This window comes from Peromyscus eremicus, chromosome 16_21 (assembly GCF_949786415.1).
Source record: "Peromyscus eremicus chromosome 16_21, PerEre_H2_v1, whole genome shotgun sequence".
Classification (NCBI taxonomy): Eukaryota; Metazoa; Chordata; class Mammalia; order Rodentia; family Cricetidae; genus Peromyscus; species Peromyscus eremicus.
The window spans coordinates 36,120,010-36,190,882 of record NC_081432.1 but is presented as its reverse complement, the minus strand read 5'-3'; the positions used below and the strand labels follow the sequence as shown (position 1 = coordinate 36,190,882).

The 70,873-nt window shown below is 45.6% G+C and overlaps 1 protein-coding gene and 1 pseudogene across 4 annotated transcripts; one reads left to right on the top strand and one right to left on the bottom strand.

Moving 5' to 3' along the window:
* The first annotated feature begins 10,306 nt into the window (after positions 1-10,306).
* Positions 10,307-39,892, top strand: Cnga3 (cyclic nucleotide gated channel subunit alpha 3). Of its 4 annotated transcripts, XM_059282355.1 has the most exons (6): positions 10,307-10,407; positions 20,682-20,795; positions 24,155-24,334; positions 32,845-32,952; positions 36,239-36,345; positions 38,493-39,892. In XM_059282355.1, exons 1-6 carry the CDS (start codon positions 10,307-10,309, stop codon positions 39,890-39,892), a joined length of 2,010 nt encoding a protein of 669 aa, XP_059138338.1. The 4 variants fall into 4 exon arrangements, with proteins under 4 accessions (XP_059138338.1, XP_059138340.1, XP_059138339.1 ...); XM_059282357.1 differs by lacking the exon at positions 20,682-20,795 and having other exon boundaries at positions 32,848-32,952; XM_059282356.1 differs by lacking the exon at positions 20,682-20,795.
* A 24,666-nt stretch (positions 39,893-64,558) lies between these two features.
* Positions 64,559-64,824, bottom strand: LOC131926202 (ATP synthase subunit e, mitochondrial-like; annotated as a pseudogene).
* Between the last annotated feature and the right edge of the window lie 6,049 nt (positions 64,825-70,873).

The window sequence follows — 70,873 nt, the reverse complement described above, 5'->3', positions numbered from 1 at the left end:
GCTCATTTTTCTTCTCAGGCAGGAATTGAAAATTTGCAGCTGGCATCTGGGAGCTTCTTGCTTGGGTTATGAAAATGCACAGAGTTTAGAAGAGGGAGGATCCCACCACCACCATTTCCTCAGGAAATGACTGAACTCTCCTAAATCAAGCACCTCACCTGTATCTTCTTGCCGGGGCACCTTGTCTTCAGGTGTCTATACACTCTACACTATACACCCCTCCCTTTACCACCTTCCATCTCAGCCTTGAACATACCCAGTACATCCTGATACACCTTATCTGAGATGTTCTCTGGGACCCTGTGAGCAGGTAGAGAATGCTGTGATATTACTGGCCCCAAAAAATTGCCCTTGGATCTTGACAGTCAGGGATTAAACCCCGAAGCGTCACCATTATGCTAATGCTGGCTAATGATGCAGTCCTGGCTGTGTGAGTTCCTTACCTCAGCTCACCGATCTGTAAAGTAAACAGCACTGATTCTACCTCCTAGAGCTATCCATAGGATTAAATTAGTCAATACAAATAAAAGTTTGTAATGTGGTGTCTAACCTAGTCCTCAAATTGTCATGGTGGTGGTGGTGGTGGTGGTGGTGGTGGTGGTGGTGGTGGTGGTGATTGTATTAGTTACTTTTCTACTACTGCAATAAAACACCACAAATAAAACCAGCTTAGGAAATGAAGAGAGTCTGTTATGGTGGGAAGGCCCGGCATCCAGAGCATGAAGCAGAGAGAAGCTAGAAGTAGGGTGAGGCTGCATACTCAAGCCCACCCCACTGGCATACTTCTTCCAACGAGGCTGGACCTCTTATACCTCCTCAAATAGTATGATCAGCTGGAAATCAAGTGTGAAAATATGCAAGCTTACGGGAGAACCCTCTCATTAAACTACCATGGTGGTGGCGGTGGGGGCGACAGCAATGGTGATGATGATGATGATGGTGATGATGATGATGGTGATGATGATGATGGTGATGATGATGATGAATGTGCTGTTTTGACATTTGTCCCTTTAGTTGTAATTCCATTTTGCTTTGTGTATCGTGTTTACATCAGGTTTTGTCCATTGCTCATAGTAGATATTGTGAATTCTGCATTTTAGGGTATTCTAGTTTTAGATTGAACATTATTTCTTTTGAAGAAATAATTCACATACTACAAAGATTGTCCACTTAAAGTATTGACATTTTAGTACATTGGCAGTTTTGGGGCCATCACAATACAGTTTGGGAACTTTTAAACACCCACACCCCCCCACCCACAAGAAACCCTGTACCTGTTAGCATCACTCTTCTTTCCGAGTCCTCTCCTTTAACCCCAGGCAATCAATCCTCTTTCTATCTTTATGGATGGCCTTATCTATTCTGTGAGTTTTCATGAAATCACACATTCTTCCATGTCTGGCTTTTTCCACTCAGCATAATGTTCATGTTCATGTTCATCCATGTTACAGCATGTACCAGTACTTTATTCTTTTTCATTGGCAGGTGATTATGTAGACTTACCACATATTGTTGGTCCATTTGCCAGTTGATTGACATTTAGACACAATCTATAGATGTATCTTTACATTGATTTATATCTCTTTATCTTGTCTTTTATGTAAAGCCACTTAAACTCTCAAACATGGTTTGTCTTGGGAAGATTTTGGGGTTTTCCTTCTAATAAGCCCAAGATTGCTTTAAAGCATATAATCCTTCAAACGGGATATGGCAATGTCTGTCCCATGGCAGGTTCATGGGTCTCAGAGTGAGTCAGGACTCAGTAACTGAGAATTTTTCTCCCTATCCTGCAGTTGGTGGTGGAAAGGAAGAATATAAAAACTATTAAAAGCATTGATTTAGAGAAGGCTCCAGACATGGGACCCTGTGGGAATTGTTGGCTGTTTGGAGTTTGTTTTGACAAAGTGAGCCTGTCCAGCCACCCATTTCCAAGCAAGATGGAAATTTCCAGTGTGAATCACTCACAGGATTGTGTGAAGATCCAGTGAATTAATACACATTTCAGGTTATCAGAACAGAGACCAGAATCTGGCAGAGAGCAAATGCCCAGGACTCACAAGGTGGTTCTGTGGTGAGTACCATCCTGCATGTCCCTGCCACTTCTTCTCCACTCAACACATGTACTTTTTCTTGGCTTTTGTATGTATGGGCAGGGAATTTGGAGAAGCAGTTTTTAGGTTTTTAGGTTTGAGGAGTTCCCCCAAGGCTTGGGGTATTAGTAAAGAAAAAGTACAAGATTATTGGCATGAGTGCCACTCAGATCAGTGCCGGGCCTAATCACATAGCCAGGCCAACAACAAAGACAAGGATGAATTTCATGGTATCAGGTTCTCAGTCAGATCCTGGAAGGTGCCCAGCATAATGGCTAACAGGTGGCTGGTATTACATGGATATTGTGATTGTTTGGAGGGACCTCTACATTGGTCCTTAAGGCAGGTTTGGGGTTTTCTCCCCTGTCCACAAGGCACTCCATTCTGCCTCTCTCTCTCTCTCTCTCTCTCTCTCTCTCTCTCTCTCTCTCTCTCTCTCTCTCTCTCTCTCTCTCAACCCCCCAGCACTATTCCCTTCCCACTGTTTTACACACTTGTTCCTCACACCTGCATATGCACACACGCCAATTAATCACTAAATTCTGGCATCTCAGAGGCAGAGAGAGACCTCCACCCTCATAATCCTCAGAGATAGGTCTAGTTCTTAGTTTCTGGGACATACTAGCAAGAAGTCAATAAAAGAATTGGAGTAGGCACTAGGGATGAGAACAGGACATATTTAGTCATGTTATAAAGAAAATACACATGATCTGAAATTGTGTGTTCTTAGTTCCCTGGTCAAGTTCCAGAACACACACATGCACTTGGGAGATGGCTCACAAACCATTTCTAGGCTCCTACCTGTGAGGACACTTCAAGGTCACCTTCCTAGCTGACAGGATGCATCTTTTTCCTGTTTTGGAAAATAAAGTTAGGTTTGCACAATGCTAATCCCTTAGAGTGTGGATGGTAAACAAAACAAAAGCCCAGATATGGACTTCAGAGCCAGACAGAACCAAGATTCCCTTTTCTCAGTTGCAACATCAGTGTCTCTACGACCTCACAGGGCTCTGAGGACCTGCAGCTGCAGACCTGGGAGCCATGCCCACTGGGGCTCTCCAGTATGGCAATTTCCATTTTCAGCAGAGCCTTAGGGCCACTGGCCTCTTGTAGAACTCCTTGAATGTATCAGATTCAGGAGATGTGACAATATCACTCTCTTGAGATATACTGACTGAAGAACTGGGAAATAAAGAGAGTTAATATTTTTCTCTTTAAGAATATCTCAGCCTATTGAGGGAGAGTGGTAAAGAATCGTGGACTTGCAGCTTCTAATGAGTTGAGGGGTCTGTAGTGACCATCAATCACCCAGAGGCCACGGTCAGTTTCAACAGGGCTCTTGATGGAAGAAATCAGCCCCCCATCCCACTCCCCTTATGAAATCACCTTACCAAAAACAAACAAATAAAAAAAAAAACTGGATTCCAAATTTGAACACCTCTCAGTGTGATTACCAGCACACAAGGCATGGCTTAGAGTTGGGACAACAAGAATCTATAGCATCAGTATGTCAGTCATTCAAAATATATGGACCTTATTTGAAATCTGATCCTTTTTATCTTTTTATCAAGATGATAACGTATGACACTTATGAACCAATTAGGACAAAATATTAGGAGTTATATTTACCCTTAATGATATACATTTTGCCCTGTCTGACCCTAAAGAAAAAGTTAAGAGAAAAATTAGGTTTACCCCTAAACATTGAGGAACCTGGGTCCCTTAGTAACATACTTTATATATGTTTAAATTTCTATCTTATTGGTGATAATCCCCTCTCCCAAAGCCAAAACAACCTAACACCTTGGACAAGAACATGCTCGTAGATGGTTTTTTGGGGAGTGATTCGAAGGAAGGGCAGTAGGGGCCTTGGACAAAGACAAAAGGGGAGAGTGGAAAGCCAAGGCAATGTATGTCACCAAACAGATCACAGTTCGAAGCAGCAAGGCCTCTCCAAAGAGTCTTATAGAGTGTTCTTCAGAATTCTCTTTCTGAAGGATAGAAGACTAAACACCCTCTGAGCCCTGATCCAATTAATCAAGTGTTACCCAAGGGGTATAGAGTCTGTTAAGTGCCTCTGGGTTTGTGCATCTCACAGAATAGTTGAAGTGTTTCAAGGAGGTGTTCCTCAGGGGAAGCAAGTGGAAGGGGAATAGCCCACAGCACAGCTGAGGTATTACCAGGCTACCCAGCACAATCTGGTTGCCATAGCAACAGCTGAACTGAAAGATGGGCAGAAAAGATGTGAAGTAGAGGATTATGGATGGCTATTGCACAGGCCTAGTTAGCACACTTGTGAAGTTAAAAATGTCTCAACTTCCTACTTTGACAAATACTCTTTCATCATGACCTTGAGATTGAGCTTCAGACTGTGATGACAGCATGGTGACATTTGATTCCTAACCTCATCCATGGCCTGCCCTGTTCTCTTCCTAGCCCTGGGTCCACCTTATGTCACAAAGGTCCTTATGTACATGCATGTGGATCCTCTGCCCAAACGTCCACACTCTGTTTCCTCATCCCTCAGAGACAACTGTCCCTTGGCCACACGTGGACCTAGAGAAGTGCACATTAGGGACATGCCCATTGTGCTTTCTGTTGCTCTGATAAAACATTCTGACCAAAATCAGCTTGAGGCGGAAAGGGTTTATTTGGCTCACATGTCCAGGTCATAGTCCAATACTGAGAGACGTCAGGGCAGGAACTCAAATAGGAAAATGAACACAGGAACCGAAGCAGAAACTATGGAAGGATACTGTCTCCTGGCTAGTTCTTCATGGTTTACTTGGTTTACTTTTTAATTCAACCCAGGGTCACCTGTCCAGGGATGTCCCCACCCACTGTGGGCTGGGCCTTCCCACATCAATTATTGGTCAAGGAAATGCTGCTAAAGGTTTGCCCACAGGCCTCTGATGGAGGAGGTGTTTTCTCAGCTGAGGTTCCTTCTCAGATGACACTAGCCATGCCAAGTCCACAAAAATCTAACTAGCACAAGCCCAGAAATGGGGTCAGGTGGGCCTGTGACAGGTCAGAGCCTCGGGAGAATGGAGAGGGGGTGATTCCCAAGGCTTGGCATCCATAACAGTCTGGACCAGAGTTCTAGGCATTCATAACAGTCTGGACCAGAGTTCTAGGCATTCGTAACAGTCTGGACCAGAGTTCTAGGCATTCGTAACAGTCTGGACCAGAGTTCTAGGCATCCATAACAGTCTGGACCAGAGTTCTAGGCATCCATAACAGTTTGGATCAGAGTTCTAGGCATTCATAACAGTCTGGACCAGAGTTCCAGGTACCCATGACAGTCTGTATCAGAGTTTCAGGCATTCATAACAGTCTGGACCAGAGCTCCAGGTACCCATGACAGTCTGGATCAGAGTTCCAGGCATCTATAACAGTCTGGACCAGAGTTCCAGGCATCCATGACAGTCTGGACCAGAGTTCTAGGCATTCATAACTGTCTGGATCAGAGTTCTAGGCATTCATAACAGTCTGGATCAGAGTTCCAGGCATCTATAACAGTCTGAACCAGAGTTCCAGGCACCCATGACAGTCTGGATCAGAGTTCCAGGCATCTATAACAGTCTGGATCAGAGTTCCAGGCATCCATGACAGTCTGGCCCAGAGTTCTAGACATTCATAACTGTCTGTATCAGAGTTCCAGGCATTCATAACAGTCTGGATCAGAGTTCCAGGCATCTATAACAGTCTGAAATAGAGTTCCAGGCACCCATGACAGTCTGGATCAGAGTTCTAGGCATTCATAACAGCCTAGACTAGAGTTCTAGGCATTCATAACAGTCTAGATCAGAGTTCCAGGCATCTATAACAGTCTGAACCAGAGTTCCAGGCACCCATGACAGTCTGGACCAGAGTTCTAGACATTCGTAACTGTTTGGATCAGAGTTCTAGGCATTCATAACAGTCTGGTTCAGAGTTCTAGGTATTCATAACAGTCTGGATCAGAGTTCTAGGTGAGTATGTCATTTTGACACTTGGGTGAGGTGTGGATGGAGGAGGGACAGCTGTGTCATAGAGCAGGGGTCCCTGATGTTCAGGCCTAAGAACCGTACCTGTTCTTTGCTGCTGTAAACTACACACTGTAGGGTTCTGGAGTCAGCCAGCTCTGTAGCAGATGATGGGCAGCCTGGCATAAACAGCTAATTTTGTACATCTGCTCAGTGCTGGGCTTCTTCATTAGTAAAACAGGAAGGGAAAAACTGTTTTTGAAACTCCAGTAAGAAAGTGTCCATAGCACCCACCCACAACCTCATGGACAGAAAGCAGGACCTGTGAGAGGACAAAAGTGCTGCCTCCACTCAGTGGTACTGAACAGGGTTTATGCCTAGAATGGAGGTACAAGTGAGGGGCAGAGGGGAGGAGCACAGGCTGAGACAGTGTCCTTAATTTGGCGCCATTTGCTGGCAAACAGACGAAGGAAAGTCACTTGATTGTTTTTCTATGGAGTCCCCAAACTGATATAAAAAGTGCTGTGGACACCATCGGACTGTAAACTCCTTCCACAGTGAACAGGGAACTCTAACATCTGGAGTTTATCACTTATTGTTATTCCCTGATACATCCCAGCTGTTAGAGTGTCCTCTGGCACGTAGTAAGTGCTCAGTTAAAAATGTAGAACGGACAATTTAAAATTGAGTTTATTGCTTGTAACCAACCTCGTACATTGGCTCTACAGTTTCCTTCGGTGTGGCAGTTTGAATGAGAAATGTCCCCACAGTGAGTCCTTTGAACACTTGGTCCCCAGCTGGTGGTGATGTCTAGGGAGGGTTAGGTGGTGCAGCCTTGCTAGAGGAAGCCACTGGGGGCTTTGCGATTAAGAGCCTTGGACTATTTCCACCTCGTTCTCTGCTTTGTGCTTTGCATTTGAAGACGTCAGCTCTCAGTTTCCTGTTCCTGCTGCCATGCTTCCTCATCATGATGGACTCTTATCTCTCTGGAACTCTAAGTCCAAATAAACTCTTTATTCCATAAGCTGCCCTGGCCATGGTGTCTCACACTGGCACCAGGTATCTCCGACTGGAATGGTTCTCTTCTTGAGTCTGTGTCTTCCCCTAGTCCCCTGCTCCCGTGGGTTTGCAGCCCTGCTCCGAGAGCCAGCTGTCATGACCTCACCCTCAGCACCTCCCTCTTCACTGGTCCTTCTACTCGCCGAAACTGCATCCTGGCAGTTCTACGGGTTTTTTAGTTTATCCGACCCATTATCGAGGCCAGGTGACTCCTTAGTTTCAGGCTCCTATTATATCCTCCTGAGATTCTGCAGCAGATTTTAGCTGCTGTCCTCACGCACGCTCAGAATACACCCTCCCCGATGCAGCCAGAGTGACCTTTATTACCTCCGATCACATCCTCACTGGACTTCAGAGGGAAGCCCGAGTTCCTTGGTACCAACTGTAGCGCCATGTTATACCAGCCGCCTCTCTAAATGGCACCTTCTTGAAAAAGCCGTCCTGGTTAGATCTTGTCAGCTTGACACAAGCTGGAGCTATCTGGGAAGAAGACTCTCATTTGAGAAAATGCCCCCATCAGATTGGCCTGTGGTCAAGCCTGTGAGCTATTTTCTTGATTGATGATAGATGAGGGATGGCCCAGCCCCTCGTGGGTGGTGCTGCCCCTTGGGTGGGTGGTCCTGGAGTGTATGAGAAAACAAACCAAGCAAGCTAGGAAGAGCAAACCAGCAAGCATAGCTCCTCCATGGCCTCTGCATCAGCTCCTGACTCCAGGTTCCTGCCTGAGTTCCTGCCTTGACCACAAGCTGTAAGACAAAATAAACCCTGTCCTCCCCAAGTTGCTTTTAGCTATGGTATTTTATCACAGAAAAAAAAAAAAAAAAAAAACCTAAAACAACAGGCTTTGTCTTACTTTTCTTTAGAAATTTCAAAATGTAAAATTATAGGTTGAAACTATCAACACCAGAGATGAGTCAGGTCCCAGCTGAGCCAGGGCTGCTCTGGGTAATCAGGTGTTCTGACCTTGACTGTAGGGCCACAGCCGCTTTGCACAGTGTCTTGGGCAATTTGAATTGACCTTTCTTTGGAAATAGAAATCATTTAGTCCCATGAGTCACTGGGCTATTTCTAGAAATTACCATCTTGCCCTGAAGTGACCTCTACTGACATTTGATACACTTGGGCTATGAGGCTCCTTTGGAGAGCCTGTGCTGGCCTATTTCAGTGACCCCAACCTCAGGGGACTATCTTGAAGCTGGAAGACTTCTCCAGAAGTTATAAAGGTGGGCCCATGGCAGCTGTGCCCTCATATCAGCCTCCTTGTCTCCCTAGTCACAGGGACACCTTCCACTGTCCGCTGCAGGAAAGCGCTGGGTCACTTGTGGCTTAGTGAAGAGGCCACAGTATAGGCTTTATCTATTATTTTGACTGGACATGCTTCTTCACATCTCTGAGTCTTGGTCTGGTCATCTATCAGCAGGGATAAAGATTACAAAAAGCTCACTGTGACTATTAAACAAAGTGAGTGTGTCTTGCATTTGATACCACCTTTTTTTTTTTTTTTTTTTTTAAATCTATGTAGCATGGCTGGCCTGGAACTTACTATACAAATCAGGCTAGCCTTGAACTCCTGGCAGTCTGAACTCAGCCTCTGTCTCCTGAGTGCTGAGATGACAGGTCTGCACCCCCACAGCTGGCCCTGGCATCACCTTTTGTAATGGTCTTATGAATACTGACTATTGTTATTTTCTTTCACATGCTAAGTCCAGAGTCAGAACTTTTTTTTTTTTCAGTGCTAGTGTTCAAATTCAGGACCCCACGTATGTCGAGTGTGAGAAATAAGATTTCATAATAAGAGCATTGGAGGCTCAGAGTGGCAACCATGAAGCAGTTTGTTTTGCAACCTCACCCAACCAGACATCGTAGAGCTATTACTGATTGAGCACAGAATAGTTTTTCATAACTCTGACTCAGGCCCCACCCCCTCCCTTTTCTCATTGGCTGAGCAATCAGGAGGATGCACTCTTGAGCACCATCTGGGTCTTATCTTTCCCTCTGCTGATTATATTCGTCATTTTTTCCTCAACAAAAACCATATGTGGTTTTATCTCTATGTTTTATATCCCATTTCCTTTAGAGCTTTACAAAGTACATGATTGTTATGTCTGCAGATTGTCAACAAAGCTTGACTCTTAGTAATGCCCTACTCTCAACTTCTAACAGAGTCAGGGCTGGGTAGATTAGCAAGCTTCCAGTATCTTCTGCTCATCTGTAATTGGACTTATGCTCCTACAATGACTCAGGCATTTTATTTTGAAAATAAACCCTCCAATTTTGTTACTCACAATAGGCTAGTGCAATCTACCACTGAGTTGAACAACCGGATTTTAAAAGGTATATTGAGGCTGGAGAGTTAGCTAAGTGGTTAAGAGTGTTTGCTGCTTTTACAAGGGACCCAGGTTTGGTTCACAACACCCATATGATGGCTCAAAACTATAACTCAGTTCCTGGGGATCTGATGCCCTCTTCTGACATCCATGGACACTGAGCACACACATGATATGTAGACATACATGCAGACAAATTTATATAAAATAAAGATAAAGATTTAAAAAAAAAAAAAAAAAGAACAGTGCTTTAAGAACTATAAAAATGAAAACAAAAAAGTTGTAGCCCAGGCTGACCCTAAAATCATGATCCTCCTGCCTCAGCCTCTGTAGTTGGTTGACTTCCCTCACGTGCCACCATGATCCACCACATTTTGCTATACAACAGAACTCGAGGGAGTTACTGAAATGTGTACCAGATAACGAGATGAACATCGGGAAATGAGAAAAGGCAGGGCCAAAGGGGGTAGTGTATTGCCCTAGAGAACCCTAAGTGCTTGGGCTTTCTCATATCAGAAACTCACCCTGCTATTCATCCATTCACTTACCCATTATCTACCCATTTAGCACTGAACTCGGGGCAGCTCTGCAGCCTGTTGGATTGTGTAAAAGACTTCCTTTGAGCCTCAGGCTGAGAGAAGAGTGCAGAGGTCTGCAGCAGGAGGCGGAGGGGTTGGAGAGACACATGTGTCAGAGCGTGCCTGAGGACGCCACATAGAGTAGTATCTACACTTTGTCTTCGTTTGCTGACCTTTGTCTATAATAAGCTGGCTTTGCGGGTGTCCTGATGATGTATCTACTCTGTGTTCACATTTTAGCAGCCACCTTGGGGCTGAATGTGACAAGTGTGAAGTGTGAAGTGAAGATGGCCAAGGTCAACACCCAGCACTCCCAGCCCTCCCCGACCCACTGTTCAGTAAAGCACACAGACAGAGATCTTGAGCACGTTGAGAATGGCCTTGGCAGGTAAGATGGGCTTTTTGTTTCATGCGAGTTCATGGATTGTTCCCGTGACAGAGATCAGAGAGAAGAATGTCTTAGTGTTGTCCAGGCACAGGATGGTACCCAGGGCATGGTATTCACAGTTCATTGTACGGTCTTAGTTTCTTCTCCGGTTCTCATGGTCAAATACTCTAACCAAAGTAACTTAAGGGAAAAAAAGGTTTGTTGTGGCTCATGGTTCAAGGTGGAGGAGTCGGGGCAGTGGGAGATTGAAACAGCAGGTCACATCACATCCACAGTCAGAAAGCAGACAGCACTGAATGATGCTGTCCAGCTCGCCTTCTCCACTCATACCCTTCATCCCAGATGCCAGCTAGGGAATGGTGCTGCCCACAGTGGCCATGTCTTCCCCTCAGTTAACACAGATGCTCTCTTCTGTGTATACTCAGAGGCCTGCCTCCCAGAGAATTTTAGATCCTGTCAGGTTGACAATTGTCATACAAATCCCCACAGTCCCAATTTCTTCTTATTTTAGAATAGTCCCTTATTTAAATGTTTGCTTCCCAAGTTTAGGGAAATGAGGCTCAGATTGCTGAATTACAGAAGAGAGGGGATAGTTCAGTCTGGTAAAGTGCCTGACATACAAGCATGAAGATCGGAATCTCAGCCTGGCATGTGCTTGTAATCCCAGCTCTGGGGAGGCAGAGACAGGCAGATCCCTGGGGTTCTCTATTTAGCCTTATTGGTAGCTCTAGGCCACTGAGAGACATGGGAGGTGGACGTTGTTCCTAAAGATGATACCCTAGGTTGTCCTCCAGCCTCTGCACACATGTGCATCTGTGCACATATGCACTTCGTGCATGCAAGCATGTGTACGCACACACACACATTTAAAAAAACAATTGTGTTACTTTAAGAAGGTGAACAAATGAAGACTGAAATGACATCAAGTGTAATTCCATCATAAAAATGTACCCAGGCACCACCTGGCCCCAGGGACACAGGAAAATGGGCTAGACTGTCATTCTCCACCAGCCCCTGTCCTGAGCACAGGGAGGCCCTACAGGTCAGATGTCCCTGCCTTCATTTCTAAGGCAAGGTCAGGAAGCAGGCATTGGCCTGGGCCTTTGTGGGAAATGCATGTCCCCTTCCCAGCCAAGGTGTCAAGGACCTCAGTGACATCCAGACACAGGTGGCCATATGAAAACCAAGGACTTATTAGTAAATCCAGGTGAGACCTTCATGCCTTGGTATTTTCATTTGTGAAATGGAACAGCATTTTCCCTCAGCTCTTGTTCTAAGTTAGAACACAAGAGAAAAATCTACTGAGTGCCTGCTACATTTATTAATTTTTTTTCTAATTTTTTATTGTATTGTATTGTATTATTGGGGTGCATACAGTGCACAGGTGGAGGTCAGAGGACAACTTTCAGGAGTTGGCTCTCTCCTTCCACTATGGGGGTTCCAGGAGTCAAACTCAACTTTTCAGATTTGCATGGCAAGTACCGTCACCTGCTGAGCCATCTCGGGGGCCCGTGGTTCTTAAGTTCTTGCTGAGAAGATGGAGCTGGACTGTAAGAAACTTTCTTGTACCTGTCATTTTGTCCTACCATTATAGAATCATCTAACCCACATAAAACCGGAAATTCCTCCCTGCCACTGAAACGCGTGGTAACTGATGGCTCAGAACAGCAATGGCGGCAATCTCTCATTTCTGTCCCTCATCCACCACTTCTCGGTCGCAGGCCTCCCTTCCCTTCTCAGGTGCACGCTTGCTCTTTTCTTGTCTAGGCTCTTAATGCTCAGGTCCAGAGCAAACTCTTAACAAATGCGGTGGTTAGGATTGGTAGCCAGCTTAACTGGCTCTAAAATCACCTAGGGGACAAACTTCTGAGCATGTCCGGGAGGAAGCTTCCAGGTTAGGTTAACTGAGGCATAAAAAGAGAGGATATGTGAATATTTGACCATAATTCTACAATTTTATGGAATGGACTTGGGCATCTGGAGATGAGGGCATTGTCTGGGGTGGGGATCCTGGGGTATCTCCTATGGACAGCTATGTATCTGTGTGTCTTAGAGTGTCATCTATGTTCCAGGCTAGGGATATAGCCCAGTTGGTTGAATTCTTGCCTATCAAGCATACATGAAGCCCTGGGTTTGGTGCCCAGCACCACACAAACCCAGGCATGTTGGCACAGCCCCTGAGAGGTGGAGGCAGGAATTCAAGGGCATCGTTTACTGCAATAGGGAGTTCGAGACCAGCCTGGGTCTATGAGATCCTATCTCAAACCAGCCCAGCAGGGAGTTCCACCCTAACTGTAAAAACCATTGCCTGGGCTGGGTCCCAGACCAAAGGAGAATGCTAGAGGAGCACCAGTATTCATCTCTCTCCTGGCTGTTGATGCAGTGTCCACAGCGACCTCATGATGGGCCATACCCTCAAACTGAGGGCCCAGGTAAACCCTCCCTCCTTAAGCCTCTTTTCTTGGATGCTTTGCACAGCAGTGATGAAAGTCACTAACACAAGAAGGGATGTCAGCAGTTTCCAAATACTAGTCCCTATCACTGCAAACCTTCATCCTTCTAAGATTCCAGGAAGGGAAGGAACATCTCATATCCCAGGAGCCTGATGTTACTGCAAGGCCCTGTGCAGTGGCTCTTTCACTTACACACCCCAACTTGACATAGAAGCTCCCTTTAAGGATGTTTATTAGCTAATGTTGGTGTCCCACCCCTGGGGACCAATTCCTGTTGCTTGATTCATTGCTTCTTATTTCCAAGAAAGATGAACACCATTAGAGCATGTCTACGGCTAGAGCTTTTGCATACAAAAACAGTTTCTTTCCCATAACCAGCTAATAAATGTCCTTGAAAGGATCTTCTGTGTCAGGTTTGGGTGTGTAGGAGAAAGAGCTGCAGCAGAGTCTAGCACTAACATCAGACTCCTGGAACTTTGGGTTCCATGGAAGCAGCACAGAGATTGTCAAAGCCAATGGAACTCTTCTGCATTACCTCTTTTGCCTACAGTGGGTCTTCACAAGAGCTTCTCATGGAGCTTCCAGGTTCTCTGGGCAGAAAGCGCAGCCACAGGGGTCTCCATCTGCTTCTTTTCACTGAGATATCCACAGAGAAAGGTGGGTGCATTGGAGGTAGTGAGCTGCCCCATCAGCCCCAAAAGTTTGCTTAACCAGAAACTATTGTGGACCTTGTCCCGACTCTGCATTGACCAGAAACTTACAATCCCCCATCTGACTTGTGGGATCACGAGAGGTCTTAATGATTTTCTGGCAAATGCAGCACCATCGCACAAAGCCGTGCTAACTCCCTGCCTTGGGCCTCTGGTTCCTAGCAGCCTTGCTGCAGGCTTTCACTATGTTCCGAGCAGGCAAGCGTCATACACACTCTGATGGTGTTAGCATCATGGTCAAGGGATCTGAACTGATGCCCTTTGAAAAATGCTACTTGTCATCCTAGGTTTGGTTCCTGAACATCACCCAAAGGCCCATGTGTTAATGGTTTGGTCTAAAGGTGGCGCTATTGTAAGAAGGCAGAACCTTCAAGAGGTGGGCTTTGCAAAAGGATCTAAAGTCATTGGATGCACAGCCCCAAGGGAAGCTGTGGGGCTCAGGCCCTCTATTTTCTGATCCACTGTGTATGACGGACCGCCATCATGTAGTCATTGGCCAATCATTGGCCCAAAGCAACAGAGCTGGTCTGTCATGGACTAGAGTCTCCAAAACTGAACCCAAATGAAAGATGAACACACACACACACACACACACACACACACACACACACACATACACACACACCCGCCTTTTCCCTCCTGTCCTGGTTTCCATGACCAGCATGGTTCAGGTTAGACTGCCTGAGTCTAAACACTGGCTCTGTAGTTGCTTAGCTATGGAAACATGTCCAATTGTTCTAAACCTCTGTTTCCTCATCCACGGAAGGGGTCAGTCAGTCTAGTGTTGACTTCCGGGCTTGTAGTGAGGTTAAAACTGCTGGTGAGCATGGTGCTCTTGTCAGGCTCCTTGCTGCACGTGGCTAAGTAGTCCGCCATTTTCTTGGTTGCATTTAGGAATCACCCTTCTTTCCAGTGAGTCCTCTCTGGTCTCTCACATAGGAAGCCTTCTCCTCCTCTTTTGCCCTCAGACCTCCCGGCATCTAGAATTAGCCTTCCCTGCCTGTGCCCAAGTAGTGCTTTCTCAGCCTGACCACTCCTGGAGTCTCATTGAGTCCTACCTGTGTCCATTCATACAGTGAAAGCTTGGTAATAGATTAATACAGATCCTATGGAATCATACAGAGCTTTCCACAAAACAACCAGGAAGAATTCTTCCTTTGGGAGAGAGAGAGATGCTTTCTCTCATATGAGCAGAAGTTGACCCAAAGAAGAGAAAGGTCTAGGTTACCGTAGAGGACACTGAGACAGAGACTTTCCTTGAGGCTACAAGATTTATTTAATGCCACGAACAGGCAGACAAGTAGATAGCAGCTTGGCAAGGGCTTGAGGAGAGGAAACCGGGGCCCATGTGGCAGAGGTATAAGTCTCTTGTACATATCTGGGGATGGAAGAGGTTTCACAGTTCAAGCTTGCAGCCAGGCTCTTTGATTCCCAGGCAGGAGACAGAAAAGGGGTAGGGAGCAGGATGTGCCCACTAATACCCACTTTGATGTAAACTCGCTTCCCAGATGAGAGATCCCAGCGTAGGGATGCCTGTTATCTGGAGACTCACAGGGTCTTAGCAAGCGCCTGTTAGAGAGGAAGGGAAATGCTGCAAGGTGCTGTGGCCTAACTGGCCATTGGATGTATACAGGAAATTCCAGAAGGTTCCTTGGGACAGCAAGGAGAACCCAACATGTGTTCGGGATAAAAGTAAAGCTGCCTTGGGGACTGAGGCGGAGTCTAGGTCCCTCCGGGGCTTCCCCACCTGATTTAGCATTTACTTATTCTCGATGTAAAATTGAACAAATAGGACTGGGAAGATGGTTCAGTGGCTAAGAGTGCTGGCTGTTCTTCCAGAGGATCAGGGTTCAATTCCCAGCCCCCACACGGTGGCTCACAACAGTCTGAAATTCCAGTCCCAGAGGATCTGAAGCTGATGCCCTCCTTTGGCATCTCAGGCACCAGGCAAAATGTGGTGCACAGATGTACATGCAGGCAAAACACTCATGTATATAAAATGTTTAAAGCAGATTAAAAAAGGACTCTGGCACATACACAAAACATTGTGAGCCTAAAACTCACTATTTTAAGGGAAGAAATTGTGTTTGGACAGACTACATCATTGCATTCAAATTCCAGTCCTTTGGGGGAGCTTTTGGAATAAATAATTGAGACTTTGTGTACTGAAATAGGATGCATTGTTTGTTCCCAATCATAGAATGAGCCCGTCAGCACCAGTGTGCCACCGGTCCTTCCCTAAATGCCCCTAGGAAGACAGAACTACCGATGCTTTATCCCCTGAGACAGCCTTACCAGCAGACCTCTCGCCACGTATACATATACATACACACACACACACACACACACACACACACACACACACACACACACATACACACACACACACCTTGAAAATACCAGAAATAAAAATATCTCAACCTGAGCATGGTGGCATACGCTTACAAGCTCAGTATTCAGAAGCCAGAGCAGAACAACCATGAGTTCAAGGCCAACCTTCGTGACATAAGCAAACAAGACTCACATAAGTCTTGAATTTTTCCTTTGTACTTAGTTGTTTGACTCAACTTTCTAGGAGCCATTCAGCATATTTTCAAGATACCACAATAGCAAAAGACTTCAGAATGTGCTACAGAGAATTGCAGTGAGGTCCGAGGGCACCCCAAATCCCGACCCATTTCCTGGTGTAGCTATTTTGAGTGAGCTTTGGGGCACAGGGGTCTGTCTTACAGAAAAGAAGCTTTCTTCCTGCTGTTGTCTGCGCAGAACCCAAAGCAATTATCACCAAAAGAAAACCATTTTCACCCTGCTTCTCAAGGACCAAAGACTTAAAAATGCACTGACTTCCGCTCCCTGGTCACATGTCCCCAATAGCACTGAATTCTCATCATTTGGAGTCCTCGGGACTTGAAAAGAAGAGAAGAATAGTGTCATGTTCTCTAGCCTTGTGCCAGCAGGTCATGTGTGTTTGTTCTCCTGTCCCCACATCACTGAAAAGACAAGATGCACAAGGTCAGTTACCAGGTCTGATGTTTATGGCACCTTTGCCCTTGCCCAGTGACAGGTGATATTGGGAACCTCCCCAACACTCACACCCCTCTACACACAGATTTGGAGATTGAGTGTCACAATCTGAAACTTCCCTTGGGTTTTAAAAGTCATTTCAGTGTATTGTACTGGTTGTCATTGTCCTTGCTGACTTCAGAGAGCCTCTCACACCGGGAGAAGGGAGAGACTGAAACCTGGTACCGGCCAGAGGGGAACTGATCTCCTCAGAACAGATTTCACACATGGTCAACAATTCATCAGATCACCTTGTTGGAGACACTGGAGCCCAGACAAAGATGGGCTAATGGCAGGCAGGACCATGCCTTGATCAAAATGACTTACCTTTGTATACATTTGGCCTTCTACGTAAGCTTCACCCCAGGACCCCAAAGATGGACTTGGGGAATGATTGGTCCTCTTTGTCCCTCTTCCCAATGTGGTCATATTAAATAAGTCGTTTTCTGCTTTTCACCATTAAATAATCTCTTTAATTGGCTTATTTAGGGCAGATGGCTGAAGGTGGCTTGTGAGAGACGCCTGAGTCCAGCCTGACCCTATTAACTCCAGTAACAGTTTGTTCTTGGAAGGCAGCATCACACATGAAGGTGTCACCAGGCTGTTCCCTGGCAGCCCTCTCTGTCTCCTGCCTCTCAGTTTCTTGGAAGATTCTAGTTCCCCATCGTTTCACTGACCACCTAGTTTATCCTCATCCATACCTCTGTCTTCCTGGGGCCTTAAATGTCACCTCAGACACTCAGTTCCACTCTGCTCTGTCCATCTCTCTTCCACGTGCTTGGTAAGATGAGTTTCTCTGAGAAGTCATGACAATCATGTAGTTGACAGTGAGGATGCCTTCCTGGAAGTCTGTTGTCGGGGAATGTCACAGTGGTATCACCATAGCATGTGTGTTACTAGCTGGTGAGAATTCTTCAGCCCTTTGTAACTGATAGGACCACTAGTATATATGTTGCCTGGTTGAGCTGAGCATCTTTGAAGGGTGTGGGCTATAATTAGATTTGCTACATAAATGCCCCCAGATATTTACCAAGGTTAGAGTCCAATGAAAGACATAATCAGCAGCAGAATTTCAGGCATCATGAAGCAAGGGAGGAGATGCACCCAGAAGAAAAACCCTCGTTGGATCCCCTATATTCATATTGTAGAAGGTTTTTCTCATCCTTTGGGAATAATTGTGCCTTTCAGGGCTGGAGTATTGGAACAATACTTAAGTCAACATGGAGTTGCACATTTTTCTTTCTTTATAAAGATCAGGACATTTAAGTTATGAGAGGGTGAGTGACCCGTCCTCAGGTTACCCAGCAGACAGGTACTGGAATAAGAAATTAAGTCCAGCCTCCTGGCTGTCCACTCTGCCACCTACCCTGAAAGTAGGTGTGAGGCAGTCTGTATGCAGTCTGCCTCGGCCACCTCACATATCATAAATTTAGTTCTTTCACTAAATAAGCCAGGAAGCCTGGTCCTATGCAATGAACAGACAGGAGACTGAGTGGAAATGCTGGGTGACCTGCATGGAGCCTAGAACTGGGAGGGGTGGTGGTAGAGGCAGACACCTCCATCCTTAGAACTGCCTCTGCATCTTCCAGACACACATGCTGTGACAGAGCTCTAGGCGTCAGCTGCTACCCACCTCCCAGGGCGTGTCAACGTCTCAGGTTCAAGGACTCAAGAGAGACATGCCCTCCCCCTGCCACTACCTCCTAAACTGACCGAGGCACTGGGGGATATACCTCCCACCTCTGTTGTCTGCAGAATGTCAGGAGGGCAAGCATAGCATTTGCAGTACAGCAGGGCCTCTGGCTGTGTCTCTTCTGGGCACACCGGTAAGATGTGAGTTATCTCTTAAGGGTACAGGGGGAGATTTGCACCCAGCAGTTTGAAAATAGAGCCCTACCTATGGAATGCAGCCATGTCTCTGACGGCATGCCACAGGGATCAGTCCTTAGCTATGTCCCATGAAACTTTGTTTCCATCTATGCTGTCAATTAAAACACAAAGGGCAGATCCATGGAGTAGGTGAGGGCAGCTTTTGGATTGGGGTGGAATGACATGAGACTTGCCCCTTTGCCATTTGGCCTTGTGACCTCGGGGAAGTTACTTAATCCCTCTGGACGTCCACCTTCCAGCATCATTGCATGGATACATGGTGAACTGGTTGCAGCTGATGCACAGTCATGTGTGTTTTGTTGTATTTGTGATCATCTTGGGAGACGACACAAGAATGATTCCTCTGTGCACCAAAGATCCCCGAACATCACAGGACTCAGATAAAAATGGGGAGGCCTGATACTCAACTCTAAAAAACAAAAAACAAACAAAAACAAAAAAAAACCACCTCAATCATACATGTGCAAGTTGAGGACATCAGAGTCACCAGCAACCTGTATTGTAAAACTCTGGGATTTGCCTGATAGCCACCAACAACACATAAGCCAACACATACTTCCTGGCTTGACCTCAGTAATCACAAGGTGCTCTTGGTTTCCCTGCATGGCCAAGCTAGACCTCAGGAATGTGGTCACAGTGAGCTGGCTGTGATGAGGGGAGACTTGAACTTGAGGAAGAATGAATGGGATCTGTGACCTGAACAGCCAGACATTGTACGGGTCCCCATCACTGAAGATGGCCAACCCAATAGATGAGGCTGTCTAACTCCATGAGGATCCAGCAGAAAAAGTGGCCTTGTTGGGAGGAAGCTGGGAGAAGGGGGTGTGTGCTGGCAATTCCAAAGACATCCTACATGAGCTGTAGCATGGAAATGAGTCCCCACACCCCGTCCCTGTGGGAGGCATGCTGCTAGAAGAGACTCAACACCTGGCATCCAAGGACTCTAATCTCTCACCCCAGGGAGTGAAGCTTCCCCCGACTTAATGTTTGCATCTTGCCTCAACCACCTCGTTAAGAAAGCCGATTAGTTTGGAATAGGTCATGTGACAGAATTAATTTACCTTGCTGGGTTTCCTCAAGAGTCACAGAGTGAAGTGCAGATTCCCTAGGGAACACTGCCTGGCTGGCTTTTAATCAGGCTGGTCAAATTCAGCCTTAGGAGGTTTGTAAAAAGAAAGAGAAATGCTCCCGGACGCACTCCTGGCCTTATTCGAGGTAGTACATCAGACACAAGGCTGCACTACCAGGGCGGACCTGTGCCGAGGTGGGGTCCCCTGCCTTATCAGCACACGTGCTGTCCACCCTGAATGCACAGGTGGAGTGACTCCTCTTCCCTGCTGCATTGCTGGGGACAGGGACAGGGTCTGGCAAAGGGTGAGTGAATTTGTTTCTAAAAACACTGCTCAAATTATTTTAGCTGTGCTTGGGATGGGGGGTAGCCCAAATCTATGCAATGATCCAGAGTAGTAGGAAGGCTGCCGGACAAGAACATAACTGTCCAGAAAGTGCATCCACTGCACAGAGGAGGGAAGGAGGGTTCTAGAAGGAGGTAGACCAGACACAGGAGCCAGCGACATATTGGAAGTAAACATCTTTGTTCTGGAAGCATTGCATGGAAACATCTGCTATGGTCCAAGATGGCAGGTACTGGGACTTCCCCTGGCCCCGACCTCTGATGGAGACCATGCTAACACTCGCTGTTGCCCCCCTCCCCCTGCCTTCACTTAACTCATATATGGTACTGATCAAAATCTGCTCTCCTTGGTCAGAACTGCTGTAAAGGAAGTGTCCCTTAGAGCTGACAGTATGGCTCAGTGGGTAAAGGTGCTTGCTGCCAAGCCTTGAGGACCTGAGTTCAATCCCTGGGACACACATGTGGAAGGAGGGAACATACTCCCACAAGTTGTCCCCTGATCTCCACACTTGCATGACAGATACATGCACATGCACACATACACACCAAATAAATCAGTGTAAAAGAAAGGGCCATTTTCTCTCAGGAGTCGAGATTTGTGATGGACGGAAGTGGAGGACCTGTAGTTTGAGACTGCAAGGGTGTCTTTCCCCCTGCTGCAGGCGTCTGCTCATCTCACCCCTGACTGTCTGGGAGAAGGATGAGCTGGAAATCAATTAGCATGCTGCATATTTGATTTCCGAGGTCTCACTCACCATGTGAGGAGACTTCTTCCACATTGCAGCCAGGCATCGCCATGGAGACCCAAGGACTAGCTGGATCCGCACGGAGCTTATTCACGAGCCAGGGGCCAGCCAGGTAATTGACCCTGAACAATCTTTACCTTGGGAAAAGAGAGACTGAGGCAGAAAGAATGTGGAGAGACCTCGGAAGGCGTGTTAGATAGGGTTGAAGATTTGCAGAACAGGGTAAGGAGCAGAGCACCCTAAAAATCTACCAGTGACTAACTTCTATCCTCTTGAGTCAGGTGTTCTCAGCTCAGAAAAGTGGAAGAAAAATAATTTTAGTTTGAAATTACTTTCATCAAAAATAGCATTGAGTGTTTCTCAGTCCTGGAGAAACTCAGAACAAATCCCAAACTGGGTAGCCATGAGAGGACATTAGATGGGCACAGTGATATGCTGAGGATGGTGTTTTCTGAAGTAGTTCTGGAAGGTTTCTCAGTACATCTAGACTCGGTAGCAGGCATCCTTGCAAAAGCACCCGGCAGATTAGCAAGTCTCGAAGCTCTATCTCCCTCTGAGGACATCTGTATCTGGCTTTAACAGCAGTAGCGCATGAAGAAAGTCATTCTGCCCTTCCGAGAGCCTCTTCTGAAAATGCTTCCAACAACCCTGGCTCCATGGGTAGCTGGAGCTGTATCGTTCCCAGCAGCCTTCTCGTGGCAGGTGTTCCATGAATGCTGAGTTCATGGTTTTCCAGCAATTTGCTTAAGCCAACACCACAGTTATGCCGTCTATAGTGTTAGTTAAGCTGATTGTCAAGCAAATAGATAGATGGATTTATTTAAGCATTTCCTTCTTTTACTTATGTATTTATTCATTGTATTTTTAATTGTAGAAAATGTTATTCTACTCTGGAGTCTGTGTCTGTGTGTGTGGTGAGTGTGAGTGTGTGTGTGTGTGTGTGTGTGTGTGTGTGTGTGTGTGTGAGAGAGAGAGAGAGAGAGAGAGAGAGAGAGAGAGAGAGAGAGAGAGAGAGAGAGAGAGAGAGATTGGTATCATGTGTCTTTCTCAGTTGCTATTCACCTTAAGTCTCTCACCGAATTTGAAGGTCACTGGCCAGAGTCACTGATCTCCAGGGATCCTCCTGTCTCTGTCCCTCAGTGCTGAGATAACAGACACATACCATCCCTGCTGACTTTCTCGTGGGTGTTGGGATCTGAAACCGGGGTCTTCATGCTTGCTCAGCAAGGAATTTATTTACTAAGCCGTCTCCTCAGGCTCTCTGTCTTGATTTTTAAGGAGCTGGTTGTAGCTGGGTATTGAAATGGTTTCAAGTCTCTGGTTACAAAGAAAAGAGCATCTTCAGGTCAGTGCAAATGAAAAGACCTCAGGTATACTGGACGGGGCACTGTTTCAGGATATCCATGTGGTCTGTGGTAGAGATGGAGCCATGGAGGCAGAGGAGGGAGTTGGGAAGCAGCTGCCATCCCTCTCCTTGTCCTGCAGATTTTCATGGACTTTGTACCTTCTTCAACCTGCCTCCTTCCTTTCTGGCTCTCTATGATCATACATCATCAGGCATGACCTTGAGCAAAATACCCAACTGTAGCATCATGGGGCTGTCAGTCGTTCAGAGGTAGGGGTGATGCACTGTGGGCCAGTTGTCTGATCCTACTTGCTGGAGCTGGAGAACAAGGAAATGGCCTTTCTTCTATTTCCTCAGCAGAGGATAGGCAGGGACAGTGTCCAGAGCTGAGAGCAGCTCCCACAGGCTCCTCAAAATATGTCTATGCAACCAATCTCAGCATTGTGTGAGGGTTGCTTTCTTGCTTCAGTATTGCAAGAGTGTAATTAGGGTCAAGGTATTTAGCAATTCATGACTTGGTTGCAAGTTGCTTAGAGCTGATTGTATTAGGAACATCATCTGTGGAGGTCTTTATAGCTACGGAGTGGAGGAAACCAGACAGAAGCAAAATCAGAGAAACAGAGGCAAGGGGAAGGGGGGCTTGAGAGATGGCTCAACATTAAGAGCACCTGCTGCTCTTACAGAGTTCCCAGGTTCAGTTCCCAGCACTCACTTCAGCTGGCTCACAACACTCTTTGGGCATCTGTGTAAGTAGGGTGTACATATAAGCAGGTATGTACACACACACACACACACACACACACACACACACACACACACACACAAATAAAAAGAATAAAAGTCTAAAAGCAGAGAAATGGGGTTGAGCCTATCTTTTCCTTCTCTGGTGGAAACACAGGAAGTGGGAGGCAGGGCAGGGCAGGGGCAGACTTCTAAGAATGGTCCAGCTGTGATAAGCTCTGGAGACACGGACTGCAGTATCAGGGACTGAGCCCATAGCCAGCTCCTAGCAGGGTCTGATATTAGGACAGGGATCAGACACATTGCAAAGGTACTTCTGCACCAGCCCGAACAAAGTACTGGAGCTTATGGGAAAAAAACTAATAGAATACACTTGCGCCAGAGGGGGCGGGGGGATGTGGACTCGTGCTCTATATGGATGCTTGTTCCTTTACACTTTGCTCTAAATTCATCCTTATTTGAGGATTATATTTGTTAGATTGTTCATTGTCTAAGAGAATACCTAACAAGAAGCCACTCAAGGGAAGGGGGTTTATTATGACTTACATTTCCATCACAGTGAGGGTGGCATGGGGCAGGGGGAGAGCTGGCACACTGCATATACAGTTGGGAAGCGGAAAACAAAGGGAAGTGGAGCTGCTGGGCATAAAACATCAAGGCCTGCCCCCCAGTGACCCGCTTTTCTCCAGCAAGTTTCTGCTTGCTAACAGTTGCACAATCCTTCCAAACAATGTCAGCACCTGGAGACCACGTGTTCAAACACATGAACCTATGGGAGACATTTCACATTTAAGCCACAAGGACTGTATACTTTTACTGCGCCTATGCCTAGCAATATTTTTCAAAGGTTTTTGGTTTGTAATTTTATGTGTATGAGTGTTTTGCCTGGCATGTACGTATTGCACCATATGAGTGTCTCGTGCCCACGGAGTTCAGACGAGAGCATCAGATACCCTAGAACTGGAATTACACATGTTGTAAGCTGTTTGGAACCAAACCCAGATCCTCTTTAAGAGCAGCAGCAAGTGCTCTTAACTGATGAGTTCTCATTTAGCAACCCTAACAAGAGATCTGCTTTGGGTAAAAGGGATAATGAGTAGAAATGTTTGCCGATGCCCCATTGGAGGGAGCATGGCTATGGGAGAGTTTAAAGGGCAAAGCCATAACAAAGAGACAGCATCATTTATCAATGAGACTCTGCCCCATTTCCACTGGAGAGGGAAAGGAAGAAGGGAGAAAAGAGCATAATAGAGATAGAAGCCTGGCCACAGGCCCCCAGACTCACCTCCACTGGTCACCTCCGCTTCTTCTGGGCCCCTCGAGGCCAGAGGAGGGTCTTTTCTTGTCCTTTATTCTCTAATCACTGTCTATCCTTCCTCGTCCAGGGTGTCACGACTCATCATCTCACTTCGTGCTTGGGCTGCCAGGCACTTACACCAGGAAGACCAGAGACCTGATTCCTTCTTGGATCGTTTCCATGGAGCTGAGCTGAACGAGGTGTCCAGCCATGAAAGCAATGCCCAGCCCAACCCAGGTGGACAGGAACCACCAGACAGAGGGGAAGGGTAAGAAACAGAAAAGGGAAGAGGGCCATCTGCAAACCAGCTGGACACCAGCTGCATATCACCTGCATACCAGCTGAGACAGCTGAGAAGCACATAGATCCAGCTTAGATGCCCCAAGGAGACCCCAGTCACCATCCCTGTGAGCCACTTCTTGAAGGAAGCCTATGTCCTTCAGGGAATACTACATGCTCTAACATTCCCCACCCAGAGTCCAGGAAGCCCTTGCACCACAGTTCCCAACCTCATTTAACCCTGACCCCTGACCCCATCCTGCACAAAGCTCTCCAAACCCATTAGGAGTTTCTGACCTCAACCATCTCTTTCTACAAGGACCCTCATCCCAGATTGCATTATGACTCATCTTGCTCAAATGCAGGGCTGGGGGGGGGGGCTATATGTGTAGAGGTGCATGCATTTACCTAGAAAGGTCTGTGGGTTGGTGTGTTCTACCAGAAGAATCACTCATGTCAGCTCAAGAAGTACTAGGTGGGGAGTGAGGGTAAGCACAGAGGAAGGAAAAGATGGAGAGATTGTTTGCTTCTGGTAGGAGTGTCTGTGGATCCAAGGCTCCTGTGTACCTTCTTGCATGGCCCAAACTCCCCTCCCCCAGGGAGCTGCAATTGTGCTCTTGGGTTGCACTTGCCTCTCTGCCTCTACCAACACACAGGAATCATTGCCTTTCTTATTTGTGAGAAGTATATCTATGGGGCTAGCCCACATCAACTCACTAATCACTGAGCATCCAAAGATCTCTTTAGGATGTTCATGTCAGTCTGGAAGAGAAGCAAGGTGGGACCTGGAGAGAAAGCTGACCTCCCAAGGTTCACAGGCAGGTGGATTCTCATCCAGAACTTGCTTTCTAGGAAGCAAGAAAATGATTTAATCTTTCTCTTCTGTCAGACTCCTCTGAGTAACATTGAACTTGGTGAGATGTGAGCATGGATGTTGGAGAACGGATGGTCCTTGTATGGTTTGCTAAAGACACCACCATCTGTTTTTGTGCTGATGAGGAGAAAGGCTCAAGGGTAGGGCTTCTAAGAGAACATACAAAGCCCCCGAAGAGAGACAACAGTGAGATGTCAGGAGAAACCTCATGGATCTTTCTGGAACCTCCGTTGTAGTTCCATGTTTGTATATGAGGGGGACATCTTAATATTGTAGGGCATGCAGTAGATTGTGGACTACAGATCCATTCCTAGAACAAGAGTGCAGGGGCCTGGGAGGTAGCTCTGCCAATCAAGTTCTTGCTTGTCAAACTTGAGGACCTAAGTTCAGAGTGTGTGCCTTTAAAAAGCCAAGAGCCTAGTGCTGGGGAGGCAGAGACAGGTAAATCCTTGGGGCTTACTGGGTGGCCAGCTTAACTTAGTGAGTTCCAGGTCAGTGAGAGACCCTGTCTTACAGAAGGTAGATAGGGCTAGGGTAGATGGTTCGGTGGTAAAGAGCACTGACTGCTGTTTCGGAGGACTCGGGTTTGATTCCCAGCACCCACATGGTGGTGCACACGGTATACAGATATACACGCAGGCAAAACACCTGTACGCATAAATAAAAACAAAGGAAACAAAGAAATAATGGTCTGTGGTACTTGAGAAATGACACTGAGGTTGTCTTCTGACTTTCACATATGCGTGCGTGTGCACGTGTGCATACACACATACATACACACATATCATACAAGTGTTCAGGGACTTCTCTTTGCAAGTGATACTGCAGTAAACTCAGATTCAGTCTTCTGTACTGAAGAAAGGTGTCTTCAGTGTTCTATTGCTATGAAGAGCCACCATGACCAAGGCAACTCATTTAATTGGGGGCTTGGTTGCAACTTCAGAGGATTAGTCTGTTATCATCATGGTGGGGAGCATGGAGGCAGGCAGGTGTGGTGCTGGAGAAGTAGTTGAGAGCTACATCCTGATCCATATCCAGAAAGAGAGACTCTGGGCCTGGCATGGGTTTTTGAAACCTCAAAGCCCACCCCCAGTGACACACTTTCTCCAACAAGGTCACACCTCCTAATCCTACTAATCCTATAGAGTTCCACTTCTCAAATATATGAGCTTATGAGGACCATTCTTATTCAAGCCATCACAAAAGGTGTCAAGGTCCTCAGCTGAGGTTCAAGGGCCCCCTGGAGAGGCACGTTCACCTGTGAGGTTCCACACAGGCTGTAGCTACAAACCCTTGTGGGTCCTGGGTACTGGCTAGGATATGAGCAGAACAGCCCTGAAGACCCTGATGAGTGTGGGGAGACAGAGAAACAGGAGAGATGGCAAATGGGCCAGGAAGAGGAGGCCTGGGGGATGGGGAAGTTTCCTTTGGGAAGGGTAGGGTCTCTGCCCTTCCAGTGCGAGCCTTGAACTCTATATTGTTGAAGACGACTTTCAGTTTCTGATCCTCCTGCCTCCACCTTCACAGTGTTGGGGTTTCCAGGGTGCATGGCCACACTGGGTTCTTGCAGTGCTGAAGAGCAAACCCAGGGCTTCGTGAATGCTTAGCAAGCATTCAATAAACTGAGCTATACCCTAGCCCAGAAAAGAATCACTAGCCTTCTCTTTGTCCCTGAGCAGGATGGTGAGCTGGGCACCACAGCAGGCCCAGAGAAGGACACAGTGGGACCACTGCCCTCTGCACCTGCTTGCTAGTCAGGTGAAGGAAGTCTGGAACTTCCTACAGCTATCTGGACTGGCTCAATTTGTTTTGAGCAAACAAAGACTTCCTTGGTAATCTGATTAAATTATCTTCCGACAACCGTAAACTAATGGAGATGGATGCTATACTCAATACATAATCCCAGTGTGACCAAATAAGCGGAGGACTGGGTGAGAACCACTTAGGGCTAGACCAGAGATACCTGGCCACTCACCAGAAGGCTCAGAGTAGCAGCTGAATGTGATGATGTGGAGTGGGGGGGGGCCTTCATGGAGGAGGAGGGTTTTGAACTTTTGGAGGCCAAGTCCCACCAGCAAAGCAAAATATCTGCTGAGATACTGCCTTGACTTGGTTCTAGCACTGTAGAAGTAGAGCCACTGTACCCCAGGAGCTGGGTGTCCTCCCCACCGTCTTCCAGGGATTCCAAGGCATTGAGGAATGTTTAGATGAGTAGAACAACCCAGAAACAAGCAATTGAGGCCACATCTTAAATGGAGAGAGACAGTCTCGGGCAAAGATAGCCAGAACAGCATGAAAGCAGCACACTTAGGTGGGTGAGGCATCACCAGCCACTGCCCCCCCCCATGGTCTCCTATAAGCCATCTACAGTGACTGCTAAAAGGCAAGGTACCCTTTTGGCTCTGTGAGGCCCCCAGGCTTTCTTACCTCTGGTGTCAAAAGCTTGTCCTGGCAGCAATCACTTGAGGATAACACCTGTGGGGTGCTGGGACAGGGAGTATCTAATATGCGTCAAACCAGCCCCTGTCTTCTACCACATTCCTGGGTAGATCCCAGACAGGGGCCATAGGCCTGAAGCTGTGATGTTCCTGAAGGGGTTGGGAGCAGAGAGGGCATAGCCTAAGCATGGAGATGTTTGCTGTTGGTTGATTTTCCGGCCTGCTGATTGGAAGAGAGAAGTTACTGTGACTAAATTTTCAAGAAACAGCACCCTGGAGAGCCAAATCTGGTCTGTGCAGGTGAGAACAGCTGCTCCTTGGGAAGTGTGCTCCCTCCCCCCACAATGTAGAAGGTTACAGACTCTATTCACCTGAAAAGCTTGAAGTACAGAGGGCAGAGGTCTCACTGAGTCCTGTAGTGATAAAGGCTCACTATGCTGCTCAGAGTGGAGTAAAAGAAAATTAAGTGGAATTTGAGGCTCAGAAACTGGATGGGATTCAAATCATTAATCCTCGTTTACCCAGAAGCCTGGATTTAACCAAGTGCTTTTTCTCTCTTTCCCCAAGCTTTTTCCCAGACTTAAGTACACACACACACACACAGATACACATATACAGAGATACATACACACACAGACATACACACACACACACACACACACACACACACACAGACATACACACACACATATACAGACACAGACACAGACACAGACACACACACACACACACACACACTCAATCACTTTGCTCCTGACAATAACAATACCCTGCGAGCAGAAAGCTGCTAGCACAGTCACCTCAGGCAAAATGGACCTGAGTCATTGAAACCATTCCAGTTCCTGTGCTGCTCTGGTCCCTCTGTCTCCCTGCAGGGCCTGGCCTGTGGCCAGAAATGATGCTAACACTTGCAACAACTAGCAGGAGGAGTGAGTACCCAAGCCCCAGCCAGGAATATTGGCTTTCACTTTCCCCAACCCCAGGAGACACCCCACCCCACCACCCCCACTATCCCACCACCCCACTACCCCCTCCACCCCAGCTACTCCCCCACTCCCACCACCTCCACCATCCCACCACCCCACTACCCCACCACCCCACTCCTGCATAGAACCTGACTTTGCCTCTCTCTTCTACTCCTGCTTACCTCCTTCTCCAAACCCTGGAAAGCCATTCTAGAATCCTTCCTTTGATTGGAAATCCATCCTCAGGGGCAGAGGGGTAGAAGGGACAAGTCTGTATGACTTCTCTGAGGAACTCTTACTACTTCTTGTTCTTTATTTTTCTCATCTAGAAAGCCAAGGGCTTTCGGGAGATAAATCCTTTCAGCTTTATTACCCTCTATCACTCCATATTCAAGGGTGCAGACTTGGAATTCCCTTGCGGAGCAGTGGGTGGTCTCCTTGGCTCTAAGCATGCATTTCCCACGTTACAACCTTGAGGTCCTGGGAACCCAGGAAATGCTCTTGTTTTCCGGCCCATCTGAGCTCATCTTGAGGTCGCTCATCAGAGCGACCTAAGGAGAAAATCTGCTCCCTTGGCTGACCAGCCTCTTGAAAGGGTGACCTGCTGTGACTAGGTTCTGTCACAGATCCTGAGCTGGCAGATAAGTTCAGTGTGGGAATATCACAATGCCCCACAAGGGCCATGGGACTGTGTGAGTGAGAGTGAGTTCACCCATGAGCGACAGCGGGCATACATGGGCACACAGGTCCATGGCTTCTGCCTCTTAGGAATGCCCTCCCTGAAGATGGGCGGGCGCTGGGGGGAGCTGCGGGGGCGGGGGGTGCATCAACATCAGAAAGAAATGCCAATCGCTTGACTTGCTGTTGATAAAGGGCCAGAGCTTGGTACTTATTTCTTCCCACTCCGTTCTTTGAGTACCACTTTAATTCCTTCTCGCCACAGATGACAGTTCTCTCTGGGCCTCTTTCTTCATGTCTCTTGCCCATTTCTAGAATGTTTATTTGGTCCCAAAATATGGTATAACTTCTCCCTTTGGGATCAAATTGCTCTCAGCTCAAACCAGCAGTGTTTTACAAGTCTATATATGATTTTGGGGCAGTGATGGGTAGATCTAGGCGCTCAGCCGGATGGCACTGGGCTAGGTCCTCAACCATTGGGTAGCAGGGGCTTTGAAAAGCCAAAAGAGCCTCAAACACAGAGCCTCAAAGCCAGGCCAAAGCAAGCTGAGGTGCTGTGTAGCTGTAAGTGAGTCCAATAAGCTTGTGGGCAGTGCCCTCTGCCGGTGACACTCATTAAGACGCCAGTAATCAAAAACCCTCCAGGAGATGTAAGAGGACAGAGGACTGGTGGGTGACTTGTCTTTTGTGCTTCTTGATTAACAAATCGAAGAACTCTTTGTTCTTCATCACTATCAAAAGAGAAGATTATTCTTAATATCTCAATTCTGTTTCATCCACAATCCTGTAATTGTGTAGCCCCTAAACCAAAGAGGATCTCGGAGCTGTAGCCTGTAACAGTTGGTTGGCATTTATGGCCGGGCATGAGATACAATGGCGACTCAGTGGGCTGGAGCTTGGCATTTTGTCCTGTTTGAGTCAGGTGGTCACGTGTAGTTTGATCAATGGAACTTTCTGTGACTCCTATGAAAGCAGGTTCTAGAACTTCTTTGTGAAGGCATCCTCAAGCTCAAGTTGATTTAAAAACTTTTTGAAAATGTACTTATTGCCAAAACTTTGAAGGGTTAGGCAGGTAATCATGGCTCACACTGAGGATGGAAATGGTGCCAGAAACCAAGAAATGGCACAGCTGCTCCTGCTACAGTGGCTTTTTCTTCTTCCTTTTCTTAATAAGCCTAGGCCTATCAGCCTAGGGATGGTGCCACCCACAGTGGGCTGGCTCCCCCCAGATCAATCACCAATTAAGACAATGCCTCACAGATGTGGCCACAGGCCAACCTGATCTGGGCAATCCCTCAATCCTGCCTTTCTTATACACTAGGCCCATCAGCTTAGGGATGGTGCTGCCCACAGTGGGCTGTGTCCTGGCACATCCATCATCAGTTAAGACAGTTTCTCACAGACGTGGCAGCAGATCCGAATATCTTAATTCAGCCTCCCTCAAATTACTCTGGGCTATCAAGTTAACAGGTAAACCTGACTCGGGCAACAGGTTCCAAGGATTTGAACAGTAGACACTATTTTTTCTTCTTTCTCTTCCTTGCATGTGTATATGTATGTCTGTATCTGTGTGGGTGCACACTTTTGTGCATGTGGAAACCTGAAATTGAGTCCGGTGCTTTCTTCCATCACTCTTGACTGTATTTTCTGAAGTAGGGCCTCTCCCCGAACCCAGAGCTCACCAATTCTAAACCAGCTTGCCCCAGGCATGCCCTGTCGCTACCTCACGGGTGCTGGGGTTACAGGTAGTCACCATTTCTTCCCAGTTATCACATGGTTCTAGGCATCCAAAGTCTGGTCTCTACGCTTGTGCAGCAAGCACTTGGCCCACCCAGCCAGCGCCACAGCCCTGCCACAGTACCGTAAAGCTAGGAATAGCCGTGCATTGCAGCCAGCAAGAACATGGGAACTGCAGACCCACAGGCGCAGGGAACTGAGTCCTGCCAACACCAAAACAAGCAGGAAGCAGGAAAAAATGGCTCCTCTAAAACCACCAGAAAAGACCAAAGCTCTGTTTGGTTTTTCTCTGGTGAGACCCATTCTTAACTTTCTGTCTATAGATCTGCAAGATAACAGGATCATCTTTTTTTTTTTTTTTTTTTTTGTTTTTTTGGTTCATCTTTTAAACCGCATGTTCTGATAGCACGGTATACAAAACAAATTCAACTATTATTTAAAAACTCCTTAATGGTCTGCTTTTTCTTGGTTTGGTTTATTCTGGTTTGTCAGGCAGTGTCCTAATTAGCTTCAGCTGTCAACTTGTCACAGCCCCAGAGTCATCTGAGGGAGCCAGAACTGGGGGATTGCCTAGATCAACTAGCCTTGTTGCCACATCTGTGAGGGATTGTCTTGATTGATGGCTGATGTGTGAGGATCCAGCCCACTGTAGGCAGCACTATCCCTATGCTGGTAGGCCTGGGTGTTTGAGAAAGCTAGCTGAACAAGTCAGAGAGAGAGAGAGAGAGAGAGAGAGAGAGAGAGAGAGAGAGAGAGAGAGAGAGAGAGAGAGATGTGATGTCTTCCTATGGTTTTTGCTCCAGGTTCCTGCCCTGCCCTGGAAGTTTAAGTGGAAATAAACTCTTTTTTTTCCTCCAAACTGCTTTAGGTCATAGTATTTATCACAGCAATGAAAAGTAGACTAGAATAGACAGGGTGTCCTGTATGGTGAAAGCTGGTCTTGGTCCTAATCCTCCTGCCTCAGCCTCTCAAGTGCTGAGGTCGCAGGCAGGTACCCCCATACAGCATACAGTTAGCTTTTTGACAGCACCTACTCAGCCAGTTGATGTGATGTGTGATTTTAAAACCCTGCATGACATTTCTACCTCTTACATGAATTTCAGTTTATAACTCATTGCTTCAAAATGTCTCCGGCCTCAGGCTGTATGTAACTTTCCAGGGGCTAGTGGAACTGGATGATTAATAGTAAAACATTAGCCTTGGCCACTAATTTCTCAATACTTTAATGGAGAGTTTTACCTCAGACCTCTAGAAAATAATCATAATGAAATCAGTGACTCCATCTTATCACAAACGCAGTGAGAGGTGGAGAGGGACCCAGGATGCTCTCCAGAGCTTCCAAGTTCAGTCTTGTAGAACCGCCTCGGAGACACTGGGTGCTGTCCACATGCACTTCCAGCCTGAGTTATGCAGAAGGCATGGGTGGTCCCTGGGAACTGGCATCACCACAAAGCTTTGCCCAAGAGTCAATTGCTCCTTCACGGGCACTCAGCCACATTGCCATGCTGCTTCTTCCTTCCCGGATGAATCCTGAAGGACAAGAATGATGCCACAGGGCATTTGGAAACATCATCATCAAGATTTTACAATCAATTATGGAGATTGGGACCCCCAAGTCCAGCCGGGCTCCCAGCCTGTCTTCCCCAAAGAGGCATCCCATATGATCCCCCGTGGAACTGAGAAGATCCTGTTATGACCTCCACTTCTTCAACCTCAACCTAAAATTGCTCTCAGGTCACTGAGTTAAGACCTTTAGATCCCCCCACAAAGGCTCTCCATACATAGCACTGTATGTCTGTGTTTCCAGAAGGAAGAAGGATGCCATTGTGGTGGACCCTTCCAGCAACATCTACTACCGCTGGCTGACCATCATTGCCCTTCCAGTCTTCTACAACTGGTGTCTACTTGTGTGCAGGTAGGAGCAGGGACATCATTCTAGGAGGCCAGGGTGGAGGGACAGGAGGGGAGAGGGCAGCCAAGCCTAGGAGATGGAGTGCTGAGTCTCACCTGAGAGAATTTCTCTCCTCTCAGCCACCATGCTGCTCTGTTGCCTGAAGTAGGTGGTTCTCAACCTTCCTAATACAGTTTCTCATGGTGTGGTGACCCCTCCCAACCATAAAATTACTTTGTTGATATTTCATAACTGTAATTTTGTTCCTGCTATGTATCACAATGTAAATATATTGAATATGCAGAATATTTGATATGTGACCCCTGTGGGAGTTGTGACCCACAGGTTCTTCCCATCAGTAAAAATTGGATCATTTCCCAGAGGATTCTGAAGGTGCTCTGAACCACGGGTGGGCAGGGGCCTGAGCTTAAGATGGATGTTGAGGGTTCTGGCACTCGGAAATCTGCATTTGGGTTGGATGAGGAAGGGGCAGGAGCTAGTCACTGTTCTGAAGGGGTTAGGGAAGCATTTTGAGTGACCTTGCTACTGAGTAAGCATTCAGTAAAGGTGCAGCGGGGAGCGCGGCTCTCTGAGGGTCCGTTCTGGGTTTCTGGTTTCCTAAGCACGTTGCCCTGTTGGAATGAAAGCATGTTCTTCTGAAAGCAGATGTGGGCTTTGGGGGTGCTCCTAGGTAAGCATGTTAGAAGGAACTGTAGCTCTGCTGGAGAAGGTCAGAAACACTCAAGTTTTCCCTGGGAGAGCTGGTGGAAAAGGAGAGAACATGGCAGGATCCTTGCTAGTAAGTAGGTTGGGGTAGCCTGGGCTCTGGGGGTGCAGAGATTGGAGCCACAGGGCTGAGCTGTAACTTTCTAGTAAGCATTTTTTTTTTTCTCCTGGGAAGACTGCTGCTGTGGTACAGGGGCAGGATGCTCCCCACCCCAGAGGATAGGGGCGGCTTTCCTAAGCAAGCCTGCAGGGTGTACCTGCAGAGGGAACCATGTAGGCCTTTGGAGCACTCTTAAAAGACGTTGCTGGGCAAGGAAACAGGTGAAGGGGCTCCTTCCCTGAGCTAGTCTACAGGGTACAGGCTACTGAGTGGATGTGAGACTCCACTACTTCTCTCTGAAGGTAAGGGTGAGGTTTGAAGGCCTTCCTAGCAGGACTACATGACAAGGACACAGGGTTCATTGCTCCTCCTAGAGGAGGCACAGGGCTTAGGATGTCTCTAAGTAAGCCTACAAGGAAGCCATGTAGTACTCACGAAAGTAAGCTGGGCAGAGGACAGAGCATCTCCTGAGCCAACCAGGATGCAGCTCTTTAAGGATGACTACACCTCCTTGTTTACCATGATGCAGGAGAATCCTTGTCTGAGAGTAGACAGTTGGCCCTGGGATGCTCCTGGGAAAGCCTGCAAGGCAGACATGGCTGCTCTAGGAGGCTATGCAGTGACTTTTGGGACATTCCTGACCATGCTTCTCAAGTATGTGCAGAGAAGACCGATGGTACCTGCAGTTAGTCAGCTTTCCATTGATATGACCAAAGACCCAAGGTAAACAATGTAAAAGAAAGGAAAATTATTCTGGTTCAGAGTTTCAGAGAGTTCAGACAATAGTTACTTAGTGTCGTTGTTCTGGGCCACTGACAAAACATGATATCATCACAGTGAAGATGTGAAAATAAAGGAAGCGACCAGGCAGAATTCAAGTATTCCTTTTAAGGCGAACCCCCTTGACCCTACCAGGCCCTACCAACTAAACATTCTACCACCCCCAAGTCATGCTGCAGACTGGTGACCAAGCCTTTAGCACATGAGCCTTTGGGGGACATTTGCCATCCAAAGCCTGACACCATACCAATGAAGTGGAAGCTTGGGGATTATGTCTCCACCCATCTGAGGGTCTGTGAGGCTGGTGAAAAGGGAAAGGAACATGGGAGGGCCTTTCTGGCAATGGGCAAGGTGGCAGCACTGATCTCAACGTGTGATCTAGACTCTGGGAACACGGGTGTCAGCCAAGGTTCTTTTCCAGTGTACAGAAGACTTGAATGGCTGAGCAGGCCTGATGTTCTTTGGAGGTGAGGAGGAAAGCTTGGGGTGCTCAGTCTGTGTGAGAAACAGCAAACACAGAAAGGTAAAAGGTAGAGAAACATTTACTGGCTTATTTAAGTTGGAATCTAACTCTAGAAAGGACAGGTTCTTGATCCCTTTACCTAACATTAATACCAGTTTTTTGTTTGTTTTGATTGATAGAATGATTGATTGATTGATTGGGTGGTTGGTTGGTTGGGTGGGTGGGTGGGTGGTTGCTTAGGTAGGTGGTTGGTTGGTTGGGTGGGTGGGTGGTTGGGTGGTGGGTGGATGGTTGGAATGTTTATTTGTTTTGAGTCCTAGCATCAAACTTCACACACAGTACATATTTAACTCCCCAGCTCTTCTTCCTAGGAGGCCAGTGACTGTAGGGACAACACAGCTTCTCAGATCCTGGAGTGATTCCACTGCATTGTCATGGGACAGACTTTTCCTGGACACACACACACACACACACACACACACACACACACACACACACACACACACCTACTAACTACAGAAAGGGAGCCCATGGCAGATCAAAGCAATGATTGCACGGAAGTCCAACTTGGTGAACCAGTGAGTTTTATTGAAGTTACTTACAGGAGTATGGGTGAGGGGTGACTTACAGAAGCAGAAATGACAGCTGCATCACCAAAACCCACCCCAGCATGGGTGACAGCTCATGAAAGCTGGGAGCACACTGCACAGCCTGCAGGCTTCTCAGAAGGTTAAAGAGTCCTTTCCCCGTGTCTCTGTTGATCTGAGCCTCTTTAGGTAGTGAGTCCAGTCTTTGCTCCTTCTAAGAGGTTCCACTGGTCGCTGCTTCTTCTAGGCTGCTTGACTTGTCTGAGAATTTTCTTTGCAGCTTGGCTTGTCTGAGTGTGACTCTCAGCGGGCTTAACTGTTTATATCCACTTGGGGAGAGGGGTCCTAGTGAATTTGGTCAGTGTTAAGGGCTTCCTGAAGCTGCTTCGAGTTGTTTACTTCCTTTCTTAATGGGTTTCCATGCAGTATTTCACCTCCCTTTAGAACATCTGTTGTTTCACCTCTCTATACAAATCTTATTTTAAGAAGATTCTTTCCAAAATGGAAGATTTTAACCTCAGCAGAAACTGCTGCCTTATATATGTAACCCTACAGGTAGAATGGATACAATGTATCTATTCACACTCCAGGGAGGGAGGGGTCTGTGCTCTGACACTCAGCTGCCTCATTGCATCTCATACTTGGCTTCTTCAGGGCCTGTTTTGATGAGCTTCAGTCAGAGCACCTGATACTGTGGCTGGTCCTGGACTACTCTGCAGATGTCCTTTATGTTGTGGACATGCTGGTTCGAGCCCGGACAGGTGAGTGTGCCCGAAGCCCAAGGACTTAACTAGGCCAAGCCACAGACCCTCAGTAGGGGCACCACAGGTTACTCCGGAAGATTCATGGTAGTGGACTGGATGTTGCCTATCTTTGACCAAGATGTGCCTGGGAGATCTGGAGCCCCAAACACAGAGTAGGTGCTGGTATCGTGATGCTCAGTATGTTAAATCCTTCAATGAGACCTGAGCAGGCATTAAGACACCTGAGTTCTGGGATCTGCTGTCCCAATGTTCTATGAATAAGTCAAGATGGCTCTCTGGACCTCATTTTTGTCACCCGAGACATAAAGCTAAGCGGCCATCATAAAAGATGTTTTCAGTACTGACTGTGTGAGATGGCACTCAGTTCAGACTAGGAATTCCTCTCCTCAGAGACATGGAAGATCCAGGAACCACTACTCTATTGCTCTCAGAGGAGTTTTATGATTTATTTCTATTATAATTTTTAAAGATTTTATCTTATTTTTAATTAAGTGCTGTGTGTGTCTGTGAGTGGGTTTGTGCACATGCGTGTAGTGCCTATGGAGGCCAAAAGAGGGCATCAGACCCCCAAGGAGTTACAGACATTTGTGAGCCACCTGAGATATGGGTGCTGGGGACTGAATTCAGGTCCTCTGAAAGAGCAGTAAGTACTGGTAACTGCTGAGTCATCTCTCCAGCCCCTCAAAGAATTTTTAACATGGTTGTCTTCACCTTACTGATTCATAAAACCAAGGCCCTCCGTCCATGTTCACACAGCAGTCAGGCCAGACTGGCAAACCCTGTTTCCGACCTCACTGGTATCCAGCATCTTAACTTGGAAGACCTCCAACACACAGCTTGAGGTTGGCATGGATGACCTCTGCTGCAGTGGCACTGGCATATATAGACACAGTGGTCTGTGAGTGGCCACTGAGATCCTGCCCTTTATCTCACACAAGCTTCAGTGGAACGTGTCCTCACTCAGAAATCAACTCTACGTCCTCTTGTACTTGGATACTGTCCTTGGCAATGCCAGCTTCAGCAGGAAGTGGGGGAGGGAGAGGTCAAGAAACCAGGTGGCCATGATCACTGTCCAAAAGGAAAAGATTTTCAGACTTGGGAGAATCATAAAATGGTGAGCATCCCAAAGCCATGATGCTACACAAGGCACTCCATAAACACAGGCACCAGTACCCAAGGTATCAAATCCTGGACCTGGAGATCCAATCGACTGAATAGAAAATACTTGACAAAAATTTCTGTGATGAACACTTAGAGGTTTTATTCTTCCTTGTCATTATCCCCACACAGCACAACATAACTTCATAGCATTTGTTCTGTATGTATTGGGTACTATAAGGAATTTTAAAACAATCAGGAGGATATGCATGGGTAATGTGCAAATATGACATCATCCTCTGGAAGATATTTAAGCATCTAAGGATTTTGGTTTCTTTGGGAGGAAAGAAGTTAAGAGGATCATGGAACCAGTCCCCTGTGGATCCAGAAGGGCAATTATTTAACAAGAATGACCTGAGGAATAAGGGGGCTGAAACTTATATGAGTCAGCAGCAGCAACACCTTGAACTTGTAAAAGTGCCTCATGGCTTCAGCTCTGGAGGACAAGCCCAGCGCTATTTCACTGAACACTATTACTAGTGAGACCAGTTTGGTAGACTTTTATCTGTGTTTTTGAAGTTTGATGATTAATATTTTCAAGCATGCACAAAAAGTAGAGAGACTAACAATAGGAATGCTTGTGTTCCCTCACCCAGTCTCAATAGGCACACTCTCTAATATATTTGTCTTTTAAGACTTAATCTTCAGACTTTGCTATCGTCTAATATTCAGTCTATTTTCAAAGTTACACAATTGATTTAGAATTTTTAAACCTGAAGAGAGAACTGGGGATACAGCTCAGTTATAGAACCCTAGCTTATGCAAGGCCCTGGGCTCAATTCCCAGCAGAGAAAAAAATGAAACAGAAGAGATTAGAACATTATAGAAAACACCAGAGTGAGTTTCAGCATTAGTATGTCATATCTGATATTGTTTCTATCATATACACATTACTGTCTGTTGTGCAACCATGATGGCAAAGATCTTTCTGTAGCCAGTATAAGCCTCTTGGATGCCCAAGTGACCTCCCCCTTCTCCCTCCTTAGGTTTCCTTGAGCAAGGCTTAATGGTCAGGGATACCAAGAGGCTGTGGAGACATTACACAAAGACTTTGCACTTCAAGCTGGACATCCTGTCTCTCATCCCCACAGACCTGGCTTATTTAAAGTTGGGTATAAACTACCCGGAATTGAGGTTCAACCGTCTACTAAGGTTCTCTCGACTCTTTGAATTCTTTGACCGCACAGAGACAAGGACCAACTACCCCAATGTGTTCAGGATAGGGAACTTGATTCTGTACATCCTCATCATTATCCACTGGAATGCCTGCATCTACTTTGCCATTTCCAAGTTCATTGGTTTTGGGACAGACTCCTGGGTTTATCCAAACATCTCCAAGCCAGAATATGGGCGTCTCTCCAGGAAGTACATTTATAGTCTCTACTGGTCCACCTTGACCTTGACCACCATTGGTGAGACCCCACCCCCTGTGAAAGATGAAGAGTATCTCTTTGTGGTCATTGACTTCCTGGTGGGTGTTCTGATCTTTGCCACTATAGTAGGCAATGTAGGCTCCATGATTTCCAACATGAATGCTTCAAGAGCAGAGTTCCAGGCTAAGATTGACTCCATCAAGCAATACATGCAGTTCCGGAAGGTAACCAAGGACTTGGAGACCCGGGTTATCCGGTGGTTTGACTATCTGTGGGCTAACAGGAAGACGGTGGATGAAAAGGAAGTGCTCAAGAATCTTCCAGACAAGCTGAAGGCTGAGATTGCCATCAACGTGCACCTAGACACCCTGAAGAAAGTCCGAATCTTCCAGGACTGTGAGGCAGGGTTGTTGGTGGAGCTGGTGCTGAAGCTGCGTCCTGCTGTGTTCAGCCCTGGGGATTACATATGCAAAAAGGGGGACATTGGAAGGGAGATGTACATCATCAAGGAGGGCAAGCTGGCTGTGGTGGCCGATGATGGGGTCACCCAGTTTGTGGTCCTCAGTGATGGCAGTTACTTTGGGGAGATCAGCATCTTAAACATTAAGGGGAGCAAGTCAGGGAACCGCAGGACGGCCAACATCAGGAGCATTGGCTACTCAGACCTGTTCTGCCTCTCCAAGGACGATCTGATGGAGGCCCTCACTGAGTACCCAGATGCTAAGAAGGCCCTGGAGGAAAAGGGTCGGCAGATTCTGATGAAGGACAACTTAATTGATGAGGACCTGGTCAAGGCCAGGGCAGATACCAGAGACATTGAAGAGAAGGTGGAATACCTGGAGTCATCCTTGGACACCCTGCAGACAAGGTTTGCACGACTCCTGGCTGAGTACAGTGCCTCGCAGATGAAACTGAAGCAGCGCCTCAGCCAGCTGGAGAGCCAGATGAGTGTGAGGGGTCGCGGCTTCTCACCTGATGGGGAGACTTCCGGGGATGCTTTAAAGACAGAGTGAGAGATGCAGACGGCTGTCTGCCCCCTGCCTCCCAGGGCCAGCTGTCAGTGAGACACTATCTGCAGCTGCATGGGACAGGGCTTGGCTGGGGGATTTACCTCAGTGCTAGTCGTCCTTTGCAAGTAGTGTAACTGCAAGGGAGAGCCTTGATTTCCTCATCTAGGAAATGGGACTCATGGGTGTCGGCTCCAGTTCCAGATTATCATGAGGGCTACATGACACATGGCAAGAGGTGGGACTTTGGAAAGAGTGAAGTATTCTCAATCAAGGGTATGATAGTATGCATACAGGATATGTGGGTGTGTGCAGTTGCCTGTGGAGGCCAGACAAGGGTGTTGGATCCACTAGGCTGGAGTTACATACTGTTGTAAGCTGCCCAGTATGGGTGCTGGGATCCAGTCTTAGTTAAGGTTACTATTGCTATGATAAAACACCTTAACCAAAAGCAAGTTGGGGAGGGAGAAGTTTATTTGGCTTACACTTCCACGTCATAGTCGATCACTGAAGAAAGTCAGACCAGGAATCCAAACAGGGGAGGAACCTTGAGGAAGCTGATGCTGCCATGGGTGGGTGCTACTTACTGGCTTGCTCTTCATAGCTTGCTAATCCTGCTTTCTTATAGAACCCAGGACCACCAGCCTAGGAGTGGTTCCATCTACAATGGGCTGGGCCCTCCTACATCCATCACTAATTAAGAACATGTAAAGAAAATGCTTTACAGGCTTGCTTACAGCTGGATCTTATGGACAAATTTTCTCAATTGAGGCTCCCTTCTCAGATGACTCTAGCTTGTGTCAAGTTGAGATAAAAAACAAACAAACAAACAAACAATCCAACCAGCACAGATCCAAACTTGCAGCCCTTCCCATCTTTGTTGAAGTGAAGGTCTTGCTATGTTGCTCAGTCCAACCTTCGACTCCTGTGCCTAAGCCATGTTTCCACAGCAGCCTCTCAAGAAGCAGGGACCAAAGGCACATTCTACTGTTTCCAGCCCAATTTTTTTTTTTTTTTTTTTTGTGTGTGTGTGTGTGTGTGTGTGTGTGTGTGTGTGTGTGTGTGAAATCCATGAGGAGATGATTAAGCCTCAGCCTAGCTTTCTTACAAATAGATGTTTGTTTACTCTCCTCTCCCAATCTTACTCGGTCACTATCTAATTGTGAAAACAGAAAAGGGTGGGGATCTAGGTCAATGATAGATAAAGCACTTCCCTAGTGTGTGCAACAGCTCTGGGTTCAAACCCTAGTTCCTCCAAACACAAACAAACAAAACCAAGAACACAGCAGAAGGCTATCAACACAAGCTCGTAACTTAAGTTCAACTTTACACAGGGCAGTTTGGGCTGACGCTGAGCCTGGCATCTCCCCGTATGTGTGTTTACTGGGACCCTGGAAACCTTGGCTTTGTAGTATCACAGCATTGTGAGATGGAGACACCTTCTAGTCAGGGACACAAATCTAGGCTCCCTGCCATCCACTTGATGGGACAGCATGTCTTATTTCTTCTCACTTGCCAATGGATTGAAAGATATCTTCCTGTTATCCTAGAAGTCAGACCTCTGAGTGAGGGCCTCTCCTGGACCCCAGTGATACAGTAACAATATAGAAATTGGCAAGCATAGAGGGTTGGGCAATATCTAAACAGGGGCATTGCATAGTAAGACTAATCCTAGGCATCTAAAGTGGAGGTTAGATCCAACTGTCACTACAAGAGCAGCCTGCTGCTGCTAGAGCCACACAGCTCCCTGTAACCACCCATTCTGGCTCAAAGTGGAGAGCCATGTCTAAGTGAGATGTTTAGGTGGAAAGGTGGGACAGCGGCCTAAGTTTTAAGAGCAGATGATTAGGGCTGGAGATATGGTTCAGTGGTTAAGAGCACTTGTTGCTCTTCCAGAGGACCCGGGTTTGATTCTTGGCACCCAAATGGTGGCTTACAATCCTCTATAACTCCAGTTCCTGGGTATCCAATACCCTCTTCTAGCTTCCATAGACACTAGGCACACGTGGTCCACAGGCATACATGCAGGCAAAACGCCCATACTCATAAAATACATATTTCTAAGCTGAAAAGTGAAACTTAAAAGCTGAGACCTGTGGACAAGGCCCCTGTAACCTGCACCTTTGCCCTGAAGAAGCTTCAAGCCCCTGGAATTGCATCCTCAGGTAAAATCTCTTAGCTAGCTGGAAGCTCGCACAGTGCAAGAACTATGTTTTAACTAGCATCCAGAACTCCATTCATGGTTTTTGCCCTTGGGTTCTGTGACTGTGAGTCATGTCTTCAGTGACATGGAAGTTCTTTCTTCCCTTCCCATCTTTATTCCTTCTTTCTCTTTCCTTCCTTCTGCTCCATCCTTCTCTTGCTCTCTCTCTTCTTCCTCCTCCTCCTTTTTTTTTCTATCAGACAAAATTCTCCCGACCCTTGCTTTGAGACAATGTTGAAGTCTCAGGAGACAAATGTTATAATCTATAATTGAGTCCTAATGTGGGTTATGCATTTGGGTCTCTTCTTGAGGCTCACATGACCATTTCTTGTGGGTCATCTGCTGTTTAATGCTTTTAAATGATCAGAAGATCTATTAAAGAGCATGGATTCGACTTCATATCATCAGCAAAATGTAATCAGCAGTGCTATATATTTTATAACATTGAATATTTATAACAATGGATATATTTTAACAGCCTTAGCTATCAATTATGCATACATCCATATTTATACAGGAAAGATAAAGACCTGAATTAAAATCTGCTAACAACTCCTGCTTCAGCTCTTGTCGTAAGGGGAGAGTCAGCGCCAGGATGCGTTCCTAGGGCAAAGGCTTCTCTAGAAAGATCAGGCGATGATGAACAGGGGATGGTGTACACTCTAGAAGTGGAAGAGACAGTGCCCTGGGTACAGAGGCACATGCAGATGCTTACGGAAGCCTTGGTTCTAAAAGCAACAAAAAAGAACCGAGTTATCAGAATGCAAGAACAAAGGGAAACTGTATGACGCACTAGGTATTCTACCAAAGAGAATTTATCAGAGGGAATTGACGCTGTGGGCAGACCGAAAGCACAGAGATGGGGGCTAAGGTTATTCAGGGGTGGTAAGTGCACAGAGGAGCTGTCCACCCCCAGGTCTGGAGCTGAAGGAAGAAAGGTGCCCAGAGGAGTTGCCCCAGTAACTAGAACTCACACCTTTGAGGGCAAGTTACTGTTGGCCATGACTGATAATCCAGAAACTTAGAGACATCTGTAAACAAAGGGATTTGTACAGTATTTAAGGAGTGGCATTGCTCTGTGGGAGAAGTTCTAAAGTCTCAAAATGAAGCTAGAAGCAGCTGCCTCTGCCAGATGAAGTGGTACTGCCTCTGTACCTGGTGGTACTTAGGCTCTATAATCAGAGAATCATGACGACAAGCAGATGAAAGACCCCTCTCCCCTCCTCTGCCTTCCAGTCTCCCCCAGTTGACTCTTAGAGAAAGTTCTAGAAGAATGAGGACAATGAGAAGAACTTTGGATTTGACTGACAATATCTTCCACATATGGTCCCACCTTCCAGGCACCTGGAACATGCCCAGGAAAGAGTCCTAAATAAATAATTCAACAGTCAAGCTGACTAGTCACATAAAGCATGTACCCAAATGTTTATAGTAGCTTTATTTATAAACACACACACACAACCAGATGCAACCATGTTACCACTCAATAGGCGAAGAGCAGAAAGTCATATCCATACAATACAGTACTGCTCATCAATAAAAGTGAACAAGCTGTTGTACTGATTCATGCAAAAGCATTCTGTTGACATAGCATTCTAGAGAAAGTAAAACTTAAAGATGAAAAGGATCTCAGCGGTTGTCAGGAGCTGGGAGAGGCTGAGTAGGTGGTTACAAAGGAGGCAATTTGTACTGTGACTTGCTTTTAATGGTACTCGTGTTGTAGATACATGACTTTGTGCATTTGCCGGACTCACATTAGCTATACAGCATAAAGAGTATATTACGCCGGGCGGTGGTGGCGCACGCCTTTAATCCCAGCACTCGGGAGGCAGAGCCAGGTGGATCTCTGTGAGTTCGAGGCCAGCCTGGACTACCAAGTGAGTCCCAGGAAAGGCGCAAAGCTACACAGAGAAACCCTGTCTCGGAAAAAAAAAAAAAAAAAAAAAAAAAAAAAAGAGTATATTACACTTCAAGTCAGATGTAGTGATATATACCTGTAATCCCAGCATGTGGGAGATGGAGGCAGGAAGATCAGACTTTCTAGGCTAGCCTCAGCTACACATAGAATGTGACAGTAGCCTGAGCTACATGAGACCCTATCTCAAAGGAAAAAAAAAGCAAACTTTAGTGAAAACAAACTTTTCAACATTAACAAGGATGTAGGGAGATGCCAGGGAGGAAAGACAATTCTAACAAATGAGTCTATCTGTATTACAAACACAGGGCATAGTCTTATTGAAGATACAGGGGAAAATGATGGCTAAGTACCTTTTAAAACTGTAAAATAAGGCCGAAGACAGAAGAGAGTGACATGAAGACACAGTATAGTTGTAAATTATTTAACATGGTGGTATCGGTGAATAACTCTGAAATTACATGTGTACTATGTATGGGTGAGTGGGTAGATGGATAAATGGAGACTAGTAAAAGTGGAAGGCAAGCTTACCATGGAGAAAGAAGTTTCAAATAAGTAAGGGGATGTTCTAGTTTCATTTCTGTTGCTGGGATAAAGTGCCCTGACAGAAAAGCTACTTAAAAGAGAAAGGGATTTATTTCAGCTTACCATTCCAGATTAGTCAAGGCAGGAACTTCAGATAATCAGATCCCATCCACAATCAAGAACAGAAAGAAATGGATGCATACATGTTCCCTTGCTCACTTGCTGGTTCCCAGTTTGACCTCTCCACTCTTATACAGTTCAGATAGCCTGCCTAGAGAATGATGCCACCCATGGTGGGCTGCCTCTTCCCACATCAATCAACCAAGACAGCCTCCCACGGACCACAAGGCAACCTAATGTAGACAATCCCTTATTGAGCCTCTTCTTCAAGGTGATTCTACATTGCCTGAAGTTGACAATTAAAGCCAACCACCACAGGAGGCAAGAGCAAACCCTTTGGTAATATATATATATACAGACAGACAGACAGATACAGAGATCATCATGTATGTATGCACATAGATATATTCCTAGCTCTGACTAATATCTATTGTAAACAACACCCATTTTGATGTCTACGTATCTTTCTCCAATAAAGGAACCAGGATAATTCTAGGGCTGGAACAGAGAAAATAAACCATATGCCTGGTCCATCTTGTAGTGCTAGAAATTGCTGGAAAGACACAAACGAGTATATCAAAGAGACACAAAAACTATACCAAAAGATATTCCCAGTGGCCGAAATGAAAACCATCTAGCAAAAAAAATTTTTAAAAATATTAGAGCCGGGCAATGGTGGCGCATGCCTTTAATCCCAGCACTCGGGAGGCAGAGCCAGGCGGATCTCTGTGAGTTTGAGGCCAGCCTGGGCTACCAAGTGAGTTCCAGGAAAGGCGCAAAGCTACACAGAGAAACCCTGTCTCAAAAAAACAAACAAAAAAAATATTATTCTAATCTAAACTATAACATGGATCAAAGTGGGCAACTTACCCAGCAATACTAACCAATAGCATCATTCTGTAAAAAGATGAGGCAAACCAATCAGGTCACACCATCAGGGGTTTGAATGAAAATCCAGCAATAACACGACTCTCAGCTGTGTTAACTGAAGCCAGAAGATGACATGAACAGAAGTCATGGGCTGAGATAGGAACCTGGTCTGGACAAGTTTAAGTTCTGAGCAGGCAGAAACAGTGAGGAGCCAGTGGCTGTGGCCCAGAAACTCCTCTAGGTTCACCTGCCAGAGCCCTTGGACCTCCTATAGTGTGGATGTAGCTCATCATCACCAAAACTCATGTTCAGATCCCTTCTTATATATAAATAAACAATTAGGATAGCCCCAAGCAGTAGTGTTAACTAATAAAAGAAATATTAACATTGTTCTGCATCTTGTAGCATTTTCATTTGGTAACACCTGATGATTTTTCTTACTCCATATAAGTATTTGCTTTGGTTCATGCCTTTAAATGTGTAATTTAGTGTATCAGAGTTAGTACCTCTAACTCCCAGGCCTCGCTTGAATCAATAATGTCACTTCTGAGGCTTCTAGCGGAGAGCTTGTAGTAATGAAGTTAGAACAGGAAAACTTCCTTTGGTGCCTTTAAATACTTATATTAGGTTCTCAACATTAAAATCTGTGCTACCATAGCCCCTTAATATAGTAGCTTCAGATGCTAGTGAAAAGTAAGAGGTTACTCAGCAGAACCTGAGCCACTCTGAACATGGTTTTCCACTATGTCTGGTAATCTTCAGTTTGAGAGTTCAACATTGTGCCCTGGCTCACCAACAATCATGCTAAAACAGAAAAGACAAGCTGGAGGATTTCCTTACCCGGCAATAGAAAAGAACTCATGCTCTGAGCTCCAAGGACCCAGACAGCTGAATGGAATGAGGCGCTTGGACCCTGGTCTTGGGCATTTGAAGACTTGGTCCTCAGTTGGTGGTGCTGTTTGGGGAGGTTCAGATGTTGCAGCCTTGGTGGAGGAAGTATGTCACTAAGGGCCAGCATTGACATTAAAAGCCTCATGCCACTTCCCGTTTGCTCTCTCTGCTTTGCGGTGGGGGTTCAAGATGTGAGCTCTCAGCTTCCTGTTCCTGCCACCACCTGCTGCTTGCTGCCACAGTTCTCTGCCACAGTGGACAACGCTTAATGCCTCTGGAAACCTAAACCCAAATAAACCCTTTCTTCCATAAATATACTTGGTCATGGTGTTTTATCACAGCAACAGAAAAGTAACTCATAGAGACTCCTTAATGTAATGACGTTGACCTGCAGGTGTATCGAGTCCCCCTTTAGATTCCAGTGTGTGCCGTTTCCTTCTTCCCCATTGCCTCATCCCCTGAAATACCATCCTCTGCAGGCAGCAGACTCCAGCTTCTCTGGCTTTCCAATGTGAACTAAGTACAAGCAGCTCTCCAGGGAGTTCTCAGGGCTTCAGTGCCAGATGAGGACTGCTGAGGCATCTGGCTTCGTGGGCTGAAATGTTAAACAGGTTCCCAGCCTCTGTAGCATGCAGACAGTCACTGTTCAACTGGCCAGCACCTAATATGCCATTCGTGTGTGTGTGTGTGTGTGTGTGTGTGTGTGTGTGTGTGTTGGTATATTATATATTCTATCAGTTCAATTCCTCTAGAGAATCTTGCCTGTTATACTTTTCCTCCACAAAGGTTGCTGAAGTCTCTGTGTGGCATCCCCAGTTGGCTGCCAGCAGTTGAAATGCGTTAACGAATAGAAAGCCACATTTGTGAGGATGGTGCTGGCTGCCAGAATGAATGGGTCCCAACGGTGGGTGATCGATGCAACCTGAGTTCTGCAATGAGGATGCTCGTAGCTGGCATGGCCCCGGGCACTGCCTTTGGTTTTATTTCCCCCTTGACGTCAGAGCTCTACAGCCTCTAGACAGAGCTCAGGGGTTGGGAAGGTACTTTTGCTGCATCATCATCTGGCCTAAAAGAGCACTCACTCTCCTACTGGTGACCATTTGTCATGTCTAGTTTCAGGGTGGAGGCACAGGGGAGGAATGGGGAAAGGGAAATGGAAACCATAGCCGTTGGCTAAGCAGCTGCTTCCTGGGACAAGTACATTCAGAATAGACAGCTAGTTGTCCATGCAAAAGTAAAATTAAACATACAGACCCTCAGGACTAATATTTAACATACCCTTTGGTGTTCATGTTTTCTCGTGGATTTGACACTGCTTCACACAATGGAGTCAGTCACCTTTTTCTGCTTGCTCACCATACCGAGGAATAGTCATCTCCTGTGAAAGTTTTCTATCTAGGGAGAGTATTAGGTGCCATAAAGTTACCCCAAGGACTCTCTTGATTGTTCACTGCATGCAATCTAGAATGTCATTAGAAGCATGGACAGTGTCCCCTCCAATTTGGCAGACTGTTCACTCTTTGGCTGGGAGCCAGAGGAAAAGTTAACTACTCTTTAATGACCGTGTTTGTTCAGGGATACCGAGTGTGACTACTCTAGCTGGCACTTCTATCAAAGCCTGCCTTTGAAAGAGGCTCATGTTCTTGCTTTCTCAGATTGTTGTGTTGTGTGGATCATGCCGATCTGATCCTCCAGCAGATGGCAGTAGAGGGTCCTCCTCTAATACGGTGATTCTAAGCAGTTTGACAATTTTCACCAAAAATTGTCACCAAAAATTTGTTTTAAAAGTCTTGTCAGGACACAGGGTGACTGTGTATTATTCCCTTTCCCACAGCAATGAAGGCAGGAGTTGGTCTTCAAAACACTTGTCTATTTTTATTGTATGTATATGGGTGTTTTGCCTGCCTGAATTGTGCGCCTGATACCCACAGAGACCAGAAGAGGGTGCTGGATCCCCTGAAATTGGGCTTCCAGATAACGGAGAACTTCCATCTGAGTACTGGGAATTGAACCCAGGTCCCCTGCAAGAGTAACAAATGCCCTTAACCTCTAATCTGTCTCTCCAAGAACCCCAAGACAGGAGTTCTTAATCAGATGTCACTGTTCAACCCCCCATCCCCAGATTGCTGCCGCAACTCTTTGCAATAATAAATTCCATTTCTGAGCTCTTCAGCTTATATTTAACTTTGACAGTACCAGTTCCTAGTAGATAGTTTAATGTCTCAAAACTACAATTAGTTTAAAACTCTTTAAAATTTACAATATTGCAAGAAAAAAATAATCAAGCTATAATTTCCATAGACAAGGAATGGTGATATACACATGCCTTAAAGCTGTCAAAGAATTTCATTTTCAAAAAAATCAAAGTGTTTGTTTTACACAAATTTACATATTTTAGTGACTTTACATTCCTAACTGTGACTAGGAATTCAAAATATCACTTTCATATTGGACAATTTGTTTTCCCTCATTTTAAAGAATGGCTTTGTTCTCTATCAATATTTGTACCTAGAAATAAATATTGCTGGGGTTGGGGGAGTAGAGAGGCAGGAGGATGGCAAGTTTGAGATCAGCCTGGGTTGCTCAGTAAGACCTTGACTCAATAAAGAAAAGAAAAGAAAAAGAGCAAAGGGGAGGGAAAGGAAAGGGACAATACATTAAAAAGTGGTATTTGCCCTGTTGCTAGGGGCTAGCCATCAACAGGATGAGCTGCTGAGATGCCCACTTCAGCGCAGAACAGTGCAAGGACTCTCCCATGCTACCCAGAGAAATGGAGGCTCTATATTCCTGGGCTCCTCCTCAGTGCATTCAGCCAACCTTAGACAGGAAATATTAGGAGAACATCTTGTCTATTCACATTTAGTTACTTACTCCACACTCAGGAGGAATGAGCAAAGCTGCTATTCCCAGAAGTTCCATCAACAATGTATCCTGGGTTTGGGCTCTGGGACTGTTGTGGGCTGGTGATGTTACAGCCAACAGGTGACCCCAGGACAATTGCATCTGGCACAGGGCAAGGAATCTCAGGGCAAGGGAGTCAATTCCAAAGGCTCCTGTAGTTCTGCCTGGGATCCTACCAGTAGAAAAGAGGGAGCGAAGGAGGGTGGGGTGGGGTGGGGCAGTGCCCACGAGTGACTCACACCTGTACTTAGCACTGCCGAGGCTGAGGCAGGAAGATCACTGAAAGTGAGAGGCCAGGCTAGGCTACACAGAGGTTTATTTCTTATAGTCCAAACTCCAGGTTATTGATTCTGGTGGCCAATGGTCCTAAGGTTGCGCTGACATTAAAAATATGTTCATAAAAATATGTTCATACTGGGAGGAAACAGGACCTGAACTGTGGCTGGTTCTAAGGGTTCACTGCCAACACCTTTGAGATGGTCATGTAGACAGAGAGTGTCACACCGAGGACACTGCGCACCTGAAATCCCTTCCCAGACACTTAAAAAAAAAATCAAACAAGCATAAAGCCCACTAGGAGCTCCAGTCACCTTGACAACCCAGCCTGCCTTCTACACAGCTCCAAAACTCCCTAGGTGCTGGTTGTCCTGGACAGTGACAATCAATCTCCTGCTATTTTGCCTAGCCTGGCCTCAAACTCACCGGTGCTGAAGTTGTCCTTACACCCTCAGTAAGCTTCCTGTCTCCACCTCTTGAGTGCTGAAACTACAGATAAGCCGTCATGCCGGACTCATTTATGCAGGGTTTTAACAACCAGTTGGGGGAGGGGCATTTTATTGATTTCTATAGTTCTAATTAGATGTGCCTTGTATGGTAAAGAATTATGCCCTGGTAATTCATTTTTGTTCCCACAAGCCATTCAATTATTCATAGTAAAATGTTCTGAAGGCTGGGTGTGGTGGTGCCTACCTTTCATCCTCACCCTCAGGAGGTAGAAACGGGTGGGTCGTCTCTGTGAGTTGGAAACCAGCCTGGTCTACAGACATAGAGAGTTCTGAGTCAGCCAAGCCTTCTTAGTGAGAGTCTGTCACAAAAAGCAAACAACAACAAAACGTTCTTAAAAATGGATACTATTTTCAACGAAAATTCTCACTGTTTGGAGTGTTTATCCACAAGGCCTACTTATTCTGAATAAGAGGAAAATCCACAGACATGGGGCTATGGGAGAAGGATGGAGGAGGGATTGTAGGTGGAGCCCTCACTTCTAGCTTTGGTAAACCCTAGGGAAGTGAGAAGGCCCTTGCTGGACAGGGGCCCCTTGACTTTGGACTTCTTAGCCTCCAGAACTGTAAGGTATGTGTCTATGCAGCCTAGGCTGGCTTTGAACTTGTGATGCGCCTCCTTCCTCAGCCTACAGAGCACTTGGAAACATAAACATGAGTCACCTTGTCACCTCTGCTTCCTCTTCCCCTCCTTCCTTCATTTTCTCCTTTCTGCGTTTCCATTCTGTTTGTTTTTTGTTTTGCTTTGAGGTGGACTTTTGCTATGCTGCCTAAGCTGGTTTTGTTGTTGTTTGGTTGGCTTTTTTGAGACAGGGTCTCTCTATACATCTCTGGCTGTCCTGGACCGCACTGTGTAGATCACGAACTCTCAGGGATCTACCTTCCTCTGCCTCCCAAATGCTAGGATTAAAGGTCTATGCCACTATGCCACGCCCAAGCTGTTCTTGAACTACTGGGATCAAATTTTCACCTGATCTTTCCACGTTCTTTACAAATTACCCAGCCTCCCGTATCTTCTTCAGCAACACAAATCAGATTAAGACAGTGACCTTGAAAAATACTCTTGTAGTCAGTCTCATTCTGTCTGTGCTCAGTCTACGTGCCTTTCACTCTCAGAGGCGTGGGTATGGGAGAAGATGTACAGCAAACCTTCACACCATCATCTGACCTTTTAATTTTTGTCCTCCATCATTCATTGGTACCTTCCAGAGAATTTTAATCAGAAGCCTGCATTGCTTTTGTGATTATTTATTTCTTAATGGTACCTAAACATGTGTATGTTTATGAAAGATATAAAGGAGGCAGAATCCTGGACCAGGGGCCCTCAGTACCTTTGGTGACCAGATCTGAGTCCTCCCCTTTCTGTCCTGACCAGAGAGGACACTGTGGATTTGCTATTCTTTATTCCCCAGTCTTTTGTTTTGCTGCTTTGCCTTCAGACTGTACCCTGAGCGTTGCCGGTTTGGCATTCTATGTGCGAAAACCACATCCAGGTTTGACACCGTTTAATTAGCAAGAACAGCTAACGACAGGCAGAGCTGTAGAGGCCAGGACAGCAAGATTAGCACATTTAGGGAGTTTACTAGAACTGTGAACTAGGATGGATGAGGTGTTTGTTTTCGTTTGGCAGGGATTGGGGTCTACATGATGGTTTCCTATGTCAGCACGGTGCCTCTAACATGATGTCAGTTGTTTAAAATCTGAGGGCCTGTTACAGTCTACACTGGTTCAGTGGACATGAGTCAAATTGGACTCTTCATGGGGCAGTGGGTTATTTCATCCCTTCAGTGTTAACAATTTAACAGAATTTGCACTGCCTTATGTAGTTAAGTAGGCAGTTGAGCAAGCAGGACTCTACAGTGAGAGCTTGTAGAGCTTGGAGCAAAAGGATTATAATAGCCCAGCCACGGCTGTGAGTAGAACAGTGGAAGGGCTTAGAGACATCCAGGAAGCTAGGGCCAGTGCAGAGACATGGACCTTAGAGACATGCAGGCAGCTAGGGCCAGTGCAGAGACATGGACCTTCTCCAAGGCCTCAAAAGTTCTTTTTCAGAGTCAGTCCACTGTAGGCTGGGTGGACTGTAGTATGTCTGACTGTGGTGGACTACAGTCTACTGTAGGCTGGGTGGACTGTAGTATGTCTGACTGTGGTGGACTTACAGTCTACTGTAGGTTGGGTGAACTGTAATATGTCTGACTGTGGTGGACTACAGTCTACTGTAGGTTGGGTGAACTGTAATATGTCTGACTGTGGTGGACTACAGTCCACGGTAGGCTGGGTGGACTGTAGTATGTCTGACTGTTGTGGACTACAGTCCACGGTAGGCTGGGTGGACTGTAGTATGCCAGACTGTTGTGGACTACAGTCCACTGTAGGCTGTCAGTACTGGTATACAATGGCTTAGCTAGCGCCAAAAACCTGGATGTCTCAAGCAGTAATACCGACATCTCCCAGAAATACCTGCTTGTCTTAGGCACAGGGATCCATCGGATCTCTGAGATTTGGCTCCAGTATATTGTTCATTTTCCTCCTTTCAATTGTACCCCAAGTAGGTGACACGGGGTACACACAGTTGGGTCCTTTGGGCTGAGCCTGGTACCCTAGGCCTGTAGTGTCTTTAGTGGACTCTTGTGGCCTTTTGCATTTTTTTCTCTGTTTTTGAAGCTATGAGGAAGTCATCACATGTTGAAACAGGATGTTCTCCAGATACGTTTGTTGGAAAGTCAGGAGGTCAGCATTTAAGGCCTCATCAAAGAGTGTATGTGTGTGTGTGTGTGTGGGTGGGTTAAACCCTTGTGGCAACCTAGTCCAGGTCTGTTGGCCTGTAAATACTCTCTCAGAACCAGTCCATTCAAAGGCAAAAATGGGTTGGCTTATAGGTGCCCACTGGAGGCAAAAAAGGTATCCCTGTCTCGAAAAACCAAAAAAAAAAAAAAAAAAAAAAAAAAAAAAAAAAAAAAAAAACTAAAACAAAACAAAATAAATATCCCTTATGTCAAGAACTGTATATACTTGTTTTTCTGGAGGCAGGAGACTCAGGAGAGTGTGGGGGTTAGGAACCATGTGGTGGATGATCTCTATCCACTTGTTGACCTTTCTGAAATCCTGTACTGGCTGGTCGTTTTGGGTGCCCAGCTTTAGGACCAGGAGCCAGGGACATTCCTAGGGAAATGACATGGGATGAAGATACTGTAGCCTGTTAATGTGTTTGGTAGTCCCCTGTTTGGCTTCCCAGCTCATAGGATACTGTTTGATCCATAATGAGGTAGCAGTACTTAGTAATTGGGTGACAATTGGTGCTTGGCCAATCCTGGTGGGTTGTTTTCAGCCCAGACTCTAGGGTACTGTTGTTGCCAGTTCTGAAGGTATCCCAAAGTTTGAATGCTAGTCTCAGGTGTTGGACTTGGTCAGGAATATTTCCTCCAACCAAGTCCAACACCTGAGACTAGCATTCAAAGAATGCTAGCAGGTCACAAGAAAATGAGTTGGGGGCTGAGTGGGACTCAAGGTAAGATGGGTGGTGGTCTCTCCAAAGGATATGGTTTTCTGCAGTTTTGTAATAAATATCTCCCAATTAGGGGATAGGGCCAGTCTGACATGACTAAGAAGTATGTCACAGTACCTTGTTCCAAGTCCACCATCCAGGAGGTTGTCCAGGGAAAAAGAATGGTCTGTCCAGTTACCCATTAGATGGCTGTCCCTTGAGATATTGCTAGTCAGAGAGGTTCTGTCGGGAATGAATAAGCTGTTGTCAACCAGATGTCAACCAGAAATTTAATAGATTTGGCCCCCCACCTTTAATGTTACCCTAGTGTGGTGGTCTGAATGAAAATGTCTCCCATAGGATCATAGGGAGTGGCCCTTTTAGGAGGTGTGGCCTTGTTGGAGGAAGTGTGTCACTGGGAGTGGGCTTTGAGGTTTCAGGTGTTCAAGCCAGGCCTAGTCACTCTCTCTTCCTGTTGCCTGCCAATCTAGATGTAGAATTCTTGGTTCCTTCTCCAGCACTACGTCTGTCTGTCTGTTGCCATGCTTCCCGCCAGGATGACAATGAACTAAACCTCTGAACCTGTAAGCCGGCTCCAATGAAATGTTTTCCTTTATAAGAATTCCCATAGTCACGGTGTCTCACCAGAGTGATAGAAACCCTAGGTAAGTAAGACACCTGGGCACTGGGGGTTTGGTGGAATGGAGCCCCAGCCATGTCAATTGTCACCCAAATCAAGGACAGGGCATCTTTCACTCTTCTGATTTGGGCATTAATTTTTGGTATCCTTTTCACTTTTAATAAGCATTTTGTTGTTGTTGTTTTGCCTCTTATTTATTTATTTATTTATTTATTTATCTATCTATCTATCTATCTATCTATTTATTTATTTATTTATTTATTTTCAGCAGTTTTGGCTTCCTCTTCTGAGATCTTATCACTCTTCCTGGGCACTGTCATGATTCCTGGTTCCATCTTATACATATCAACTTCATGTATCTGTAGCAACTTTCTGTAGTTACCCCTGCTTGGCCAGAGGGCAGCTCTTCTACTCTCAAGCCAGATTCTGTCCCACTCCTTAGCAATGAAGAGGGTAGCTAGGAGCTGTTGACAGCCCTCCCAGGTTGGATGCTGGGTATCAAACACCGCCTCTAGGAGCCTAACGAGAGCCTGAGGTGTTTCAGAGAATGGTGGGTTCTGAGTTTTCCACTAATACGGATCATGGGTTGAGAAGATGACTCAAATCATAAAAGGGGACAGAAAAGGGGAGGGGAAGGAACTTCTCAGTCTTGAGCCCACCTTGAGAGCCTCCCTTAAAAGGAGAATGGGGGCCGCCTCTGCCCCAGGGAAATTCCTCCTGGAGTCTCCAGAGTCATAGCTGTGTGGAGGGAAGAGGGGATCTGAGGTAGAAGAAACCAGCCCCCCTGTAAGGCCAGAGTCCCCTCCCTGGGCGCTGCACCTGGACGTGCAGAGAGGGAAAGTCAGCTTCCTCCTTCAGAACTGAGAAAACAGCCGAGGTTTGGGTTTCTCTGAGTGGCCTAGCTGAACCAAGATGATTTGGGTCCCCAGCAAGAGGACACAGATCCTAAGTCCTAAGCCAGGGGGTGGATCTTGCACCAGAGAAAGCCACTAGTCAATATAGGGAAACTGGTAAGGGTGACTGAGGTCTCCAATCACCACATTCCAGGGAGCCTGAGCTGTCTGTGGGTCCAGGAAACCTTCACTGGGCCACCTAACTCCAAAAGAGGGTCAATCAATTTCACAGAAAGCCCAGAGTTTTCCAGTCATGAAATGGACACTATACCCATCCTGGCCTACAACACACCCCTTGGAGTGTTTTTAACATACACTTCAATGGTATCTTGGGACTGCTTGGGACTCCTGCCCCCATTATAGATATGTTCTCCAACCCACAGAATGTCCAGAGACACACAGACAACAATAACAGGGGTAGTCACCACACAGACTTAAAACCAGGGGGTCTGGTGAAGTCTCACATGGGTCCCAGACACTGGAATTAGGGATGCATCCAGCCTTTCCAAATATTCTATGCAGATGGTGCCATAAATAGACTCACTTCCAGAGGAAACAGATCCAGGAGACTTTCTGTAGTTTCCTATTTAGGGTGGAGGCATCAGAAACCTCTAGGTCAACAGGGGCAGAGGTGGAAAAAATTCCTGGAGCCATGGAATGTCTCAGGGTACATACCCTCTAAGAACTGTCCATCCCCATGCTATCAGGCCAGGGGATCCAAGGCCCCCCAGTGTCTCTTGGAATCTCACTGGGGCCTCCAGGATGTTGCAGGGTATCTCTGCCAAAGAATACATGAACACATTTAAAGCCAAATAGAAAGTCTCTACTCTAACAGGCCAGTGACTGTACAGGGAACTTGTCCAAATCATGCAGCCCCAAACCTTGCTGCCCTTCACAGTTTGAGGGTGCAGTCCATTGTGGTGGGAAGGTGTGGTTAGCAGGAGCAGGAGGTGGCTAATACCATCTGCAGCCAGGATGCAGCAGAGTGATGAATGTTCATGCCCAGATAGATTTCTCCATTTTATTCCATCCAGTGTCACCCAAGTTGAGGTTGAATGTTCCCACTTTAGTCACCTAATCTAAGCAATCCCCCACAGCCAAGCTCAGAAGTTTGTTTCCATGGTGATTCTGTATCCCACAGAAGTTCACAATCAAGATTAACTACTATTGCACTCACGGGTCTGGAAGCTAGAAGTCCACATTAGAGCCACCAGCAGACTCGGGTGAGCCTCTTTCCTGGCTCGTGGCACCTGTGTGTATGATAACCATGAAGTATACTGGCTACTCGCCCCTGGCTATCATGGCTTTAGATGTGGATAAGTGTTTCCTTTGTAAACGAGACGTCTGTGGTGATATGAAAACTTCAAATCTCGTTTGAAAGCCTTTTGAAATAATCCCGAGTTCTCTTCAAAAAGGCAGCAGTTGTTAGATGAAAATTGTCTGAGGAAAACCTTTTTACTGTTAAAAATAAAATTTACTCTATATGTTCACAGAACTCTTAAGTTCCCAGGAAATTTTCTAAGACAGTGACAGATGACATGTTGTAAGCCATCTGTGACATTTTCCCAGGGCTTCTGGTACAGTCACTGAAGAATGAAGATACTGTTCGTCAGGTCTTCCTGAATAAAGGGGCCAGCGGTGGACCCTAGATCTGCATGTCTGAGTCTACACTGATGAAGTGGTTCAGTTCTTCTAGCAACTTCTTAGGGTTATGCACAATTCACACTGCTCATACAACCCAGCCTTCACAGATTTGGGGGCAATGCTGGGCTCTCCAGTTGGTTGAAGCACAGCCCTAGACTTGTCAGAGAAGACAAAACCGTGTGTGTGTGTGTGTGTGTGTGTGTGTGTGTGTGTGTGTGTGTGTGTTAAGTGGGAGAGCTGCTTTCCACACAAAAGCGCTGGAGGCTGGTAGCAAGGCATTGTTTGTTCTTTTTAGTAATTAAGTCAGGGTTGCAAAGTAAACATTCTGGCTGATGTTATTTATAAAATTTAAAATGCGATGACTGAGAAGAAGTAAATACCTAAGTATGTGTCCCTCTCTGCGGAGGGGATGGCTTTTGATGATGGTAGTAGTGGTCACATCAGCTTCTCTTCTCCCTCCTATCTTTGTGAGGCTGGCTCTCTCTGCCCCTCAGCCAGCCTTGCAGTTAGGCACCTTGGATCACCGTCCCTGACCCGTTGACTGGGAGTGGAAGTAGTGAAGGTGTTTGAGTTTGTGGATACCTGCAATTCTCCTTTTCGGTAGGTAAGCTTGTGGATCTGGTACCGAAGAGCTGGGATCTCTGAGCCCTTGCTGTAGTCCTCAAAGATACGTATGATATGGTGGGGGGGGGCAGTAAGATGGTTCAGTGGGTAAAGGCTCTTTCTACCAAGCCTTATGGCCTGAAGTTAATCCTCAGGACCCACATGGTGGTAGGAGAGAACCACCCCCCAAAAGTAGACCTCTAACCTCTACAGATGTTCTGTGACACTGGTAGCCTCCCATACACACACACACACACACACACACACACACACACACACACACACACACATGCACGCATGAAGGGACCAAGAAACACAACAAATAAGTAAATAAATGAACAAATATAATAAAAAAGAAAGTATGCAATGTGGGTGGAAAAATAAACCTTCATTTTGGGAAGTCAGTCATACTTGCTGTTTGTAACTTTTTTATTTATTTTAGGTGGTTATTATAAAAAATGTAAATAAACCTTCATTTTGAGAAGTCAGTCATACTTGCTGTTTGTAACTTTTTTATTTATTTTAGGTGGTTATTATAAAAAATGTTAAGAGTCGTTGCAGGAGATAGGCATGCTTATTGCCTTGAGTATGGTATTATCATTATAGGCACGTTTATATATGCAAATGCATCAAATTGTATCCATTAAACACATGCGCTTTTTGACTGTCAGTTTTACCTCAAAAAAGCTATTTTAAAAATCTGCCTTTTCACATCCTGTGCCAATGAGTAAGGGATATATTTATAGTTAGACAGAGTCATTTTCAAACCTGCCCCCAAGTTGGGTATGGTAGCTCATACCCGTGATCTCAGCACTTGGGAAGTTAAGGCAGGAACACTGGTTTAAGGCCAACCTTGGCTACATAACAAATTTGAGGCTAACCTGGGCTATATGAAACTCTATCTCATAAACAAAATTCTGGTGCTCCTAAGGGCACTGTCCTTGTCCTTAGGCATCCATGGCACACTCTGCCAATTTCACGACATCTCTGCCATTGTGATATACGGGACAGCCAAGGGTGAACTTAAGTGGGGAGAGAGATGTGGTGTGAGGAGGAGGAAGCTTTAATTTTGCTCATTTTCAGGTGGAAAACAGTTTAGTTCGGTTGACAGCATATGCCCTCAGAGTCAAATGAGGACTCTGGAGCCCATATCTGTCACCACTGTGCTAAATGATGCTCGATGAAGCAGGATCCACTTCATAAATCTAAGCAGAATACATCCAAATGCTTTCCTTGCAGATTTACTATGATTCTACTGAAAACTTAAAAAAAAAATGTGGGTTGCAATTCATTCTTGAGTCATGGAATCAATCAAAATTACAAGCTTGAAGGGAATAAAATAGAAAATAACAGACTGCATTGACACTGCTCTAGAAGCCCCACGGTGATCGTGTTTGTTATACACACATGCCCACGTGTGTTTGATTAGTACACTAACTGCACTGTGGCTGGACGGATGGTTCAGTGGTTAAGGGAGCTTGCTGCTTTTACAGAGAACCTCAGTTCTGTTGCCAGCATGCACATCAAAGCTTACAACCATCTGTAACTCCAGTTCCAGAGAATCCTATGCCCTCTTCTCACCTCAGAGAGGACCAGGCACACACACACAGTACAGAGACATACATGCAGGTAAACACTCACACACTAAAAAAAAAGTTTTTAAAGGTGTCAACTGCAGCTTCTGCTCTGTATTGTAGCCAATAGAGTCTAAAAATACCTCAAGAAGTATTAGTCTTTAAATGTTTGTGAAGTTAGCAAGAAAGAAAAAAATGTGATGGAGCTGGTTTGTGGCTCAATTGGTAGAGTGTTCTCTTCTGCACAAAACCCTGGGTGTGGTGGGTGGTGGCGGGGTATGCCTTTAATCCTGGCACTTGGGAGGCAGAGGCAGACGGATCTCAGTGAGTTCGAGGCCAGCCTGGTCTACAAAGCCAGTTCCAGGACTGTCATACAGAGAAACCCTGTCTCAAACAAGCAAACAAACAAAAAAACAAAAACAAAAACAAAAAAACCTTGGTACAATTCCCAACATCCATAAATCATGCATGTAACCCCAACTCTCAGAAGTTAGAGGCAGGGGGATCAGGAGTTCAAGGTCATCCTGGACTACAAAGCAAGTTCAAGGCCAGCTTGGAATATAGGAGGCTCTCCCTAAGCAAACAAACAAAAACAAAAATAAAAACCTTACAATTGTAGGAAATTCAGAATGGCCACTGTTCTTTGATTGCAAAGCATGAGTTGAATGAAGCTGCTTTATTTTTAAAAGCACCAATGTCAGCATGCTCCCTGGTAACAGGATCTGCTTTGGTGTTCCAGCTCCCAGGGCTGTGGCATCTCTCCAGCATACCTGGATCATTCCAAAGGAACTGAGGATACCAGGAATGACATCTTCTTTTCTAAGTGACTCATCGAAAGACTGCTGGGTTCTGAGCCACAGAGACTAAGAAGTGTCCCACCAGAGCCCTCCTCCCCGATTCCTTCCATACTCTGGAATCCCCTCTCTGCCCATCTCATTCTACCCCTACCTAACCTCAGCCTTTTTCAGACTGGAGGTTCCGTTTTACTTTCGAAGAGAATGAACTGTGATACACCTTTTGAAAGGAAAGCAAAACAGAATGGACCGAAGAGGAAATAAAATTTATACCGAGCAAGCAATTAAGCATCATGTGACCCCTTCTGATTCTCAGGCATTAGCATGCATGGGACTCATCTGGGGATTGTATGAGCAAGGCAGTGTGTCAGTAGGGTCAGGTAGGGCCAGACATTCTACATTTCTAGCAGGTTTCCTGGTGACATTGACCTGCTGGTCCCAGAACACACCTGGAGTAGCTCCTCAGTACTGAGGTTGTTAAATAGTTGGATCGTGAAACTTAACTCAAATGGTATACACAAGGCTTGCTGTAGTCATATTGTTTCTTACATACATTATGTTCTTTTTACATAATTAATCCATCAGCATAGGCTTATATTTATAGTTTCATTTTGTTGTTTTATTTTTTAATTACAAATATTTGATTTTACATGTATGAATGTTTTGTCTGCATGTATGTTGTGATGAGTGTTTTGCCTGCATGTATGTATGTGTACCAGGTGCCTGCCTGGTGCCCTAGGAAGTCAAAAGAGAATGTCATATCTCCTGGAACTGGGGTTATGGATGCTTGTGAGCCATGTGGGTTTGGAGAACTAAACTCGATCCCCTGCAAGAGCAACAAGTTCTTTTAATCTCCTAACTGCTAGGCCACCTCTCTAGCCTCTGTGGCATTTTAGAGAGAAGCAAAACATCATAAACTGAGGTTACATTTGTGTGTGTGTGTGTGTGTGTGTGTGTGTGTGTGTGTGTGTGAGAGAGAGAGAGAGAGAGAGAGAGAGAGATTTAGTTCTTAGTGTCTTTTCATTTCAGTCTATAAAGTTTCCATTAGTGTTTCTTTTTTAAATTATTTATTTATTTATTTATTTATTTATTTATTTATTTATTTATTTATTTTTTATATTATCAGCTTGATACAGTACAAATTCTTATCCTAATAGTGAAATGTTTCACTGAGGCTTGCCCAGTGATTGAGTAAACCCAAAACTTATTATAAGCCACAGTCATCCTAGGGTCCCCCTGCTATGTAGCCTCCCTGGTTCTGTGGGTTGCAGTCTGATTTTCTTTGCTTTATATCTAGTATCCACTTATGAGTTAGTACATACCATGTTTGTCCTTCTGGGTTTGGGTTACCTCACTCAGGATGATATTTTCTAGTTCTATCCATTTGCCTGCAAATTTCACACTGTCATTGTTTTTCTCTGCTGAGTAGTACTCCATTGTGTATATGTACCACATTTTCTTTATCCATTCTTTGATTGAGGGGCATCTAGGCTGTTTCCAGGTTCTGGCTATTATGAATAGTGCTGCTATGAACATAGTTGAGCATGTATCTTTGTGGTATGATTGAGCATTCCTCTGGTATATGCCCAAGAGTGGTATGGCTGGGTCTTGAGGTAGATCGATTCCCAACTTTCTAAGAAACCGCCATACTGATTTCCACAGTAGTTGTACAAGTTTGCACTCCCACCAACAGTGGAGGAGTGTTCCCTTTGCTATGCAGCCTCTCCAACATAGACTGTCATTAGTGTTTTTGATCATAGCCATTCTGACAGGTGTAAGGTAGTATCTCAGAGTCGTTTTGATTTGCTTTTCTCTGATGACTAAGGATGTTGAGCATTTCTTTAAATGTCTTTCAGGCATTTGAGATTCTTCTTTTGAGAATTCTCTGTTTAGCTCTTTAGCCCATTTTTTAATTGGATTGTTCAGTATTTTGATGTCTAGTTTCTTGAGTTCTTTATATACTTTGGAGATCAGTCCTCTGTCAGATGTGGGGTTGGTGAAGGTCTTTTCCCATTCTGTAGGCTGTCTTTTTGTCTTATTGACCATGTCTTTTGCCCTACAGAAGCTTCTCAATTTCAAAAGGTCCCATTTATTAATTGTTGTTCTCAGGGTCTGTGCTGCTGGTGTTATTATATTTAGGAAGTGATCTCCTGTGCCAATGTGTTCAAGAGTACTTCCTACTTTCTCTTCTATCAAGTTCAGTGTAACTGAATTTATGTTGAGGTCTTTGATCCACTTGGACTTGAGTTTTGTGCATGGTGACTCTTTTTTTTAATTTTTAAATTACATTTAGTTATTTATTTATTTGTGTGTGTGTGTGTGTGTGTGTGTGTGTGTGTGTGTGTGTGTGTGTGTTTGAATATATGTGTAATGGTATTTGTGTGGAGGCCAGATGACAACTTGTCAGAGTCAGTTCTCTCTCTCTACCATGAGGGTTCTGGAACAATGGACTGAGGTTGTTAGATTTGGTGGCAAATGACTTTACCCACTTGTCTTAGAGTTTCTATTGCTGGGAAGAGACACCATGACCACGGCAACTCTTATAAAGGAAAACATTTAATTGGAGTGTCTTACATTTTCAGAGGTTTAGTCCATTATCATTATGGTGTAAAATGGTGATGTGCAAGCAGCGTTGGTGCTGGAGAAGTAGCTCAGAGTCCTACATCTTGACTCCCAGGCAACAGGAAGTGGTCTGAGACACTGTGTGTGGCTTGAGCATATATATATGAGACCTCAAAGCCTCCACAGTGACACCTTTCCTCCAAGGCCACACCTACTCTAACAAAGTCACACCTCCTAATAGTGTATTCCCTTTGGGGGGCATTTTCTTTCAAACCACCACACCACTAAACTATCTTATAGGCCCCTCTAAGTTCATTCTTTCTTCCTTCCTTTCTTTCTTCCCTTTCTTTCTTTCTTTCTTTCTTCCTTCCTTCCTTCCTTCCTTCCTTCCTTCCTTCCTTTTTCTTTCTTCCCTTCCTTTCCTTTCTTTCTTCCTTTTTTGTTTTTGTTTTTTTTTTCCAAGACAGGGTTTCTCTGTGTAGTTTTGGTACCTGTCCTAGATCTCACTCTGTAGACCAGGCTGGCCTTGAACTCACAGAGATCTGCCTGGCTCTGCCTCCTGAGTGCTGGGATTAAGGGTGTGTGCCACCACCACCCGGCTCCTTTCTTTTCAAGACAGAGTTTTTCTATGTAGCCCTGGCTGTCCTGGAACTCACTCTGTAGACCAGGCTGACCTCAAACTCAGAGGTCCACCTGCCTTTACCTCCCTTTTGCTGGGATTAAAGGCATGCACCACCACTGCCTGGCAAATAGTTAAGTATTTCTTATAAGGTGGGTCTGCTAGAAATAAATTCAAGTCTTAATCTATCTGCCTTTTTTGAAGGTTGGTTTTTCTAAAGGTAAATTTCTAGGTTTGAAGCCTTTTCCTTTCACTTCTTGAACTATGTTTATGCTGGATAGTTTTATATCAACTCCATACATGCTAAAGTCATCTGAGAGGAGGGAACCTCAATTAAGAAAATGTCTCCACAAGATTCATCTGTAAGGCATTTTTTTAAGTAATGTTGGGTAAGGGAGGGTCTAGCCCACTGTGGGTAGTGCTATTCCTGGGCTAGTGGTCCTGAGTTCTATAAGAAAGCAGGCTGAGCAAGTCAGGCGGAGCAAGCCAGTAAGCAGTGCCTCTCCATGTCCTCTACATCAGCTCCTGGCTCCAGGTTCCTGCCCTGTTTGAGTTCTTCCCTGACTTCCTTCAATGATGGACTATGATGTGGAAGTGCAGGCCAGATCAACTCTTTCCTCCCCAGCTTGCTTTTGGTTATGGTGTTTCATCATACCAACAGTAAACCTGACAATGTTGCTGTCTTCTTACTGTTTCTTCTGGGAAGAAAACAGCATCAGTTTTATTGAGAATCACTTATGTGTGATAAATTGTTTCTTTCTGCTTTCAAAGCTCTCTCTCCATCTTTGGCCTTTCACAGTTCATAATACTGTGTCAAGGCATGAATCTCCTTGAAGTCATTCTAGTTGAAATCCACTGGACTTCTTGGACATTGGAGGTTAATCTTTTTTTTTTTCACCAAATTTGTAAGATTTTAGTGGTTATTTCTCCAGAAATTCTTTCTCCATCTCTCTGTCTCCTCTCCCCCTAGAGCTCCCACTGTGTACAGCTAGAATGCTTAATGGTATCCTATCAGTTTCAAGCTCTTTTGATTTGATTTTCCTCTATGGCTTTTCCTATGTGTTCCTCAGACTATGCAATATCAACGGGCCAATCCTCTCAGTTGCTAATTCTCTTTTTTTGGCTCAATCCATGGTTGTATTTTTGGAACAGAATTTTCATTTCAGTGATTACATCTTTAACTTACAGCATTAAAGTATAATTTCTACATCTTTATATTCTGCTTTTGACATGGTATTGCTCTTATATTTTTCCTTAGTTTTTGAAAAATGGTTTAAATTAATTTTTGACTATATTTATAACAGCTCATTCAAGATATTTGTCTGGGGGGGGGGAGGGCTGGAGAGATGGCTCAGTGGCTAAGAGCACTGTGCTCTTCCAGAGGACCCAGATTCAATTCCCATCACCTACATGGAAGCTCACGATTGTCTGTAACTGCAAGATCTGACACCCTTACACAGACATACCTGCAGGCAAAACACCAATGCACATAAAATAAATTGTTTTGAAAACAGATATTTGTCTGGAAAGCCCAACATCTGTGTTATCTTTGGGTCAGTCTCAGCTACCTCTCGGCCTGTGTCCTTTCTTGACCTGTTATGTATTTTGCAACTTCTTGTCAACAATTGGACTTTTTTTTTTTTTTTTGAGTATCACACAACAAAGCTTTATTCATCCTCAGCGACTAAAGAAAAGGCAAGCTCACTGGCCCGTCACTTGAGTATGCTGTCATCTTGAGCTTCTACCAGTTCTCTCTCAATCCATTTCAGCTCATCTAGTCTCTTCTTTTCCTCCGCTGCCACCCTCCTCTCCTCCTCTGCCCGGGGTTTTAGGTAACTATAGTGCTTGGCGCCGTAGGCCATGCCGAGGACCAGGTTTAGAGCTTGATGAGCGGAGAGACCTGAACTGGGGGAACCATCTTGTCCGTCAACAATTGGACATTTTAAATGATATGACAACTCTGGAAATACTACTTCCCTCTTTCCTAGGGTCCATTGTTGCGACTATTGATTGTTGTTGCCTGTTTGCTTGCTTAATGGGTCTCTTGGGCTAATTCTATAATCTGTATATTTGTCACTTGATATCACCAATAGTAATCTATGTGTTGTATTGCAGTCACTGTACTCATCCATGTAGTCACCGATGGTCTGTATTGATTACTTTTCTCGTCACTCCGATCAAATGCCTGACAAGAAGCCACTTGAGGGAGGCAGGGTATACTTGGCTCACAGTTTGAGAGGCGTACAGTCTATCCTAGACCACCCACCACCTAGGCATGGTGGGTGGTTGCAGCAGTTCACGGCTGTGGCAGCAGGAACAGGCAGCACAGATTGCTCACGTCTAACCAGCAGACCGGGAAGCAGAGAGGGATCTGTGTCTAAACCTGAGGGTCTACGCCTCAACCTGTAAGATCTGCCCCCGTGACCCACTTCCTTCAGCAAGGGCACACCTTCTAAAGGGTCTGAAACTTTCTAAATCAGCACTACCAGTTGGGGGCTAAGTGCTCAAACATGAAAGCCTTAGTGGGCATGGTGGCTTACACCTGTAATCCCAGTAGGCCAAGGCAGGAAGATTGGCAGGAGCTCCCAGTCAGCTTGGGTTACATAAAGCCTTTCAAGGCAGCCATAGCTGCTGTTGACTGCTGTGGAGATAAGAAAACTGACGCATATGGTTGGTCATTCCACCCCTATTATTATTATTATTATTATTATTATTATTATTATTATTATTAGAGACATGGTCTCACTGTGTAGTGCTGACTGGCCTGCAACTCATTATATAAAACCATACTGAATTCTAACTCAACGAGATCTGCCTGCCTCTGCCATGCAAGTGCTGTGATTAAAGACATGTGCCACCACCATCCAGCTGGTGGCTGGTACTGCGATCAGGCCACGCCCCGAACTAAGTTACCCCTTATGGTGTAGAAGAGTGATTGTTCAGACTGCGCCTTGTGTGGACAAGCAGCCTTTGACTCCATCTTGAGGATGGAGGATGACTGGGCACCTGGGTGAACACGTGAATGGCACCATCTGTTGGCACAACCTGTGCGGCACAGGCTGATAAAATTACCTATTTCTGGGAGCAGAAAGCATGTCACCCTATAAATTTATCAGGGTGAATTGGGACTGCAGGAACACATGAGAGTGTTAAAATTATCTCAGGAAAACCAGCCTTGAGGACTTATGGGACATACCCTGAGGAAAGAGTATAGACTCGCTCATCAGGGTTTCATAAGGAGGAAGTTGCACAGCACTTTGAAGGAAATGTCCCCCACCTGCTGCCATCTGACCCCCTGACCTGTGCAGCAAGGGACTAACAGGTAGAGAACTCTGCCTGTGTCGGGGGTCAGCCCAGCTTGGTTTCAGCTATTGACATCTTCTATTCCAGTTGTGCCTACCTGTCCTCCTGTTTGCCTGCCCCGACCTGTTCTCCATCTAGCTGCCAGTTAGTTCCTCTGGGCTGAGTCCCGCCCTTCTGCCTATGCAGAAGGACCCTGTAGCCCTCCTCAAACCTATGACCCCCATCAGCCCGACTGGCAAACTGCTTCTTCAGAAGCTCTCCAAGTCTGTTGTCTGAATTCCTGTTGTGATGGATATTTTGGTTGTCAACTTGGCTACATCTGGAATTAACCCCCCCCCCCCAAAAAAAAATGGCTGGGCACACCTGTGAGAGATTTTTGCTTAATTAAATCTTTTGAGCTGGGAAGATCCACCTCTACTCTGTGCCACACCTTCTGCCGGAAACCCGTATAAAGGGCATAGAAGAAGGAAGTCTCTCTCTTTGCCTGCCTGCTCTTTCCCTTGTTAGCAAGTCCACCCCCCAATCACTGGCATTAGAGACTAAATCATCGGGATTCCAGCAAATGCCGAAGACCAGCTGAGACATCTAGCTGTGTGGACTGAACAACTCCTGGATTCTTGGGCCTCCTGTTCATAGGCAGCCATTGTTGGATTAGTTGGGCCACAACCTATGTCATTCTAATAAATCCCTTTTCTAAATATAGAGAGATTCATTTTTGTAAGTTCTGTTACTCTAGAAAACCCTGACTACCTGTGTTCCTAATCTTTCTGTCAACATGACACAATTAGAACCATCTGAGAACAGGGAACCTCAACTGAGAAGATGCCTTCATCAGATTAGCACATAGGCACATCCATGAGGCATTTTTTTTTTTAAATTAATGATTGATGTAGAAGGGTCCAGCCCATTGGCAGTTGTACCACCCCTGGGCAGGTGGTCTTTGGTTGTACAAGAAAAGGAATTGAGCAAGCACCATTCCTCCATGCCCTCTGCTTTAGTTCCTTCCTCCAAGTTCCTGCCTTGAGTTCCTGCTCTGACTTCTCTCAGTGAAGAACCATGATCTGGCTATGTAAGCCAAATACACCCTTTCCTCCTAAAGTTCCTTTTGGTCATGGTGTTTATCACGGCAACAAAAGCCAACTAGGACAGACCCCTCCTTATGCCTCTGCATTCCTCTCCATTTTCCAGGTTTGACCTCTCAAGTCTCTTTAACCCTTTGTAGTCATTCTCTAATCTTTGTATGTACAATAGACACATTTATTGTTGTGTAATATGTGATCAAAGAGTTAATATCAGTAATTAAGACTGGAATATTTGAACAGGCATTTACCTTTGCCAGGGCTAGGAAGGAAAATGGGACTATATGGCAAATTGCTGCCAATGAAAACACTGTACCTTGTGAATTTTTTTGTTATTCAATAAATTCTGACATTGTAGAAAGACAAACACGTGTTTCTCCTTCTGACAAAGTACACTCATAACAGCTATGTAGCAATATCCTCTTGTAATAAAAATAAGAGCAAAAACAATAACAAGCAAGCAAGACCCCACAAAATCAAAACAAGAGGAAGTCTACGTGAATGTCTGGGGGGCATGTCACATCCAAACCGTCACAGGTCCTTGCTTGGTTAGCTTATTGGCTCCCCAGTGATTAGAGACTTCCTCAAGTCCTTCCTGTCTTTAGAGTTAGGACTGTGTGTGCATGCTGGGCTTGTCTTCAGTTTTCAGGCAGGCATTGGCAACGTCCTTAAGCATCACATCCTGCTTGCTCTAAGTCTCAAGATTTTCTTGAAGGTGGAAAACTGGGGGGCTGTTTCAAGTCTTTCCTGGGCATGAGCTTAGTTGTATTCATGGGAAAATCCTTTTAGAGTTTCAGAAATATTTATCTTTGCAACTTCTTCCTCCATGGACATCGCATTCCCCATGTATTTTCTTAAGATTTTTATTACTTTTATTTTTTTTATGTGTATGGATGTTTTGCCTGCATGTATGTCTGCATGCCACATGCATGCCTGATGACTGTGGAGGCCAGAAGAGGTCATTGACTCCCCGGGAATTTGAGTTACAAATGGTTGTGCCCTGTCACATAGGAGTTGGCAATTGAACCCTGGTCCTCTGGAAGAGCAGCCCGTGTTCTTAATTGCTGAACCATCTCTCCACCCCCTTCCTTTAAAGTTTTAAAAATGACTATAACTTTTTTAGACTTTCATACATGCATATAATGTTTCAATCAACCTACCCCCAGTTTCCATCCCCTCCAGTTCCTTCACGGTCCCTTCCCACCACTACCATTTTCTCTTCCTTTTAAATTTTTAGCTGCAGTTCAGGCAGCTGCAATGTTGAACACTTGTGGCTGCTGTTTTGTTTTGTTTTGTTTCTTAAACCTGGCAAATGGCTCCATTGCCTGTAAGAAAGTTCTTAGTCACGTTATTTAAAGACTAGCATAAGCAGGATGCTATCAGACAAGTCAAATAATGCTAAGTTTTGGGGAACAGGACTTTTTGAGGTGCTCAAGTCCTTTTGGTCCTTTCGGTGGACACTAGAGCGACTTTCCACAGCTCTCAGGGCTTCAGAACCATGGTGCTCCAGTCTATGTATATTTCCTTACAAAACTACTCATACATGTAAACATCATATCTAATGATCTGAGAGAAAGTCTCATGTAGGGTGGCTCTAGTCCCAATGATAATGCTGCCCAGCCCTTAGTTCTTGTATTAGTTATTCATCATACATAGATGGTTTAAGTTGGTATGCTCTTCAGCACCCCCATAGGGCTTATTAAAAACCTGGTTTGAAGTGGGGCTTGGGAATTTACATTTCCAGCATTTTTGTTTGTTTGTTTTTTATTTTTAAAATAGTGTGATGTGCATACCACAGTGCACCCACGTGCTGGTAGTAGAACTCAGAGGACAATTTGTGGAAACTGATTCTCTTTTCCCACCATATGCAGCATGGGGTTTGAACTCACGTCTTCAGGCTTGATGGTACGCACCTTTATCTGCTAAACTGTCTCGCTGGATCCTTAGTAAGCTTTTGAGTGAAAAATTGAAGCTGTGTCTGGAGTTATGAGGATCAGAGCCTGAGTAGCCCTGGTAGGCTAGAAAATGTGTCTAGTGGGACTACACTGGGAGGAAGACAGAAAGATCTAACGGCACCCTCTCCCACCCTTCCAAACCCCCACCCCCGTCCATCTTCTCAGGTCCTAACATGAGGATTCTGTTTAAATATAACAAGAGTTCTGTGTAGCCAAGCAGACCCAGTCAAGTTCATGCATGCTCATCATCATTTTCTAGTCTCTGTTGCGGAGTGCGCTGACAAGTTGTGAGTTAACGTGTGAAATCTCTTTCTGGCTGACACCAGATTTCTCAACCTTTTCCTTCACCCAGCATGAGAGATTATTCTGAGTCAATTCCAATTTCTTGGATTGTGTTATCTCAGTAGTTTGATGGTTAGGAGGAAGGGTACTCCTGTCTGCTTGGAATAATTCCATTCCTACCAAGATGTTTTCATTGCTGGTGTTTGGGGCCCCAATGTCGAGAATGTTAGAAAACTGGTACGTTGTGCCCAGGCTAAATCTTCTATCATATTGTCATGTGTAGGGAACGCACATTGCCATGTATGTCCACAAATTCAGCTTCCCCTTTCCTTGCTAATTTTCTTTGTACAATGGATTGGGGGGGGGCGCCCATCAACAAAGTGAAGACATGACCGGTCTTTTAATATTACTCAGAAGCATTTAAGAGTCAAGGGCAAAAATGGAACTCTGATCAGATCTGTTACTGTCTTGAATGACTTGAAATGAGACTGATATTTATTTTTAAACTTGGGAATTAAAAAATTCACAAGGCTATTGATCTGGAACTCTCCTTAGCTTGATTGTAAATAGCCTGGCTATACTGGTTAGTACGTTGTTGTTGTTGTTGTTGACACCAGCTTGATTCATCTAGGAAGAGGGAATCTCAATTGAGAAAATACCTCCATCAGATTGCTCTTTAGGCACCTCTGTGGGGCATTTTCTAAGTGGATGATGTGAGAGGGCAAGACCCATTATGGGCGGTGCCATCCCTGAGCAGGTGGTTCTGAGTTGTATAAGAAAGCAAACTGAGCACCCTACCAAGGAGCTTTCACCCAAGGCTTTTGTTTTGGTTCCTGCTTCCAGGTTTTTGCCCTAAGTTCCTGCCTTGGTTTCCCCATAATAGACTTGTAACCTGTAAGCCAAATAGCCCCTCCCCCCATATTGTTTTTTTGTTAGAGGTTTACCACAGCAATAGAGAAGCAAACTAGGACTTTGGCCATAACAGTTATTGTCTAAACGGGGATGCTTTTGAGAGTGAAAGGGGATTGCTATTAATAGGAGAGAGGTGTAAACTGGGACTGCCTTGAGAAGACCAGGTATACCACTCACTTAAATTTTAGAAAACGAAATAGGAAGATATTTTTCATTTTTGCAAGCGTGTTTGATTTACCCAGCTTTTGGTCTTGGGGTTAATGTTCTGTCAATATTTCTCCCATTCATCTGAAGAAATAACAAAAGATAAGCATTTTGTTAATAAGTGACTCTTCAGAAGATAAAAGTGGGTGTGGTGGTGCACAAATGCAATCTCAGCATTTGGGAGGCAGTGGCAGGAACACGAAACACTCAGAGCTGCCTCAGTTACATAGCG

Excerpts from the sequence above, each read along its gene's own strand:
- Cnga3 (XM_059282355.1), top strand. The coding sequence starts at position 10,307 with ATGGCCAAGGTCAACACCCAGCACTCCCAGCCCTCCCCGACCCACTGT. Across the intron at positions 20,796-24,154 it reads ACGAGCCAGGGGCCAGCCAG|GGTGTCACGACTCATCATCT; the intron begins GTAATTGACCCT and ends TTCCTCGTCCAG. Across the intron at positions 36,346-38,492 it reads GCTGGTTCGAGCCCGGACAG|GTTTCCTTGAGCAAGGCTTA; the intron begins GTGAGTGTGCCC and ends CTCCCTCCTTAG.